A 72089-nucleotide genomic window follows, 5' to 3' on the forward strand; every position below is an offset into this window, starting at 1 on the left:
TAATGGGATGCCACTATAGAAAGGTACTCATATTGTCAGTGATAACAATTTTTGCCCTGTTTTATAAAGGCAAAAATCAAGTTGATAACAACAACCAGCTTTCTATGGCCTCTCAATAGTCCAGTAAAATTGGCTTATGTTTTCACTCATAGAATGTGGCAACACACCTGGTCTTTATTTACCCAAAGAAAACTAAATTCACACCCCTTCTGATCTTACTCCAGTGGCTCCCAGTTTCAACCAGAATTAATATATAATTAATATATATATATATATATATATGTATGTGTATATGTATACACTGGCTATTGTGACTGCCACTGAAACAGCACCTCTCTACCTCAATTCACTAATTCAAGTGTATTCTTCCTCCTGTCACCTCAGGTCACTGAATGAGCGATGTCTTGACGTTCCTTCACAGTAAGGTAAAAAAGAATTTTCCAAAACCTTCACCTTCTCTTTCCTCTCTGGTGGAATGGTCAACCTCCATCCAAACTGCTGAGATCATCACAAGTTTCAAGAAGCAGCTGAAGACATATGTCATGTCAAGTCAAGTCAACTTTATTTATATAGCACTTTATACAATACAGATTTTGTCAAAGCAGCTTTACAGTGTTGAACAAGAAAAAAAATCTATTTTGCTTGAGTAGATCATTTACAATAGTAAACAAAGTCAGTTCGTCATTGATACAGTGATCTCATTGTCCAGCTCAGTTCAGCTCTATTCAAATAGTGTATTTGGAATCATTTGTTCCCAAATAAGCAAGCCAAAGTTGATCGTGGCAAGAAACCTAAAGTCTGTCATGACAGAAATGGATAAAATAAAAAACTTGGCAGAAACCAGGCTCAGTCGTGGGGCCAGTTCTCCTCTGAACAGAAGAAACCAACATGGTGTGGTCAGACTGTGCAAAGGACTCTCATATTCTCATACTCTTTGCTGAGGATTTGTGCCAATGGCCATCGAGGTCCACCCAGGGGATCTGTCTCCGGGGTGTGTTTTCTCTCAGGATCATGGTCCAAATTTTTAATAATAATATTTGATGTAGCACCAATAATAATCAAACATGATTTTCATTCAACATTTAAAAAATAAGTAAGTCATGATACCTAATTTAGATTTTAGAATCATGAGCAAATGGTAATGTACAAACCTGATTCCCAAAAAGTTGGGACACTGTACAAATTGTGAATAAAAACAGAATGCATTGATATGGAAGTTTAAAATTTCAATATTTTATTCAGAATACAACATAGATGAAATATCAAATGTTTAAACTGAGAAAATGCGTCATTTTAAGGGAAACATAAGTTGATTTTAAATTTCATGGCATCAACACATCTCAAAAAAGTTGGGACAAGGCCATGTTTACCACTGTGTGGCATCCCCTCTTCTTTTTATAACAGTCTGCAAATGTCTTGGGACTGAGGAGTCAAGTTTAGGAATAGGAATGTTGTTTCGTTCTTGTCTAATGGGCTTCTAGTTGCTCAACTGCATCTTCCTCTTTTTGATGCACCAAATGTTTTCTATGTGCGAAAGATCTGGAATGCAGGCTGGCCATTTCAGTACCCGGATCCTTCTTCTACGCAGCCATGATGTTGTAATTGATGCAGTATGTGGTCTGGCATTGTCATGTTGGAAAATGCAAGGTCTTCCCTGAAAGAGACGACATCTGGATGGGAGCATATGTTGTTCTAGCACTTGGATATACATTTAAGCATTGATGGTGCCTTTCTCGATGTGTAAGCTGCCCATGCCACACGCACTCATGCAACCCCATACCATCAGAGATGCAGGCTTCTGAACTGAGCGCTGATAACAACTTGAGTTGTCCTTGTCCTCTTAAGTCCGGATGACACAGCGTCCCAGTTTACTAAAAAGAACGTCAAATTTTGATTTGTCTGACCACAGAACAGTTTTCCACTTTGCCACAGTCCATTTTAAATGAGCCTTGGCCCAAAGAAAATGCCTGCGCTTCTCGATCATGTTTAGATATTTTGATTAGGTTTATTTTTTGACATATAGAGTTTTAGTCAGTAACGGCGAATGGCACAGTGGATTGTGTTCACTGACAAGTATTCCTGAGCCCATATTGTGATTTCCATTACAGTAGCATTCCTGTATGTGAAGCAGTGCCGTCTTAGGACCTGAAGATCACGGGCATCCAGTATGGTTTTCCGGCATTGACCCTTACGCACAGAGATTGTTCCAGATTCTCTGAATCTTTGGACGATATTATGCACTGTAAATGATGATAACTTCAAACTCTTTGCAATTTTTCTCTGAGACCCTCCTTTCTGATATTGCTCCACTATTTTTCACCGCAGCATTGGGGGAATTGGTGATCCTCTGCCCATCTTGACTTCTGAGAGACACTGACACTCTGACTCAGGCTCTTTTTATACCCAATAATGTTGCCAATTGAACTAATAAGTTGCAAATTGGCCCCCCAGCTGTTCCTTATATGTATATTTAACTTTACCCAACACTTATTGCTATCTGTCCCAACTTTATTTGTAATGTTAGCTGTCATGAAATCCAAAATGAGCCAATATTTGGCATGACATTTCAAAATGTCTTTCAATATTTGATATGTTATCTATATTATATTGTGAATAAAATATAAGTTTATGAGATTTGTAAATTATTCCATTCCTTTTTTTTCCCACAATTTGTACTGTGTCCCAACTTTTTTGGAATCGGGTTAGTATAAAACATTGTTGCGTTAATAATCTCAAAACCCATTATACCATCGCATTACATTTATTGCATATGTACAGTTTTATTACAAACTTTATTACAATTCTCTATAATAAAAAGTTTAAACTCCAAAGTTTAGATTCCAACGTGTGATACCTTCGGTAAACGGTGAATGCCAGACTGAGGTTCACTAGAAAAACCTCCTTCTGGAATGGGGCGTGTGTTTACGTCATCCCGTGCCACGCACTCGCAGACGTCGTATAGGCGGGAGTAAGGGCGGAGCGCAGAGCAGCCAGTGTCCAGTCTTATATTTCTGGCTGCTGTGGTCACTCACTGATTCAATGAACGGCACAATGGCTGCATCGTCGAACAGGATCATCCTGGGTCCCCTTGTAGCTGCTATCGACCAAGGCACGAGTTCTACACGTTTTCTGGTAAGTCGCATCTTGAGGACATGTCATCGTGTTTTGGTTTTAGACTGTATGGTTGTGATGGAGCTTTAAGTGGCTCGCATACAGACAAGACTGAGTTTGGAGAGTCCTCCGTGCCCTTGCCAACATGTGCGGGTAACTGTTAAATATACCGGAGCCGGTTCAGTCATGCCGGCACGAGGCTAAATGAACGTTAACCGAGTCCTTCTTTCTATTTATATTTATTTGTATTTAGCCTTCATACATACAAGAAATCACTGTCAAATAATAGTCCGACTCACCTAATTAATATTAATATCTTTAACTTCAAACTATAGGCTAACATACACTACCAGTCAAAAGTTTATGAACCGTAAGATTTTTAATGTAAAAATTATCTTCTGTTCACCAAGCCTGCATTTATTTGACCCAAAACACAGCAAAAACAGTAACATTTTGAAATATTATTACTAAGTTATTTAAAATAATATAATATTTTAAAATACAATTTATTCCTGTGATTTCAAAGCTATATTTTTAGCATAATAACTCCAGTCGTATGATCCTTCAGAAATCATTCTAATATTCTGATTTTGCTGCTCTAAAAAACATTATGTTGAAAACATCAGAGTAGAATTTTTTCAGGTTTCTTCAGAAGATCAGCATTTCTCTGAAATATATATATATATATATATATATATATATATATATATATATATATATATATATATATATTATAACATTATAAATGACTTATCATCACTTTTGATCAATTTAAAGCATCCTTGCTAAATAACAGGATTAATTTCTATAATCTCTTTAAAAATAATAATAATAATAATAAAATTAAGAATGGAATAGTGTATAATGTTGTAAAAGCTTTTTATTTCAGATAAATGCTGATCTTTGGATCTTTCTATTCATCAAAGAATCCTGAAAGAAAATGTACTCAACTGTTTTAAATATTGAAAATCAGCATATTAGAATTATTTCTGAAGGTCTTGTGACACTGAAGCCTGGAGTAATGATGCTGAATATTCAGCTTTGATCACAGGAATTACATTTTAAATAGTAATAATATTTCAAAATGTTACTGTTTTTGCTGTACTTTAGATCAAATAAATGCAGGCTTGATTAGCTTACTGTTCAAAAACGTTGTCTGGTAGTGTAGGCTGATTATTCTTATAGATTGAAATTTAAAATTATTATTATTTATTCTATTTTTTGTCAAATGATTTACAATGTAGAGGAGATCTGTTGGAACTCATTGTGTTCCTTAAATGTTCTCACGAAGGTCTTAAGTTTACCTTCTTAAAACCTGCAGAAACCCTGCTTGTGGTGCTCTGTTAGAAATGTCCCTATGGGCTATGTGGACACTATGTTTTAGATCTGACAAGATTGTGGCACTAATAGTGGACAACCCAATTTAATATCCTCTGTTTGGGCATCCATCAGGAAGACAAAAATGTATATATATATGTGTGTTTGTGTTAAAGAGGGTGTGCTTGTAATTCCAGGCCCTGACAAACATTCTTCATTTTGTTAAAATGATGTGGCTAGAATTGTTACTCAACAGAAGAGATCAGAATAAGGTCAAACAGTGTGATTAATGCCTTTGTAATTAACTGTTGGAAATTCTAGATTTCAACATCACCGACATTTCACTGCAATACTGCTGAAATGCAGAGGAGTATTCCAGAAAGCAAGGTTAACTTACCGTCACATATACCCTGAACTCTCAGTTGATTAACCCAAACCTGGCTTTCTTGAGCTATACTGGTTCAGTCAACTCAGAGCATGTTCAGTTAGCACAGAAGACATTCTCAACAGAGCAATGAATTCGAATTGATGGTTGTGCAATAATTTTTCTTTTTTTCAGTTTAATCTTTTAATCACTGAGAATAAATATGAAATAGTTTGTTTCATGCTAATTATATACTAAGAAATATCGCATTTATTTTTATTATAAAAATACAGTAGAATACAATAGAAAACTGTGATCCATGATGTGAGAGGACAATAAAATATGATAAATATATTAGAATAAAATGAACATTACCTTGTTATAATGTTTTACATTATAATTATATTATTTATTATAACAATAAAATAAATATAATAACATATTAGAATGTAATATTACCTATTACTTATTTCTGAAACACTGAGCTTTTATATCTGATTTCTGTCTTTCTAATACTGTATGTTGAACAGGGGCAGATTGGAGGGAAAAACAGATAATTGACTCTTATTTTATCAAAAAACTTAAAGGTTTTTGATAACTTAAATGTTCTCTGTTCTTTATAGGTTTTCAATGCAAAAACAGCAGAGCTTCTCAGTCACCATCAGGTTGAGATTAAACAGAGCTTTCCCAAAGAGGGGTGAGTATTGTGTCCTTTGTATTGACTCACACTGGTTCAATGGGGCAGTGCATTAAGCAATACAGTAAGAGTATAACTTGTGATTCAAATCACAAGTTCACTATTGGTTCATACTGTCATTCTGGATGAGCTGAATAGGATTTCTTCCATTCAAACTGATTGCAAAGATGTCAGCTGTGTTCAGTTGTGCACAATGAATGAAATGAAAATGAGAAATATTGTAAAAAATAAAGTTTTTCTATTTAAATAAAGAACAACTGTTGGATTTAGTATTGGTTAACTATATAACCCATTAAAAATGATTTATTGTCTTCCCTCAGTTGGGTGGAGGAGGATCCAAAAGAGATTCTTCAGTCTGTGTATGAGTGCATGGACAGAACCTGTGAGAAACTGACCCAGCTCAATATTGACATCTCGAACATAAAAGGTATCAAGACAACTTGTTATTTCTCCATTCAACTGTTATTACATGCTCATGGTTGTTTATTTTAATTTCTTCACGTGTTTTAATCTGTCTGCAGCTGTTGGTGTGACCAATCAGCGGGAAACCACCATTGTTTGGGACAAGGAAACGGGAGAACCACTTTATAATGCTATAGGTAAATAACATTACCTTCCTATTATATATGACCAGGGGTTGACTGGCAGTCTGGAGTAATGAAAGTTTTCTTGGTGGGCCACTGGACAATGTGGCTAGACGTCCCGTTGCTACACAGATGTATAAAGAATGACCAATGATCATTCATTGGCCTAGGTAGTCAAGTCACCTTTATTTATATAGAGCTTTATACAATACAGAGTGTGTCAAAACAGCATTAGAGTGTTAAACAGGAAAAACGTGTTCTGATCAGTGTTAGGCAGTAACTAGTTACAGTAATAATAGGACTTTTTGCAGTAACTAGTAGTAATATTTCAGTAACAATATTACAGTTGCCATCCATAAAACAGCTTGTCACTTATTTACTTTTGATGCCTCAACCCATACTGATTTGAAATCCAATAACCCAATAATTTTTTGATAATTTACATGACTCACACAGGCACATGAAGTCACCAGTTAATCAGGAAAGCTAGGAATATGGTAAAGTTTACATTCAGGAGATGGAAATAATGCCATTGCACTGCTTTTTCTCAGGAGAAAAGGTGATCTGAAGTTGTGGCCTTATGGAAGTTGTGGTATTACCAGGGGTGCACATAAGTGGTCCAAAATTAAAAATGTGCTCTGTTAATAAGTTCTGACAGCGCATTTGCGTACCGACATGGTTGACAGATGTTAATGCACAAAAATCTAGGCTATCCGTTGCTGTTTTTAAAGCAAAATGCAAAACTGACATTTCATTCATTGATGCTCTACAATTGATTTTAAGTTTGAAAATGCTGAAAATTCATATTTAAAACAATTCATATTTTGATCATTAAATACAAAAAAATAATTTTATTTAATACTCCCTTTTAATTTTAAATAGTATTTTCACTTTATTATTTAATTTATTAAAAAAATATATAATCACTATTATTAATGTATTTATAGTATTATTTAATGGGTCACACTATATGCAGTGTGAGAAAAAATTATGTGCACCACTGGGTATTGTACTCTGGCATTACAGTACATGGCTTGCTCACCACCATCCCTCTGTTCCTGATATACATTTTATTACTATAATTAAAAATCTTATGAAAGTATTTGATTTCTTTTGATAAATAATTCATGAAATATAATCATATATGGGTAACAGAGAAATTATAGCCACAGTTAACTTCAAGCTACACATGACAATACAACACTTTTATTTAAAAGTCACTATCAGTCACCATTGAGTGTTTGTAATAACTTTGACTACGATCCAATGTAGATTTTGGTCAAATGATAAGACAGAAATATATTGTTAGTATCATTTTAGAAGAATTTTATGGGGAAGAATGGAAGATACACAATTACACAACTTCTGTAGGGTGTGAAGAAAAAATAATGTAACTGGTAGTCTAACTAATTCCTGTTGCAAAAAGAAATAAGTAATAAATTACATTTATAATTTTTATTATAATTAAGTATATTTATAATGAATATTGAAAAAGTATTCCTCAATCTGTGTGCGTGCCTTATTCTGTGTACACATTCTGTGAACACAGAAGCCACATTATCACACAGAGGGATTTTATTTCAGACACTCGACTGACAATATTAGGTGAGTTTTTATTTAAAAACATGTTATTAAATGTTGTATTTTGTTGGAAAAGAGGTTCATAAAGGCTTTTCATGTTTGGCATATGTTGCTTTTTCCAATGCACATTATAAACAGTGTTGGGTAATTTACTTTAGAAAAAGTAATGAATTATTATTACTAATTACATCATCAATATTGTATTTAAATGACTTATTACTCTGTCTGAACAGTAACTAATTTACTCAATAAGTAACTTAATTATTCAAATCGCTAATTAGGCTACATCTTAAAATCCCTATAAAACTTAATAGAAATTAAACTTTCAATTTGAGTCAAACATAAAATAGTTTTTAGCCTTTTAGCTTTAAAACAACTGTAATACTTAAACATTTTTATAAAAATGTAGCCTTCTTTGGTAAATAAATAGAAATACTTTGAATAACAACATATCTGAATAAAAAAAAAGCTTAAGAAAAGTTTAATTTGGCAAGAAAAGCCAGTAAAATCCAGGTTTATGTAAAAATTACACTTTAACTAATGTAGGTAAGAATAAATTACATAAATGGCCATTGCATTCATAAGATCAACATAATCATGTGTGATTTGTTATAAGACAGCAGCGCTGTACAAATGCGCCTGTCTCTGGCTCAGCCAGCCAAAGCGCGAGCGCAGATTTGAATTTAGCAGCTGATTGCTGTGCCGCACTGAACGATCTAATCACACTGGTGTGATTGTATCAAATCTAAAAAATAATATTTGGCTATTTTTGTCTTTTGTAAGCTGCATTTCTGAGGGGGCACGTGCCTCCTCACTTTGAATGGACATGACTCCTCTGAAGTTAGTGATAATGTCAGTTAATTTCTATATAACGTTAGATCTAATTTATTATTATTATTACAATTTAATCTTTAGACTGTTTATACAGATTTCAATTTCAATGTTGATTTTAGAAGTGTTTAAATTATTTACTGTATGTAACGCAAGTACTTTGTAAGTAACTTACCTAAAAACGAGCAGTAATCCCTTACTTTACTTTTTCAGTGGATAAGTAATTTAATTACAATGACGTGTTACTTAGTAACCCATTACACCCAACACTGGTTATGAGCAACTCAAACTTGTGGTGCTTTCAGATGGAGCAGCATTTACTGCTGATTGCAGGGCCATGCTGCACTGTAAAGCTGTGCATAACAGCCTTCCCAATTTTATAATCACACTAAACCAGATGATTTAATCATGATTTCAATTTGATTTTGATTAATTGTGCAGCCCTACTTAAGACATATCAGACTGTGCAAACATGCATACTCATCAAGACGGGTATTTTGACATAAAACTTGTGTATTTGACCATTCTAGTGTAATAATGCATGAAAGAAAATGTCTCCAGTTACTGTCGTAACTTCAGTGGGAACTCCTCCACATCTCCAAAATCCTGAAACCTTATAGGATAGCACCAATTCAATTCAATTCAGGTTTATTTGTATAGCGCTTTTTACAATACAAATCGTTACAAAGCAACTTTACAGAAAATTAAGTTTCTACAATATTTAGTAATAGCTTATAAGTGGTGACTGTCAGTTTGTGCACATATGACAGGATTTGTAGAAAAATTAATACAAGACGTAGTCAGCCAGACAATGAACATTATTAATATTATTAATAATAATTAATAATTATTATATGATGCAGTCACACTTGTAGCAATATTTGTTAGTTCTGTTTGTTGATTCAGGGTTAGCATCATCTGGGGTCCTCTTGTGGGTCAGCATCATCTCTTCTCAGGGGTTCTGGATCCAGACTGGAGCTCGTGTAAATCCCATGGCAAAACATAGAAACAAATAGAGACATCATTAGAATAGCTGCTGATCCAACAAAGTAAAATCAATTAGTTTAACCCAAGCTAAAGAATAATAATGCGCATTTGATCAGATGCAACTACACTCACAATTTAAGATACATTATTCAAATGCTTGGCGAAAGAGATGTGTTTTTAATCTAGATTTAAACAGAGAGAGTGTGTCTGAACCCCGAACATTATCAGGAAAGGCTATTCCAGAGTTTGGGAGCCAAATGTGAAAAAGCTCTACCTCCTTTAGTGGACTTTGCTATCCTAGGAACTAACAAAAGGCAAGCGATGCCATGCTCGTGGGTGCCCAGCGGACTGTTGGAGCCTGCGCAGATCCTCCAGAACATAGCCATCAGATGCTGAAGAGATGATAATTTCTTATGTTGCATCTTCAACAGTGGCAGCAGAATGTCAGACAATGTGAAGGAGAATATTCAGAGGCAATTATCGCTCTCGCCGGATTTATACTGCTTGCCAGTATTTGCATGCGACTGCATAGATTAGTGACAATTGGCCAGTTTATTGAACTGACATTATCCTATAAGGTTTCAGGATTTTGGTAAAGGAGAGGAGTTCACACTGCGAATGCTTCGCAATGTAGAGTGAATGCTTAAAAGGGAACTAAAGGAATCACATGTTTTCAGATGTGTCAGACATCAGAGCTCAAGACAGCAAGGAGTTGTTTTCTGGCACTTATTGCACTTAATAACTCTTTTTAACGTCAAGCAAGGCACATCACATGCCAAGTGTATTCTCTGCTATATGCGTTAATTGAGGCATGTCATGTCTTTGCAATATGAATATCGTGATATCTACATTTGCGATATTGCGATAATTTCAGTATATTGTGCAGTTGTAACTGTTCCACAGGAGATGAGAGATATGAGCAGAGACTGTCAAGCTCCAAAAAGAACAAATATAACCAGGAGAAAGACACCAAAAAGACAGTCCACATGACTTCTGCACTATATTCACAATATAATCTTCTGAAAAATTCTGAGGCCATAAAAGTGCATTTTGTTTTATGGGTGGATTTTATAGTGTAAATTGACTTTAGCAACCCTGTATAGAAAAAAACTGTGTACAAGTTCTTCTATTTGCCATGTACACCAGGAAAGAATAGGCAAATTATTAATTTAAAGAAATGTCAATCATTCATGTTAATAAGCAAAAAAAAACTTTATTTCAAACAAATGCTCTGCTCATAATGAGCCAGTGTGTTATGATGTGGTGTTTTGGGGATCAGTTGTGGTGGGATGCTCAATGCCAGAAGATCTAGGGAAACGTTTTACTCCAAGTCCACCCCTGTTTATTAGTAGTCATATCTACTGCTTTACAGTCCAGAATCAAATAACCAAATAATTCCTTATTTGTTTGGACGTGTTTAAGTTTGGCTTGATCTGCGGACCCAGTCAACAGTAGAAAGGCTGATCAACAAAACTCCAGGCAGAAACAAAAACCACCTCAAGGTGAGAGTGATGGTGTCTCCTTGTAAACCTGAACAGTTATATCCACAATCCATCATTATGTTAATTTTTTTTCAATATGTCTGACAGTAAGTCTTTTTTAAAAGGATCATATGATATAAAATATAATTATTTTGTGTATTAGGTGTAACCGAATATGTTGGCATGCTTTAATGTTAAAAAAAAAAACACATTATTTTTCGTGTACTGTACATTATTGTAGGTCCTCTATGCCCCACCTCTCTTATTTTCTACCAATTCACTCCTTTCCGACAAGCGCAGTCTGCTCTGATTGGCCAACTGACCCAGTGCATTGTGATTGGCTGAACACAGCAAGTGTTCGTCGGAAATGTAACACCCCTTTCCATAATCTCAAGCTTCATCTTTAAAAATAAATGTAAAGACAGTTAATAATGTCCTTAGTTTTACCATCAGTTCAAGCCCGAAAGGGTAACAGAGTGGTGTGACAGACACAGTGATGAAGCTTGTATGTGTTTGCACTACACAAGCTACAGATGGTTAAGACAGCTGACTCCATTGTGTGACCCAGTCGATCTCTCACACACAATGTGCAAAATTCTGCATTTGAACAGTCAATAGTAAATACTTAAACTAATAACAAAACATACTTAAAATAGCTGATTCAGAAACGCCAGATTGTCGTACCAAAGTCAGAATTACCTCCTCTCCTAGGTTCACGAAACAGTTGTCCATAAAATGCGTTGCTGTTCTGTTGTAACTTGTAAATAATCTTAATCATTCCTAAATGCATCTACTTTCAGAAGGCCAAATAAAGTGCTTTTGCTTTTGCCTAGATACACACAGCATCTCCCTGATATGGCTGCTTCAACACTTACTGCGGTTTCTGAAACCTCACCTTCTTTCTTTGCATGAACATTTGGACGGCATTACGCAAATATTTCCACACAGTGACATAGACATGTTGGGGTGTGTTTAAATGAGCCGTTTCATGGGGGCGGTTGGCTTGGCGTGACAGAGTCTTAACTTTGATAAAGAATATCTCTTTGGTTTTGAGACTTTAGTCTTTGCAACTTCAGGGATCTTATCTATGCACAATCAGCTTGTAACACTCCAAAGAGAAAGGAAAACTTGAAATCGCATCATATGACCCCTTGAAAGTCCCCATGAAATCAAATTGGAAGTTTTGGCTTAAGTCTGGCTATGTTAGCCCTCCCCCTGATTTCTTATTTCAAACAGAAATATGTCAAAACATTGAGAAAATTTGCACTTATCAAGCCACTTTACACAAGGTTGGCAAAACTGAATAATATTTGTTACTTCTCTTGCTTCATACAGCACAAGACTGGCCTACCCATCAGCACATACTTCAGTGCAGTGAAGTTACGCTGGCTGATGGATAATGTGGAAAAGGTCCATGAAGCTGTGCTCTCTCACAGGGCCATGTTTGGAACAGTGGACTCTTGGCTTATCTGGGTAAGAACAGTGGCATTGAGGTTTCTCTTATGCATTTATATAGTGTTTGTGTACATGGTAAAAGAAGACATCTGTGCATGGCTTGGGGGCAATATACTCCAAAATAAACTCAAGCACTTGGTCATGGATTGATTTCAAATCCTCTAATCCAGTGGTTCTCAACCAGGGAACCACTGCTCTAATCAGTATGAAGTGATCATCTTGTCAATATTTTGACTAGTTTAAATAATCTGTGATAAAACCTAACTTTCAGTGCCTGACTGGGGGGAAGAAGAGAGGTGTTCATTGCACAGATGTAACCAATGCCAGCCGAACAATGCTCTTCAATATTCATACAATGGACTGGGATCCAGAGCTCTGCAAGTATGTACAAATTTGCATACAAACAGTTTTATATGAATCTTTCTGGACCAATGCTTATTTACATACACAAAAGTCAAAATGCATACTCCACCCTAAAAATTAAAGACTTTGGTTCATAAACTGGGCTTATTTGGACTACCATTATATTTGTTTTGTTACATCTGAAGAATGTAAGTCATACATTTGGATAAAATTATCAGGCTATTTTCAATTTGGAGTATCCATTTTCATGACTGGAATACACTTTTAAAATCTACTCTACACATTAAACACTTGCTAATTTGTAAATGGTTACAGAGAAAAACTGACCATCATACCCTAAATGACTGACTATCACACACTACCAATCTTTTAAATCATTCCAAACACAACAAACTCCAGCAGAAACATGCACTTCATTGCTAGGAAACCCCTGAAACTAAAATGAAAATTATATTGTTTTTAAAATCTGCCCAAAATATCAAAAAACATGAATTTGTTATGTATCCTCTGACTCTATGGAAGAGTCTATAAAATGTCAACTCTGACTGCTTAGAATCTACAGACTGGAAACCAAACAGCAAATATGCAATAATTTTGGCCAAAGTTGTGTAGTGTATTCCAGTCTTTAATGTTTTTAAATATATATTTACAACATATATTTTCTTATTCTTAAACAGATATTTTGATATACCAATGGAAATTCTGCCAAAAGTGAGAAGTTCTTCAGAGATTTATGGTTTAATGGTAAGTGTTTGACCCTAAAAAGAGAACTACTTTCTGTACTTATGTTACATAATTTACAGGTAGGATTCTGTTGTAGTAAATTGTCACATTGCTGTTAATGTGTCCTATTCAGGGTGCATTATAAGCATTTCTGTGAATGCAGGGCAAGAGAGAAATGATCTTTGCTCCAGAGCAGTGCCTGTCAAAGAGTAACTGTTTATTCTTTAACTGAACATACAAAAAAACCCACAAGCCCCAATAACGTTTTCCATCCAAAGTTGAATTTTGCTGTGGAGCAGTCATTTTAGTGTCTTTTTTTATCATGATTTTATTTTGTGTCCTGTGATCTCTTCGGGCTGACTGATAGAAAATCAGCTCTAAACTGGTGAGTATCTCTAGTTGTCCACACTGTCATGTCTTGGAAAACTGCTGTGTCATGTTATCACAGAAATTGGTGCATTTCCAATATTTCAGATTTTGGTTGTAAGTGCATTTTATATATTCCTGAGACAAGGTCTTATTGGAAATGTACCGGGTGGCGATCTTGTCATTGTTTTCCGTTGTGTTTTGGCTTAAAACCTGATGCACTGCCTGTCCTTCAGTTCTTGAACTTTTTTCATTTAGTTTTATGGCTATGTTCCTCTTCTTTGTTACCTTTTTATTCACTGTGGTTGAGGCCACACCATTTTGAGTTGCAGTGATGAAAATAAAGCAGCTTTTTCACAGTTTTTAACATATTTGGAGAGTCACTGATTCTTCTTTTTTTTTGTGGAGTATGTTTAGAGCGGAAAGTGCTTGCAGCACAGAGCGGCAGATGATTTGCCAAATATCATGTTCACTAAAGTTTTCAATTTTGTGATTTATTAATCTGACTCAAGTGTTTAATTTCTGACTAAGTAGGGGGCTGTATAATGCATGTTAATTATTACATTAATTTGTATATTATTAAATTCTTCCCCTAATGTTTTACTTTTTAATATTACATTTTTCTTACAGAAATCTGGCCCTTTAACTGGTATCCCCATATCAGGGGTAAGATTATTATTAGAAAGATTACAGTTTTATTTTTTTTTGCCTTGTTCTTATTTGGCTAATGTCTCTTAAAAGTAAGTATAATATATTGTGTCATTAATTATTTACAATTAAATTGACCATAATGCATATAAAGTATAATATCTTCAGATTCTCCAAATTAACACTTTTCCTTTAAAGTAACTTTACATTTGTTTACAGTGTCTTGGGGACCAGTCTGCTGCCCTGGTGGGACAGATGTGCTTCAAGGACGGACAAGCCAAAAATACGTATGATTTGGTTTTGTTAATTGTTTTTTCAGTTCATATGCAGTAGTATCACTGCGCAGATTCTACTCTGTAAAAAATAAAAATAAATCTGTGCCTTTATAGTAAAATACCAGAAGCTGTGGTTGCCAGAACTTCACTGTAAAAAATATGGAAGCAACATTTTAGTTTTTTTCAGACTTAAATTCACAATTAACTGATTTAACTTATTGAAGTACTAATATCTGTTTTGTACCATTGTAATACACTTATAACCACCAAAAATAGGTGGTGATGAGAAAGTCACATGATGTATCAAAGCACATCACAAATAGCTTTTCCACAAGCTGAGGGCAATACTTATATACAGAAGGTGCACAGTGTCATTCACATAAATACTAAACATCATCACGGTAACACACATGATACTGAAATAATTCAATTAATATAAATTTAACAACAATAAATGCAAGGTAAAACACTAATGTACACAACAGTTAAGAAAAAAAAAAAGTTATAAAAAAAAAAATCAAATATGAAGTGTCATGCAGGGAATTCTGGGAGTGTCATCTGGGTTTTTTTCACTGTCAATTATACAATAACGTTTTCTCTTTCAAAAAACATTATTTTAATAGTATTTTATTGTAAAATTACATTAAATGTAATTACAGCTATTCACTGTATATGGTATGGAAACTTTCTGTTAACCAATTAACAGTCTTTTACTGTTACATTTATTCATTTAGCTGACGCTTTTATCCAAAGCGACTTACAATTGCTATATATGTCAGAGGTCACACACCTCTGGAGCAACTAGGGGTTAAATGTCTTGCTCAGGGACACATTGGTGTCTCGCAGTGGATTCGAACCCGGATCTCTCACACCAAAGGCATGTGTCTTATCCACTGCGCCAACACCACACTGTTAAGATCACGATAATTTTTCACAGTGTACTTTTCTCCGAATAGCCTTGTTTGTCAACATGTAAGAATGTGTGCTTAGACTAAAGGAAGATATTGTGATTTGTATATCTGCTCAAAATGTGTAACTTGTTTGTTTTTTATTTACAGTTATGGGACTGGTTGTTTCCTGCTTAAGAACGTAGGGACTAAGGTATTCGACATGAATATAGCTTAAAAAAAATATATATATATATAATTTTTTTATTTTAATTTTTTTTTATCTATATTGTTTTTTTGTTTTTCATATCTTCATCTTTCATATAAGCCTGTGATGTCAGACCATGGACTCCTGACAACAGTCGCATATAAACTAGGGCGTGACAAGCCTGCCTGTTATGCACTAGAGGTAATGTTGTTGAATGTGGACATTGTTTATTACAAATCATGTTCCTGGCAGAGTATGTCTTACCAAAGCAATGTAAATGCTTTGTTTATGTGGCAGCTATTTCATTCCACATCTCAAAAACTTGAAAAGTCAATTCATTTCTCATAATTAATGAGTGATGTCACCAATCCTTCACCCTTGCTGAACTGGAGTTTTTCTTTTCTAGGGTTCTGTTGCCATTGCAGGGGCAGTTGTGCGTTGGCTAAAGGATAATCTTGGAATTATCCAAACCTCTACAGAACTTGGTGTGTTTGTGTAAAAGGTTATACTTATATTTATACCCTGATACAAGAGCGTAACCCAGTTTTGGAATATTTCATTTGAAACGTTTCACTTCTCACCCCAGAGCAACTAGCTGCTGACGTTGGCACATCATATGGCTGTTATTTTGTCCCTGCATTCTCTGGATTATATGCGCCATACTGGGAGCCAAGTGCTAGAGGGTTAGTTACTGATACATCCATTTGAATGATAATTTTCCATCGATGTAAGCGATGTAGAAAACACTTAAGCCTGAGAAAAAGAAAATATTCTGTTTCAAAAATATTTCTGTCTGTGAATTTCATGAGTTTATTATGTGAAGTCCAGTTGCAATTTTTGTGTTATTACCTGTGAAATGTACAACGTTGAACCTCTGTTTCTTGCTTGCAACAGAATCATCTGTGGTCTAACACAGTTCACCAATAGAAGTCATTTGGCTTTCGCAGCACTTGAAGCTGTCTGCTTCCAGACACGAGAGGTATCCCTCCATTAATTGCCATCTGCATGATTATACATTCTTATTACATGGCTCTCTGGAATAATTGATTCTGAAAATTAACTGTTGTTAAAGGAAATGTTTCTGTGTCCTACATGGCATCTGTGGTCTCTGCAAACGAATACATAATTTCAACTCAAATGTTTATTTCTTGTTTATTTTAATAGATGTGTAAAGAAATGTAGGATGCTAAAGGATGCTCACATTTGTTTCAGATTCTGGATGCAATGAACCAGGACAGTGGTATTCATCTGTCCCAGCTCCAGGTTGATGGAGGCATGACGTCTAACCGGTTACTGATGCAGCTGCAGGCCGACATACTGTGTATCCCAGTTGGTAAGATGCACATGTTCATTTTGTAAGTCTTTATATGTACTGGTATAAATGTAATTCTACTGATGTTTGCAGATGGGCAGATATAATAAGTATTTATTTACAGTAAAGCCGTCCATGCCTGAGACCACAGCTCTGGGTGCTGCTATGGCAGCAGGAGCAGCTGAAGGAGTCAGTGTGTGGAGCCTAAATCCAGAAGATCTCACAGAGGTCACTTCAGAAAGATTTGAACCTCAGATCAACCCAGAGGGTAAAGGAATCTAAAGTGCATTCATAACTAATGGAACTTGTATTTAAACTAATGTAAGTTTTCTAGTTGCAGATGAAACTTGACAGTTTATTTTTTCCCTGCGCAGAGAGTGAACTTCGATATGCTCGCTGGAAGAAAGCTGTTCAGAGGGCTATGAACTGGGAAACCACAGAACCAGTCAGCAATGGAAATGGTGTGTTTTTTTTTTTGTTGTTGTTGTTGTTGTTTATTTGACAGTTGGGTCAAATCAAAACAAAACAATCAGCTAATCATAGAGAAACACCTTATACAAATGCAATAAATAACAAAATCAGTAAATAGTTATATGTAAATATATGTTCTTGTTTTATATTTACAAATTACTTGTTTTTTTTATTTATCTGAAAATGAAAATCTTTTTTCTCAAATTTGTTTTATTCATTATATATATAATTAAATTTAAATATATGCATTTAGCAGATGCTTTTATCTAAAGTGACTTACATTGAATTCAGGCTAACAATTTTCTCCTAAAGTGTTCCCTGGGTGAGAGATATATATATATATTTATTTATTTATTTATTTTTTTAAACCAGGCCCACAAAAGTAGTCAAAGAATGATGTAAGTTTGGAGTAATCAATAACCCCAGAGGTATTGACCCAGAATGTCCAAAGTCAGGGGAAATGGTTGTTTTGCAAGATTTTTACAGAGTTACAAAGTCCTGTTTCTGGAGATTAACTTTTCTGGGAAGTAATTGATTGTCTGGTTTAGGTAGAACTAAACTCTGAAGTAAATTCAATGTCCAGGAGCAGGATAACGTTTTTGTTGGTTTGACAAAATCAGTAGTTACTTAATTGTCGCACTTGTTCTCTCTTTCTTTCCACTGTCTTGTGTGACATGGACCTGTGTTCTGGACAACCAACAGAGGAGACTAGTATCTTCAGTAGTGTTCCCCTGGGCTTTTACATTCTGGGTAGCATGTTTATGTTAATTGGAGCAAAGTACATTGCAGGTCAGTGTGAGAGCGAGTGTATGAGAGATGGTTAAAGAGATAGATGCATGTTTTGTATGTGTCCCCTCCTTAAAGTCCATCAGCTTGATAGAGAGTGGTGAGTGTACTCGTAGGATAACCACAACACATTAGTTTTCTTCCAGTAGATGTCTTGAGGTATGTGTGAATGAATGGTGTAGAATAGCTTTATATTGCAAGTCTGTAAGGAGGAAATTATGGAACAGGTCCTGTTCATGTGTGATGGGATATACTTTTTTGTGAATTGGGTGGGACAAAAGGTACCTGTTCTAAGAATCTCTCTGTCTGTCCCAAACTTGCTTTTGCTGTCACCTCTATTCAGTCTTGGTTTTCGCTTGTTCACAGTCTCTTTTCTTCTCTTCTCATCCAGTGTCACGCTATCTTTTAAACATTTGTGTGCTTGTTGAAAACCACTTTGCTCATCGGTTGAGCAAGCATGTAGTTTTTGCTGTTTTAACATTACTTTTTTTCCCTCTCACTAAAGCAGGGCAGAAGTAGACTTGAACCTTTCTGCATTTCAGAAGATGGAAGATGAAGTCATTAGAAGGCCCATGGCTTAACCCTTCGAACTCAAGATGTGCTATAGTGGCCTTGGCAAAAGACATTCCATTGAAACCGTTGTTACTGCTTTCTGCAGACATGGTACCTCAAAATGTTAAATTAAGACCTGACTGGCCATGTAGCAGAAAGTTTTATTGACCATATCTGGTATGAGGACATCATAATCTTTCATGTCCTCATTAGTGTACAGTAGTTTCCCCAAACTGTTCTCTAGAAGGAGCTCCATACTTTCACGCTGAAGCTGCTGTGGCTTTGTGTTTCTGGTATTTTGCATGTACAGTACATTCTAATGGAATTGTCAATGATAATAATCAACTCTCAGCTGTGCAAATCAGTCATTGTCCAATTTAATGTAATTTTTTAATGCACTAACAGTCACCGACATCCACAGGCATTAGTCTGTTTATGGTGGTTACATTTTAGTCTGAAGTTTGAAAGAGCAAGACGTACTATTAATACAATTTAATTACTTCTCAAACCTATTCAGGAGAGTTTTAGTGCACTTTATAAAGTATTATGCTGTTATGTGTAACAGCAAGGGAACTCCACATAATCTCATGTACATAATATTGTGATGTTTTCCTCTTTTACAATTTCATATGCCTTTTGGAAATGGTTGTTATTTTGTATGTAAAAAATACTGTGTTTAGAAATCAACCAGTCCAAAACACTGTGGCCCTGCTGATAGAAGGTGCTCTACTGCATAGCTTCTGCCTCCTATAAGAGAGACCATGAAACAAGATGTCACTTGAGCAGTATTGAGTCAACATCTCAACAATTACTGACGATGTCTGTGTAAATATATTTGAACAAACTTATCAACTTATTTCTTATCAACTGTAGCGCACTTAAATTAAATTGTCACTGTAGTTTAATCTCTTAAATTGTGCATGTAAATTACATAACTGTGCAGCCCAAGGAAGCAATGATGTTAAAATCTTAAATTAATTTGATCTAAGTGTTTCCTCTCAGTTCCCTTTCTGTTTAAATAACTAACTTTAAAGAAAACAGTTGGCACCTGATTTTCTATCATACTTGATGTCTGTGTAATGAAGTTCCACGACAATGAAGAATATATGAACAGATGTAAACAGATGATATATTTATTATTTGCTACATTTTTAATGATACAATTGCCAATATAGCAATCTTCTTTCAAAGCACAAGTTAGCATTTTAAAAAGGTTTTTTTGTCTTTGATTTTGTCCATGAATACTTGAAATGCAAAAATTATATTAAAAAAAAAAAAAAACATAAAAAAGGAGCCAGTATTAAACAGTGATTTGTTTTCTTCGTGGTATGTGCCTTTAATTGTTGAGAATTTAAAATTAAGATATCAAAATGCATACACAAGTTACATCTGGGTTGTAGATGTTAGTGAGTGATGATGTGATGTTCATAAGCACATCTTTATGCATTTCAGTTCTTTCCCCAGGATTTAAAGTACATTTTCATCATTGAATTTTCCAATTCTACACTTTTAGTACTTAGTACTGTCTTGAAATTGCTTCTGGGAATTAAATGAAAAGTATGTTTAGTCTGTCAACATGCCGGATTTATCAAGAATCAGTTTTGTCTGATAAGATGGACCAAAGATGGACTTTGTATATTTACACACACACAGAGAGCTGGGTAGTAACTGATTACATGTATTCTGGATTACGTAATCAGATTCCAAAAATTTGGTAGTTGAAATAAGATTAAATCACATTTTAAAATACTCGTAATCGGACTACAGTTACTTTCTTATTGATTTCATGATTACATATTCACATAACAGCAATAAATTATTCATAATTTATTGATTCTCCCTAATTCCTATTTTTCATCTTTTAAATGTTCCTTTTCTAAAACAGCCTAGCACTAATATACATTCAGTACGTCCTCCAGTTTTCTGGACATTATTAACACAAAGACCAATCAGGTGGATGTAATTAAACAGAAATTTGAGAGGCCACAGCATAATTTCGGTTTTAAGAAGCGGTTTCTCATCTCAACATTTTAACAATGCATCAACTACTGATGAACACATTAATGTTCATTTACTGTCTTGGGAAGACTTTTGTCTTTCAAACACATTAAATTGCACAAATTCACGTAATTGTTCTTATCTACATTTAATGCAGGGATTGGGATTCACAAAGTGACGGTTTTTGTCAGCAAAACCTCTTTCGCCCAATATATTTAGTTGGACTGCCCCTGAGATTTAAGGTAATATTTATGCATTTAGCAGAAATTTACAGTGCATTCAGGCTAACAGTTTTTACCTAACATGTTTTCCCTGGGAACTGAACCCACGCTGCTAACGCAATGCTCTACCACTTGAGCCACAGGAATGCTATAATAGGTAATAAGTTAAATAAACACGGTGATTAACAGTAAACATGACATGCTGGTAGAAATTAAAATATTTTCTTTTTTAGTGAGTGTTTCATTTTGATTCATGTTATTTTAAATAATATATTTAAAATAATATTTTATATAGGCCTAGTACAGTAATATTTAGTATTGGATAACAGTGTAAGGTTATGTGTGTTGGTGATGATGATTTTAATTACATTTTCAATGTAATTAAAGTCAGCGATAAAGTCAGCGATAAAGACTGAAAAAAATGCACTGAGCAAATCAACAGATGAAAGGATAGTAGGACAAATATGGCTTTTCAAATTAATGTTTTATTGTGAATATGAGGTTAATCTGAAGAAAGAATGCAGGTAATCACAATCGCTCAGTAATCTATCTCATAATACTCGACTCCACATAATTCAGAGAGTTTTTAATACAATGATATAAGTTTTTAATGAAGCCACTGAAGTCAGTTCTAAAGTGGCATTTTCGAATTAGTGAAGGAGGCTTGAGCTCAGCTGTTAAACTGTCGACCTGAGATTTAAATCTGTCACAGAAGTTCTAGTTCAAGTCACTCCGTCGTTGTTGTTTTTACGCACTCATACTGTCCAGGTGTTGTATAAACGCAATATCACACCCGTAGACATGGCTGTAAATCGGCACGCTGTGCTTACCTGCGGCCTCTTGTGATCGAGCGCCAACCTCCCGCTCTCTCTCGTGAGGCCAATAAGGAAGTGACTAAAACTGCAATTCATCGACTGGCCGCTTGAGGCTGGCTGCAAAAGGGAGTCAGTCCCATAGACTCCCCATGTTAAAATGCCCAACTTTACAGCAGGAAAAAACATGTTTACAGCCTGGTTCAAAAAATGATTTTGGTCTAAATAGCTCATTTTGCCCTTCATGACAACTGTGAGGGGTGTGAATTTTTTTATAACTCATCCGTTTAAATTATATTAAGACTTAAAGTTCTGCATAATTACGGGCGTGGCCACTTGAGTGACAGGGAGATTGCCGCTGCTGACACTGCCGTCGCGCTAGGTGGGCGTGGCAACAGCAACTAGCTCCCGCCTTTTTGCCCATTTTTGATTGTCCGGGAGAGTCGCGCGGTGACGCGCTGCCAAGATGGCGACGGCCCGCTCTACACACTTTAGGCTTCAAAAACTCTGTTCAGTAGTCTACGGGTGACGTCACGGACACTACGTCCATATTTTTATACAGTCTATGCTTGTGATATTGCTAATATAAATCGTATATTGATTGCTTTATAAAACGTATTAACTAATCGATTCGCGGCTTACTTGGACACAGTGTGTAAATGATTACGGGTGAATTTATACAAACATATTTATTTATATATATATAATAAATAAATGTATTTCTATTAGAATATAAATGATTATGTTCACTTCCTAGTTACATATCCGGTTTGTTTAATATTGTTTGAAATGTCAAATTGATGACGTTGCTTGGTTCTTGATCTTAATAAAGATATAATATATATATAATAATAATATAATATATAATATACCGTGTCCCTGTAGCTCAATTGGTAGAGCATTGTGAGAGCATGGTTCAATTCCCCGGGAACACACGATAGGTAAAAATTGATAGCCTGAATGCACTGTAAGTCGCTAAAGCGTCTGCTAAATGCATAAATTTAATTTAATTTAAATGTAATATATATATATATATATGATGTGTGTGTATGTGTATTATAGCTTATTAATTAAACACAATTTGGAATTCCACAATTTTTTTAAACATTTCATGATTATTTATTTAACTTTATAATTTACTATTAATTTATCCTTCATTATTGTCTATTCTGTATTATTCCCCTGATATTACATATTCTTCTTGCTATTATTTATCCATTGTTATTTATTTATTTATTATGGTATTATTGTGCTATTATAAATCCATTATATCACTTATTATATTTTTACTGTGCACTGTATCAGTGCATAATATTTTACCACTGTAACTGTAAGTTTTACTGGATCCATAAAGGCGTATCAGTTGCATTTATTATTTGTTGTTGTGGAGTTTATCTGTAGGCTATAGAGTGCTATCAAAATAAAAAGCAGACTACCTGTGTCACTTTTTGATTTGTATTGGCTGGTTGTATTCAATTTTCTAAATGATGGTAAATTATTAGTGTTTAAAGATATATTATTTCGATTTTCTTCCAGTATTTCAAAGGGAATGAGCTGTGTGCTCTGAAGCACAAGAAAAGCTCAAATGTTGGGACTTGAAGACTTGAAGCATTGAAAAAACTTAATTTAATGTACATTCAACTTATATTACATTTATATGTCACAGTTACACTACAATAACATTAGAATTGTAAACCGAAAAAAATCCACGAAATCAACAATTGAGATAAGTGTGAGCGTTCACAATTTCTTACGAAAATTTAATAATACTTCCAAACCTAACTAAATAACTGGAGGCATAGTTATTTTTAACTGCACGTAGATCACAAACCTCTGAAATCGGTTGATAAATGTGAACGTTATCGTGATAAAAATCCAGAAAACACCGCGGCTCCCCCATTTACTTCCATGTATTTTTAAGGCAGTCTTGCCCTCACAAATATGGAGGACGCGTTGACGTATAGCAGCAATAATGGCTCAAAGCGGCCAATGAGGCGCCTTGGTATTTATGTCTATGGCTATCATCCTGTCCACGTGGTATCATACCAGGCGCGCAGATGGCACTAGGGACGGGGGGGACATGACCCCCCCAGATTCACAGTAACCAGATCCGTCCCCCTTACTGTCTCAATGAAAGGCTCTATTGGTAAACAGAGGATTACTCTGAGTTTAGGCTATGTACATTAGTCTAAGTAGAAGCGACCCGGCCCGCCGCTCCTTAAACGTGTACTAAACAATTTTTGAAACACGCTTTTGACCGCTGTGTCTGACCGAGTCCCAAAACACACTTGTAGACAATCAGAGGTAAGGGGGCGTGTCTTGTCCTGATAGCGAGAAGAGAGCGCTCAATTTGAGTGCCCAGGATGCATATTACATTACATTTTCATTTAGTCATTTAGCTGACGCTTTAATTCAAAATTAGCATATTAGCAGATCGATTACAGATTGAGAGAGATGGCGGATAAAAAAGAGAGTTTATAATCAGGCAAGAGGTAGGACCCGCGTAAATATCGGAGCAGCTTTCCAGAGAAACTCAAGGATTGGGAAGGGCTCGAATTGGACGCCGAGGTTTCTTTTTGATAGGTGAGTAACGTTGATATTGCGTTGTTTCACACAACTTATCCATGTTGGCTTGTGTATCGTCTTCGCTTGTTTCCGCGATCATCGTTGCCATGGGTGCGTATGTACGTGTGGGGTGAAGATTTCAAAATAGGGGTGAGGCTGAGGCACGGTGGCCTAGAGAGCTCAACTTCACAAAACACATTCAAATAGAAAAAGCACCAGCAAATCAAAAAAAACATCTTAACATCTTCAAAAATCAGTTTATTAGCACAGGTGGTGCAAATACTCGCAACACAACAAAATACAACACAAACAAATACTGTACAGAAACGTTCTGCAAATACTCAACACAAACAAAATTACCCCCAAAAAGAAAATTTAAACAAGGTTTTTTTTTTAGTATTGATTACCATTTGTATAACCATAGTTGTACAAATACCATGGTTAAACTATGGTTAGAGTAGTAAATCCATGGTTTATTTGTTAATTTTTAATTTGTTATGATTCTTTTCAGAGCAAACATTGATAAATTATGTCTCAGCCATATTTGTCACTTTACGGTTCCCTTAAATACTTCCGATGTGGTCAGTGTTTTTGCAGCACATTTATTTATTTGTTTGTATTGTGATTATTTGCAGCATGTGTTGTCAAACTGATGAAGATGTTTTCATAACTTGCAGGTGTTTTTGTCATTTGCAGCGCGTTTAGCTCTCATGGCTACCATAGCAGGTCCTGTTGGGGTATGGGTGTGTTTGTTTTGGAGCTAAAGAATCGGGTCAGGGCAGACGAGACGCAGGCTGGAGCACAATAATAATCTAATCTAATAATAACCATTACTTTGTATCCACCTTCTCACTACATGCTGTTCTGTCAAACAAACGACGATGGTGCTGCCACTGATGTTTATGTTCTCTGTGTGTATATGTGCTATGACTCCTGACCCGGGGTCCTACGAGGAGCTGGTACCTGCCTCAATTATGCCTGTAGCAGTAACCATAGTGATAATATACAGGTGCATCTTAAAAAATTTGAATGTAGTCGAAAAGTTCTTTATTTTTTGTAATTTAATTAAAAAAAGCAAACTTTCTTATATTCTAGATTCATTGACCACAAACTGAAATATTTCAAGAGTTTTTTGTTTTAATTCTGATGGTGACTTACAGTTTAGAAAAATTAAAAGAAGATTTTTTTTTAAAGAAAAATAAAAATCCAAAGTAGGTTTAATTATGCACTCAATACTTGGTTGGGGCTTCAGTGTGGCGTGGCACGAAGGCGATCAGCCTGTGGCACTGCTGAAGTGTTACTGAAGCCCAGGTTTCTTTGTTAGCGCCCTTCAGCTCCTATGATTGTTTGTCAGATGTTACTTCTCTTCCTCTTCACAATACCCCATAGGTTCTCTGTGAGGTTCAGTTCAGGTGAGTTGGCTGGCCAATCAAGGACAGTAGTATCATGGTCATCAAACCACTTGGAAGTGTTTTTTTTTCACTGTGGGCAGGTGCTAACATCCTGCTTGAAGAGGAAATCAGCATCTCCATAAAGCTTTTCAGCAGATGGAAGTGCTTCCAAAATCTCCTGGTAGATGGCTGCATTGACTTTGGACTTGATAAAACACAATGGAGCAACACCAGCAGACATCACAGCACCCAAATCATCTCTGACTTCAGAAACCTCACACTGGACTTTGAATTCTGTGCCTCTCCAGTCTTCCTCCAGACTACAGACCTTGTTTTCCAAATGAAATGCTAAATTTACTTTCATCTGAAAAGAGGACTGTGGACCACTGAGCAACAGTCCAGTTCTTTTTCTCCTTATACCCAGGTGAAATGCTTCTGACATTATTCTCTGGTTCAGGAGTGGTTTGGTTCTAGGAATGTGACTTTTCCTGAAGATGTCTGGTCCGAGTGTGGCGATGCTTCATTCCACTCCTTGTGACACTCTCCCAAGTTCTTGAATCGGCTTTTTCTGATAATTTTCCCAAGGCTGTGGTCATCCCTGTTGCTTGTGCACCGTTTCCTATCACACTTTTTCCTTTCAGTCAACTTTCTATGAATATACTTTGATACAGCACTCTGTGAACAGCCAGCCCTTTCAGCAATGACCTTCTGTGGCTTACCCTCCTTGTGGAGGTTGTAGATGATCGTCTTCTGGACAACTGTCAAGTCAGTAGTCTTTCCCATAATTGTGGTTGCATGTTCTAAACTAGCCCAGGAGGTACCCTTTATTTAAACTCAAAAATGAATCAAGTGAATCAAGCTCAAAAAAGAATATTCCAATTTTTGAGATACTGAATTTTTTATTTTCTTAAGCTGTAAGTCGTAACCATCAGATATATTAAAATATTCCAGTTTGTGTGCAATGAATCTAGAATATAAGAAAGTTTGCTTTTTTTAATTAAGTTACAAAAAATAAAGAACTTTTCTATGATATTAATTTTTTTTAGATGCAATTGTACTGTCGTCTATGAATGTGCTGGTGATTTTTTTGGACTGAAAAAATTTGACTGCTGGACAGCTTGGTCCCCCCCAGTTAAAAAATCCTATCTGCGCCCCTGTATCATAATGTTAACCCTATGGCCCTTTTCGTTTAGGAGTCACACTTACCTTCTTCGCGGTCAAAAGTGACCGAAGCCTTGAAATTTAACTTTTTTTTTCCTTTAATGTAAACCAATGTAATATATTTTTGTTCAATAATATTTTTTGATTATTGTTTATGATTTTTAAGGAATTTTATGATACTATGCAATATGTGGAAGTCGTGGCCTAATAGTGGAAGTTGTGGCCTAATAGTGGAAGTCGTGGCCTAATGTGGAAGTCGTGGCCTAATGGTTAGAGAGTCGGACTCCCAATCGAAAGGTTGTGAGTTCGAGTCCCGGGCCGGCAGGAATTGTGGGTGGGGGGAGTGTATGTACGGTTCTCTCTCCACCTTCAATACCATGACTTAGGTGCCCTTGAGCCATTCATCGAACCCCCAACTGCTCCCCGGGCGCCGCAGCATAAAAAATGGCTGTGGCTGCCCACTGCTCCGGGTGTGTGTTCACAGTGTGTGTGTGTGTTCACTGCTCTGTGTGTGCGCACTTCGGATGGGTTAAATGCAGAGCACAAATTCTGAGTATGGGTCACCATACTTGGCTGAATGTCACTTTCACAATATTTATACAATTTTAATGAGCTATTTTCTCCATTAGAATTAATATATATATTTTTATCTCTTTATTTATTTACTATTTTTTAATAAATGCAATATTTCACATTAAAATAGAGTGAAAGCATTTAAAATCCATTTTTTATGTGAGAATTGGGAAATCTGGAGGCATTAAAAAATAAAAACTTGTGTAATGTTGTGTATTAGCACCCTATATAGATATACAGAGGCTTTTGGATTCCCATAGTTTTTTAGACCTCATCTCTTCATTCTTTTAGGTTTTGCATTTCTATATCTAGACATTCTAAAAGATTACTTTTTGTCAAGGTTTAGATATTTTTGGTTAGATAAGTATCAGGTTTTACATTATGATTACAGTCAAACATTAAAATCTTGTTATAAAGGGAACACATAGAAAGCATTTTTGTTACTCAGTATTTGATAATTAAATCTAACAAAATAAGGAATGAAAAGTGATAAATCAAAACACTATACAAACATTTTGTAATTAATTAATATTTTATTCAATGTACTTCAATAAATGTTAATGTTGCAGTCTTACCGGTTCATTTCTATGTGTGTGTGAGTGTGTGTGTGTGTGTGTGTGTGTGTGAGAGAGAGAGAGCCCCTTTTGTATTTCTTCCATGTATTGATTAGTGTCTATTTTGCACTCCTGATATTCTGGAGAGTCACCCCTTGATTGCTGCACAATTTCTTCCTGACCAGTGGCTGATTTGTAGTTTGTAGCCTACCATCCAAAGATTCACTGAGTTTTCAAATTTTCAGTATTTCCAATTCATTTCCTATGTCGGTCATTTTTGACCGCGAAGAAGGTAAGTGTGTTTTTTTTTTTTTTGGACTCTTTATCGAAATCATGTCAATGATTTTTTGTGTGTTCATATTGCTAATGTGACAAAAGTCATCAAGTGTCATCTCATTCTGATGAAGCTACGATTTTTTTAAATTTCAAAATATAAATTTTTTTCAAAAATGACCGAAGAGGGCCAGAGGGTTAAAGAGAACTTTGTTATGTTGCGCAAGTCGGGACACCACTCCGCCTTCGTTGTTACAGTAAGGACAGTGTTGTTTGCTCTTACATTATCTACAGCAGTCCTCGCTTATTTGAAGTGATATACAAACAATACGTGTTGACGTTATGAGTGAATTGACGACCTTCACTGAGGGAGAGTTCTATGAGGGGCATTTTGACTCGCGAGCGTATGTGAAGAATTTTTATTCCTGCCCTCGCGGTCACTCTGACGAGAAGGATTTCCTAACTTTCGTTTTGAAATGCCTTAGTCGAGTTTTCTCAGCGGGTAAGTAATCCTATCAATCATTAGAACAGCTAGATGTTCTATTGTAACTAAATAATTTTGAAACAAATGTTTGTTTTTAAAGGAGAACATAAAGGCAAGCTGCTGATCGATGTGGGCAGTGGACCCTCGATCCACTCCGTCATCAGCGCCTGCGACCATTATGAAGAGATCGTGCTCTCTGATTTCGCAAATGACAATCGTAGAGAAATTGAAAAATGGCTGAATAATCTAGAAGGCAGTTTAGATTGGAAACCTATATTGCAGCACGTTTGTGAACTGGAGGGCAAAAGGTAAGGTCATTTTATTTCTATTGTTTATTGTGTGTGTGTGTGTGTGTGTGTGTGTGTGTTTAACTAGGCTATAATAATAATAATACATTTTAAAAGGATAATTGCTTATTATCTCATGTTTCCCCTAAGATTTCTGAGTTTACATCTTGTAAATGTAACTTTTTTTCCTCAGAATTCTGAGTTTACAGTTTTCCTTACAATTACATCTCACAAATTGGACCTCTTTCTCTGCATGTTTCATTAGATTTATTATGATAATCATTATAGATCATACTATGTTGACCTTGTTAACTTTAGAAAAGTTAAGTTTAATTGCTTAATAGCACAAGGGAGGCGGAAATCCCATTTTGAACTTTGAATTAAAATGCATGTTCTTTTGCCTTGCTAAGACTAACTGAACTGCTAAAACTGTTAAGTTGAAGAAACACCAATTATAAATATGACAGAGCCTACATTTTTAACAGCAAGTTCTTAAAACACTTCTTTGTATTTTTTTCTTAATTATTTATCTTTTAATTCATCTTTGAACTGTAGCCCGTCTGATTTGGAGGCTACACTGAAGCAACGAGTCAAGAAAGTTTTAAAATGTGATGTCCGGTTGGAGAATCCATTCTCTCCACACACACTGGAACCAGCTGATTGTGTCACTACATCCCTGTGTCTGGAAGCAGCATGTAAAGACATTCAAACATACTGTCATGCTTTACATGGGCTGACCAAACTTTTGCGTCCTGGTGGACTTTTGGTAATGATTGGTGTTCTGGGCGAAAGCTTCTACAAGGTAGATGATCAGCGCTTTTCTTGTCTTAGACTGAGTCAGGATAATATTGAGGAAGTGCTCCGTGGTTTAGGCCTCTCAATCCTCGAGTTTAATTTACTGCCTGCAGAAAACAGAAAGGACAACACTGTGTCTGACTTTGAGGCAGTTTTTCATCTTGTAGCGAGAAAACCCTCTGAGTGACAGATCAAAAAGGAATTTATACAACAAAGCAAAATCAAAATAAATCTCTTTTCATAGCCTATGATTTTTCTGCTTATTAATCAATCCACCGCAGAAGTTTTGGCATTTTAGATGAATTTGGAATGCATGAATCTTAAAGCTTTTAATGTGTTTTGTAATGTAAGGCTTTTAAAAAAAATGCATAATAAACAAAGTTATTTAGTTTTTTTTAAGGAGCGGCCCGCCGCTCCTTAAACGTGTACTAAACAATTTTTGAAACACGCTTTTGACCGCTGTGTCTGACCGAGTCCCAAAACACACTTGTAGACAATCAGAGGTAAGGGGGCGTGTCTTGTCCTGATAGCGAGAAGAGAGCGCTCAATTTGAGTGCCCAGGATGCATATTACATTACATTTTCATTTAGTCATTTAGCTGACGCTTTAATTCAAAATTAGCATATTAGCAGATCGATTACAGATTGAGAGAGATGGCGGATAAAAAAGAGAGTTTATAATCAGGCAAGAGGTAGGACCCGCGTAAATATCGGAGCAGCTTTCCAGAGAAACTCAAGGATTGGGAAGGGCTCGAATTGGACGCCGAGGTTTCTTTTTGATAGGTGAGTAACGTTGATATTGCGTTGTTTCACACAACTTATCCATGTTGGCTTGTGTATCGTCTTCGCTTGTTTCCGCGATCATCGTTGCCATGGGTGCGTATGTACGTGTGGGGTGAAGATTTCAAAATAGGGGTGAGGCTGAGGCACGGTGGCCTAGAGAGCTCAACTTCACAAAACACATTCAAATAGAAAAAGCACCAGCAAATCAAAAAAAACATCTTAACATCTTCAAAAATCAGTTTATTAGCACAGGTGGTGCAAATACTCGCAACACAACAAAATACAACACAAACAAATACTGTACAGAAACGTTCTGCAAATACTCAACACAAACAAAATTACCCCCAAAAAGAAAATTTAAACAAGGTTTTTTTTTTAGTATTGATTACCATTTGTATAACCATAGTTGTACAAATACCATGGTTAAACTATGGTTAGAGTAGTAAATCCATGGTTTATTTGTTAATTTTTAATTTGTTATGATTCTTTTCAGAGCAAACATTGATAAATTATGTCTCAGCCATATTTGTCACTTTACGGTTCCCTTAAATACTTCCGATGTGGTCAGTGTTTTTGCAGCACATTTATTTATTTGTTTGTATTGTGATTATTTGCAGCATGTGTTGTCAAACTGATGAAGATGTTTTCATAACTTGCAGGTGTTTTTGTCATTTGCAGCGCGTTTAGCTCTCATGGCTACCATAGCAGGTCCTGTTGGGGTATGGGTGTGTTTGTTTTGGAGCTAAAGAATCGGGTCAGGGCAGACGAGACGCAGGCTGGAGCACAATAATAATCTAATCTAATAATAACCATTACTTTGTATCCACCTTCTCACTACATGCTGTTCTGTCAAACAAACGACGATGGTGCTGCCACTGATGTTTATGTTCTCTGTGTGTATATGTGCTATGACTCCTGACCCGGGGTCCTACGAGGAGCTGGTACCTGCCTCAATTATGCCTGTAGCAGTAACCATAGTGATAATATACAGGTGCATCTTAAAAAATTTGAATGTAGTCGAAAAGTTCTTTATTTTTTGTAATTTAATTAAAAAAAGCAAACTTTCTTATATTCTAGATTCATTGACCACAAACTGAAATATTTCAAGAGTTTTTTGTTTTAATTCTGATGGTGACTTACAGTTTAGAAAAATTAAAAGAAGATTTTTTTTTAAAGAAAAATAAAAATCCAAAGTAGGTTTAATTATGCACTCAATACTTGGTTGGGGCTTCAGTGTGGCGTGGCACGAAGGCGATCAGCCTGTGGCACTGCTGAAGTGTTACTGAAGCCCAGGTTTCTTTGTTAGCGCCCTTCAGCTCCTATGATTGTTTGTCAGATGTTACTTCTCTTCCTCTTCACAATACCCCATAGGTTCTCTGTGAGGTTCAGTTCAGGTGAGTTGGCTGGCCAATCAAGGACAGTAGTATCATGGTCATCAAACCACTTGGAAGTGTTTTTTTTTCACTGTGGGCAGGTGCTAACATCCTGCTTGAAGAGGAAATCAGCATCTCCATAAAGCTTTTCAGCAGATGGAAGTGCTTCCAAAATCTCCTGGTAGATGGCTGCATTGACTTTGGACTTGATAAAACACAATGGAGCAACACCAGCAGACATCACAGCACCCAAATCATCTCTGACTTCAGAAACCTCACACTGGACTTTGAATTCTGTGCCTCTCCAGTCTTCCTCCAGACTACAGACCTTGTTTTCCAAATGAAATGCTAAATTTACTTTCATCTGAAAAGAGGACTGTGGACCACTGAGCAACAGTCCAGTTCTTTTTCTCCTTATACCCAGGTGAAATGCTTCTGACATTATTCTCTGGTTCAGGAGTGGTTTGGTTCTAGGAATGTGACTTTTCCTGAAGATGTCTGGTCCGAGTGTGGCGATGCTTCATTCCACTCCTTGTGACACTCTCCCAAGTTCTTGAATCGGCTTTTTCTGATAATTTTCCCAAGGCTGTGGTCATCCCTGTTGCTTGTGCACCGTTTCCTATCACACTTTTTCCTTTCAGTCAACTTTCTATGAATATACTTTGATACAGCACTCTGTGAACAGCCAGCCCTTTCAGCAATGACCTTCTGTGGCTTACCCTCCTTGTGGAGGTTGTAGATGATCGTCTTCTGGACAACTGTCAAGTCAGTAGTCTTTCCCATAATTGTGGTTGCATGTTCTAAACTAGCCCAGGAGGTACCCTTTATTTAAACTCAAAAATGAATCAAGTGAATCAAGCTCAAAAAAGAATATTCCAATTTTTGAGATACTGAATTTTTTATTTTCTTAAGCTGTAAGTCGTAACCATCAGATATATTAAAATATTCCAGTTTGTGTGCAATGAATCTAGAATATAAGAAAGTTTGCTTTTTTTAATTAAGTTACAAAAAATAAAGAACTTTTCTATGATATTAATTTTTTTTAGATGCAATTGTACTGTCGTCTATGAATGTGCTGGTGATTTTTTTGGACTGAAAAAATTTGACTGCTGGACAGCTTGGTCCCCCCCAGTTAAAAAATCCTATCTGCGCCCCTGTATCATAATGTTAACCCTATGGCCCTTTTCGTTTAGGAGTCACACTTACCTTCTTCGCGGTCAAAAGTGACCGAAGCCTTGAAATTTAACTTTTTTTTTCCTTTAATGTAAACCAATGTAATATATTTTTGTTCAATAATATTTTTTGATTATTGTTTATGATTTTTAAGGAATTTTATGATACTATGCAATATGTGGAAGTCGTGGCCTAATAGTGGAAGTTGTGGCCTAATAGTGGAAGTCGTGGCCTAATGTGGAAGTCGTGGCCTAATGGTTAGAGAGTCGGACTCCCAATCGAAAGGTTGTGAGTTCGAGTCCCGGGCCGGCAGGAATTGTGGGTGGGGGGAGTGTATGTACGGTTCTCTCTCCACCTTCAATACCATGACTTAGGTGCCCTTGAGCCATTCATCGAACCCCCAACTGCTCCCCGGGCGCCGCAGCATAAAAAATGGCTGTGGCTGCCCACTGCTCCGGGTGTGTGTTCACAGTGTGTGTGTGTGTTCACTGCTCTGTGTGTGCGCACTTCGGATGGGTTAAATGCAGAGCACAAATTCTGAGTATGGGTCACCATACTTGGCTGAATGTCACTTTCACAATATTTATACAATTTTAATGAGCTATTTTCTCCATTAGAATTAATATATATATTTTTATCTCTTTATTTATTTACTATTTTTTAATAAATGCAATATTTCACATTAAAATAGAGTGAAAGCATTTAAAATCCATTTTTTATGTGAGAATTGGGAAATCTGGAGGCATTAAAAAATAAAAACTTGTGTAATGTTGTGTATTAGCACCCTATATAGATATACAGAGGCTTTTGGATTCCCATAGTTTTTTAGACCTCATCTCTTCATTCTTTTAGGTTTTGCATTTCTATATCTAGACATTCTAAAAGATTACTTTTTGTCAAGGTTTAGATATTTTTGGTTAGATAAGTATCAGGTTTTACATTATGATTACAGTCAAACATTAAAATCTTGTTATAAAGGGAACACATAGAAAGCATTTTTGTTACTCAGTATTTGATAATTAAATCTAACAAAATAAGGAATGAAAAGTGATAAATCAAAACACTATACAAACATTTTGTAATTAATTAATATTTTATTCAATGTACTTCAATAAATGTTAATGTTGCAGTCTTACCGGTTCATTTCTATGTGTGTGTGAGTGTGTGTGTGTGTGTGTGTGTGTGTGAGAGAGAGAGAGCCCCTTTTGTATTTCTTCCATGTATTGATTAGTGTCTATTTTGCACTCCTGATATTCTGGAGAGTCACCCCTTGATTGCTGCACAATTTCTTCCTGACCAGTGGCTGATTTGTAGTTTGTAGCCTACCATCCAAAGATTCACTGAGTTTTCAAATTTTCAGTATTTCCAATTCATTTCCTATGTCGGTCATTTTTGACCGCGAAGAAGGTAAGTGTGTTTTTTTTTTTTTTGGACTCTTTATCGAAATCATGTCAATGATTTTTTGTGTGTTCATATTGCTAATGTGACAAAAGTCATCAAGTGTCATCTCATTCTGATGAAGCTACGATTTTTTTAAATTTCAAAATATAAATTTTTTTCAAAAATGACCGAAGAGGGCCAGAGGGTTAAAGAGAACTTTGTTATGTTGCGCAAGTCGGGACACCACTCCGCCTTCGTTGTTACAGTAAGGACAGTGTTGTTTGCTCTTACATTATCTACAGCAGTCCTCGCTTATTTGAAGTGATATACAAACAATACGTGTTGACGTTATGAGTGAATTGACGACCTTCACTGAGGGAGAGTTCTATGAGGGGCATTTTGACTCGCGAGCGTATGTGAAGAATTTTTATTCCTGCCCTCGCGGTCACTCTGACGAGAAGGATTTCCTAACTTTCGTTTTGAAATGCCTTAGTCGAGTTTTCTCAGCGGGTAAGTAATCCTATCAATCATTAGAACAGCTAGATGTTCTATTGTAACTAAATAATTTTGAAACAAATGTTTGTTTTTAAAGGAGAACATAAAGGCAAGCTGCTGATCGATGTGGGCAGTGGACCCTCGATCCACTCCGTCATCAGCGCCTGCGACCATTATGAAGAGATCGTGCTCTCTGATTTCGCAAATGACAATCGTAGAGAAATTGAAAAATGGCTGAATAATCTAGAAGGCAGTTTAGATTGGAAACCTATATTGCAGCACGTTTGTGAACTGGAGGGCAAAAGGTAAGGTCATTTTATTTCTATTGTTTATTGTGTGTGTGTGTGTGTGTGTGTGTGTGTGTGTTTAACTAGGCTATAATAATAATAATACATTTTAAAAGGATAATTGCTTATTATCTCATGTTTCCCCTAAGATTTCTGAGTTTACATCTTGTAAATGTAACTTTTTTTCCTCAGAATTCTGAGTTTACAGTTTTCCTTACAATTACATCTCACAAATTGGACCTCTTTCTCTGCATGTTTCATTAGATTTATTATGATAATCATTATAGATCATACTATGTTGACCTTGTTAACTTTAGAAAAGTTAAGTTTAATTGCTTAATAGCACAAGGGAGGCGGAAATCCCATTTTGAACTTTGAATTAAAATGCATGTTCTTTTGCCTTGCTAAGACTAACTGAACTGCTAAAACTGTTAAGTTGAAGAAACACCAATTATAAATATGACAGAGCCTACATTTTTAACAGCAAGTTCTTAAAACACTTCTTTGTATTTTTTTCTTAATTATTTATCTTTTAATTCATCTTTGAACTGTAGCCCGTCTGATTTGGAGGCTACACTGAAGCAACGAGTCAAGAAAGTTTTAAAATGTGATGTCCGGTTGGAGAATCCATTCTCTCCACACACACTGGAACCAGCTGATTGTGTCACTACATCCCTGTGTCTGGAAGCAGCATGTAAAGACATTCAAACATACTGTCATGCTTTACATGGGCTGACCAAACTTTTGCGTCCTGGTGGACTTTTGGTAATGATTGGTGTTCTGGGCGAAAGCTTCTACAAGGTAGATGATCAGCGCTTTTCTTGTCTTAGACTGAGTCAGGATAATATTGAGGAAGTGCTCCGTGGTTTAGGCCTCTCAATCCTCGAGTTTAATTTACTGCCTGCAGAAAACAGAAAGGACAACACTGTGTCTGACTTTGAGGCAGTTTTTCATCTTGTAGCGAGAAAACCCTCTGAGTGACAGATCAAAAAGGAATTTATACAACAAAGCAAAATCAAAATAAATCTCTTTTCATAGCCTATGATTTTTCTGCTTATTAATCAATCCACCGCAGAAGTTTTGGCATTTTAGATGAATTTGGAATGCATGAATCTTAAAGCTTTTAATGTGTTTTGTAATGTAAGGCTTTTAAAAAAAATGCATAATAAACAAAGTTATTTAGTTTTTTTTAAATGCACTATTAAAGTATTACAATTTTAAATAAAAACATTACTATGAAATTGATTTCATGATTTATGTTCTTTACACACATACAAAAGAGAGTTTCATTTCAGAATTATTAGATAATTCATCCAAACATTCCTCTCTATGAACCATTTAAATAATATACCATAAAACGAAATAAACCAAGACCAAGTTAGTACAGTAAGACTTCATGTCATGAGACCGTCTTCCAAATGATAGATTGCTGCTTTTCCTCATTATACCTTATAGATTTAACAATTGCTGTTCAATTTAATTTAGTTTTGAGACCCTCAAAAGTTTTTTCCCCACTAAAAAGATCCAACTTAAATCATTACATCTCTCACGAACACAAGTCAACATTTTAAGTATGCTTCAATATCTGTCTGTTCCTCATACAGTATGGCTTTGGAAAACTTTAATCCTTTTCGAGTCGTTATTCGGTTTAAATAATATTTAAACCGGTGGCCAAGACCTTGTTCAAAATCTCACATTTTGTCTTTTCATATGGGTTTAGAACAACATGAGGGTGAGTGAATAATGTCATTTTCATTTTTGAGTGAACTATCCCTTTAAGGAGACTGGTGAAATCATTCAAAAGTCACTGAATATAAAATGCTATATAAAACATATTTACACTCTGATGGTTTGATATCGCAGATACTGTATATAAGGTGGTAGTTCATACAGTAAAAAGAGAAACCTGCTGAAGTTTTGTGCATGTAAAAGAGCTCCTTTATCAATTTTTCAGTACAGATTCAAACATTCCACTCTGAACTATTTAATTTCACTATATCTTGAATTGAATCCATGGCTTCATTTTTTTTTTGTGATATAAGTGAGAGTGAGGTAAGGTGTGTGCTGTAGATGAATGGGGTGACTCAAAAAATATATTTACAAAGGGCCAGTCATATACAGCTTCCTGCAGGGTCTAAAGCAGGGGTCAGGAACCTTTTCAGCACGACTTGCCTTTCTAAATTTTTCTGGTTAAGCACTGTGCCAACTATGGAAGACTGTTTCCGCCACTGAATAAACAATAAAACAAGGTACCTATGAATTGTTATCAGAATTGTGTGGTATAAACTTGCAATTGTGATTTATAAAGTCAGAACTGTGACTTTATATCTCGGAATTCTAAGAAATAAAATCAGAATTTTGAGATAAAGTCAGTCACAATTACCTTGTTTTATTTTTTTTTATTCAGTGACAGAAATGGGCTTCCAAAGACAACACCCAAAATGGTAATTGCAACTTCTTACAATTTAGGCCAGTGGTTTTCAATAGTATTGCAGGTGGGCCATAAATAATAATAATATTGTTAATACATGTAAAAATGTCTAAGTCATAACATAATAACATCATTACATATAATTAAATAACAAAAAAAAATCTATATTAAACTGTAACTATGCTTCCACTATTCGAGCTCGCTGATTGGTTTAAGAATAAACCAATGTATCTTAGATATTTTTGCTGCATATGCTACAGAACAACAAATTCAAACATGCATAAATGGCTGTCAACATGTTCCCTCCTGACTGCTTGCTCCACTCTCTACCCGCTGCCGATCTCTGCCTGGATCTGGTTTTCCCGCTTTGCTGAGCGGTGCCAGTCCGAGTTATTTCCTGTTCATTGCCAGTTCATTCATTAAAGACAGTTAACAATCTAGCTTCTGAGTACTAAGTTATTAACCCAACAATAGCAGGGTCAATTAAATTTTTTTGCAGAGGGACACGCAAACATATGTGTTTGGTTGTGTGGGCAGCGAGTTGAAAAAGGTTGGAAAAAAAAAAACATTGCAATAATATCCCCCCCCCCCCCCACCCCCCCCTTTTTTTTTTACAGAAACAAGCTTCCAAATCTTTTATACAAGAATAGGAAAAAAAGTAGAAACAACACGTTTATCAACAGTTAAGCCAATGTTCATATTTTATATATAAAAGTCTAAATGTTGTCATGTCATTTTTCTTACAAGGTTACAGATGCTGTCTGTCCATGTTTACAATGACAAAATACATAAACCTGCATACTAACTGCTGCTTGTCCATGTTTCAGCTGAAGTGTTCATGATCAGTTTTCCACCACTACTCATTCATTATATTCTCCTCATCACCTCCAGAGTCCACTGCCACCTCCTCCTCCACTTCCTCATCTTCATCACTGAGGGACTCTGCTGCTGTTCTTTTCATCCCTCTCTGTTTAGACAGAGCAGCGGCGTAACGAATGTTGTAGATGTTCCAGTCGCAACTGGGAAGAAAACAAATATTCCATTTAAACTTGACAGATAAACTAACATTGTTTCCTTTTTAGAATTATTTATTTATTTGTGTTTTAATGCCATATCAGCAACAATGGCTATACATTATTGGCAACATTAACAACATCTTCCTTTTTAGAATTCTGTCAAGCTTACAGTTTGGATAGATCATCACTGTGTCTTTGGATGCTCTTCAGCAGCTGCTGTACAGTAGGCAACACAGCTCCAGATCTGAAAAGGAGATATATAAGCAGTCATACAGTGCTCATCAACAACAGATAAAACAATGCAAAATAGGACATTAAACATTTTTCCTTACTTTTCTGTACAAACCAGCAGTGAAAGAAGGAGTTTAACCTCCAAAAAATATTTGTGGTCAAAAAATAAATACACTTATTTAATACCTTCCTCCCATTAGTAAAAAAAAAAAAAAAAAAAAATATATATATATATATATATATATATAATATAATATATATATATATATATATATATATATATATATATATATTTTTTTTTTTTACAATAACTGAATATCAAATATGACATTGTATGCTTTTAATTTTTGGAGAAAATCAAGAAGACATTGGATGTGGGTCAGCCCAAAAATCATCCTTTGAAAGAGATAAAGACATTTGATGTGTTTAAAATTAGCTAATTTATCAATGGTATGATAATGTGATGTAACCGCTAATTCTGTCTCTATGCATATCATTTGTGCCAAACGGGCAATTTAGGGAAAATATAGTATAAGCAAATATAGTATAAGAATTGGAAAACTTGGATTGGATAACCAGTGTGAGATCATTCTGAAAAGAGCTTTGCTGCTGACCGGTTCTTGAGCTTTTGTCCATGTAAGGTGAGCAGACACTGAGCCCAGCTGAGGTAGAACTCCAGGTGGTTGGACTTCTCCAAAGTTGAGGCCACAAAGTTCAGAAGCTTATCCACATACACATCTGGCAGTGAGCTACAAACCACCCTAACTAAAAGATCAAACAATAATATGAAAAGAATGACATCAAAATTATGTAGTTTGAATACGACAAGAAATTATTTGACAATTTTAGGAGGGAACATACTTTGGTCATAAGGAACGGCCTCCAGAACCTCTCTTATGAGTGGCATTTCATTTAGCCGAAAAGACAGCAAAATGGCCGATGCCCACTCTTTTTTCCTCATCTGCTGCCGTATGCTTGCTGGCGTGACATCCATGTCTAGATCATAGGGGTCAAACACCAGTGAGGCGTCAAGAGAGTAGATCAGCAACCCTTCAGTGGAGGCTGCTGCCCAACTGCGCCCTGAATGGAGAAGTAGGCCAAAACATTATCATTCCATTCCATATTCAATAAAAATGTAATAATAAACATGATTCTGAATGGTTAAATATTCTGAAATCAATGTGTTGTGCTGAAAAGACAAAAACTCTACCAGTAGGTGAAAAGCAGAGAGAGCTAACACGGATCTCTGGTTTAAAGCGTCTGGAGCTCATATCACCTGGCAGATGAGGAGAGACAGGCATAAGAGTTGCATGCAAAAGACAGTATACATTATATATCCAGTAATACATACATTCAATGCTCTTAAAACAAAATGCTCATCTAAACTGATTTTATTAATCAGTGAGATGTGGACTCACCTCTCTTGACCCCAGGAAGACTGAGCGCCACTCCGTCTCCATCCCCTGTGCCTTCATCCACTAAAGAGAGACTACCAAACTCAGTCATCTTACGCCTGTCGAGAAACTCCTGAGAAAAGAACAACATGGCAGAATGACTTCAGAAGCTAGAGTAAAATAATTATGACATGCTAATTCAGTGAATATACAGCATAATTACTGTTGATTTTTTTCCAGGTGAAATAGGAAACTAAATTACAAAGGGTTTGAGACTGCATTTCCTGTGTTAGTATTTTTACATCAAAAACTCGAAACTCGAAACAAAAGGACAGATTAAAACAATTCATTTAAATGGGTGTCTTCTTTTCTGTCACCGATGGAGTTTCGGTTCCTTGCCGCTGTCACCCCGGGCTTGATTAGTTGGGGATACTTCCTTTCCAGCGATATCGTTGACTTGATTGCACAGATACTATGTAAACTGAACTGAGCTGGACGATGACATAACTGAATTCATGTGTGATGAACTGACTTTAACTGAAAATTAGTGTTTACTATTGTCCTTTTGCACTGACAGACATACTATTTTCCTATTTGATACTGTAAAGCTGCTTTGACACAAAATGTATTTTTTAAAAGTGCTATATAAATAAAGGTGAATTGCCTTGGCTTAAGTCTACAAATTAAACGTCCACTGATGTGATGGCTAACATCTCTGCATATGAAAAATATGTGTAACACTTTTGAAAACTTGTACTATGTTACTATTTTAAAGCTGCCAAGATAAACTTATGAAAAATGTTGATTGCTGCATTATGTTTAGATTTTTATTACAGCTGATCACAGTCGTGTCTACAGAGTATACATGAACGCAATGATCTCACCACTACGACTCCGTTTCTGCACAATTACTAACATCCAGGGCCTAAACATAACCTGCCAATTTCCAAATAATTCATGATGAAATGATCCAAACGAATAATCTTTCACGTCGTTGATGATTTGTAAAGTAACTTTACAAATTAAAACTTTCTGTTTCAGTTATTTAAAATCCCATGCTAGGTGTACTGTGTTAACCTAACTGAGACTTGTTATAGCACTTATATCATTGCTCTTTTTGTTGTTTTTGATTGCTTCCACTGTCCTCATTTGTAAGTCGCTTTGGATAAAAGCGTCTGCTAGATGAATAAATGTAAATGTACTGTAAACTTTAGTTGTAGTCCAGTGATCATGTGGCATTTCTCATGCCTGTTAATGTGCAAGCCAAATAGTTGATTATGAAGTAATAGATGTTGATTTGTGTTACCTCTATTTCGGAATAAAAACTCCAAATTAGTCATTTTGGGAGCTTGGTTTCAATAAAAGCAGTTTTTGGACTAATGAGGATGTTTTGAGTTCTAAAACATAGAGTATGCTTCTATATTTTTTTAGCACCATTTATGTGTCATAAATAATGATCAGAATACAATAAGCTATTAAGAAATAATCTTACCATTATCAAAATGGAAGTTTTGTGTTATAGTTTTATGTCTGTTTCTGCAGTGAATACAGGCAAGTTTGCTTAATAAGTGTGTGTGTACCTCCATAGCGTCCAGAGAGAGATTACAGGAGATCTCAAACTTCTTCATTAGAACATGTTCCTTGATGTTATAAATGCACACAAACTTTGACTGCCCACCTGCAAGGATCGATTCACCATCTGCTGAGTAGCACAAGGAGGTGAAGGACCTACAAATCAGTTAAGAGGAAATAAGGGATTAATGCTGGTATCACATACAGTACATCTAGGTTCAGCGGGGTAAATTAGGTTTATTGGGGTTAATGTAAATCCAGTCAGTTGTTATCACAGAATAAAACCATAGGGGTTTATGAACATTATCCCACTTACAACACAGCTGCTTATTGCTATATAAATAAATAAAGGCACAACATTTTCAACACATAAATAAAAATGGAGGACATAAAACGTTATTCGAGAAGAAAGCCTTTCAAAATCTTACCAGATTATTATCATAAATCCATTACAGTGTAAAAAAAAATCATTCTGGCAACATCATTTACTTCAATATTTGCTTTAAATATATACTCCAACAATATTACCACAGGCCTAGTATTAAAACTGAAGTAATCTAGTTTCATTTTACTGTAAACAGTCAAAAACTATATTTACTAAATGGTGTAACTTTATGGTATATTATTCAGAGTTGCTAATGATGATGGTTGTTATCAGGCAGTAAAATAGCTATAGTATGTATGTATAAATAGCATATGTATGTATGTGTGTGTGTATATATGTACACACACAAATTTTCTATATGTAACTATCTGTGACATACTTTCCCTTGGCAGACTGTTTAGCAGTGATCTTTTCGGTTTCTTTACGGCCCATCTGCAGGTCATGGCGGCCAGCGATAGAGCCAGTCTGTCCTCCAGTCTGAGGGTTCCAGAATGTGATTTCACCATCCAGAGAGGCAACTGCCAACTCCTGACCATCAGGACGATATGTAACAGCGAGTCCTGAATAAAGACAGGAGAAAGACATCTCTAAATAACACATTCTTCTCTTTCCAAACCACCTGCTCTTTTTTTTCTCTAAACAGTTTTACATAAACCGGTCACTTGGGGAACTTGCCATCAGAGGTGAGCCGCAAGGTCTCTTTGGTCTGCCAGCTGTCCAGCATGTCCCACAGGCGGACTGTTTTGTCCCATGAAACACTGGCGAGCACAGACTGGACTGGACTGAAGCACAAGTTGCTGACAGGACCCTCATGACCACTGAGCACCTACTCCAGCAGTAAAGAGTTACAAAGAATGCAATTACATATCAACTGCGAAGCTCAACAATGATGCTTGTACTGGAATGATTAGTCTTGGCTGAAAATGGACCAACAACCAAATCTTAAGCCTAACTATAGGTTTGCCAATAACAGTCATTTTTAATATTCAACCATTTACAGTACAACAAACCATAATGTTTTTTATTGACAAATTTATAACTATATACAAGGATATTACACATTGCACTTGTCACATGATCAGAAACGAGCATCCTAATTCGGTGTTATCTGACCTCTAGCAGTCGTCCAGTCTGCATGGACCATAGGAAGATCTCAAAGGAGTCCTGAGAGCCTGCACACACCAACTCCCCACTACTGTCCACCGCCAGAGAGGAGAACTGAGCCGGTCGTGGAGACGTCATGGTACGGAAGTTCCGGTACCTGAGAGAGGAGAATGAGAACAAAATGAGAATAAACAGAGAGCAGAGTGTTCAGCAGTGCAGAATGTGCATAGGAAGCAGATTTCTTTTTTTATTCTTTAGAGTGCAAAAACATACAACATAGGGTGAACACAAAATGACAACAAAACACAAAAACAACAACAGCAATGATAGCAACAGCAATGAAAAATAAGCAGAAATGACAAATGAGTAATTATTAAAATAGTAATAGCATGTATTATAATAATAATAATAATATTATATTATAAACAATGGTGATACTAAAGATGGTGATGATAATATTTTGTGTTGACGGAAATAGTAATGTCAATAATAATAATAACAATAGTAATACTAAATATGGTGATGATAATATATGTAATAAAATATTATCATCATCGCCATCTTTAGCAATACTATTGTTATTATCACTATTGTTATTATTGTTGTTGTTGTTATTAATGTTATTATATTACTATTGATATTACTTTTGCTGTCAATACAAAATATCATCTTCAAGATAATGACATCCCAAGTCTCCCGGAAGTTCCGGGAGTCTCCCGCATATTGAAAGCGGCTCCCTGAGACCCGCAAATTAGATAAAATCTCCCGGAATCTTTACCGAGCGAGCAAAAGCGCACATGCGAAACAGATACTGTGTTTCAAACCGTTTAGCGCACGCACGGCAGAGAGGGAGAGAGAGACCTTGCGTGTGTGTGCTAATGTGCGTGTGCGAAGCGCATGTAAGACAGAGAGCATCCTGATTGGCCTGTTTCTGCAAATCAACCAATCAATTGTCAGTGTGGGCGGGCTTTTATCTCTTCTCCCGAGTCCTGAACACAATTAATCAGTTATGTCTATCTAGAAACAGGAGCACCATGGCAGAGGGAGAGTGCCACAAAACAAAAAAAAGTATAAGACACATTTTATGGCAGACTACACGAAAGTGTACCACTGTCTTATAGGTGTCAAACATAATGACAGTCTTGCTCAAGCATTGCCCATGGGGGTTATATGATTGCAAAAGGCATGTTGAGGTGAGTTGACAAGTTTCATTAAATCTGCATATTATTCAGGCTAGTTGCCAAGGCTACATGAAAACCACTCCTTAGACCCGTTTAAAGTTGCAATGGAAAATAAATAAAAGCAGTTTACATAAATTGTATAAGCAGATTATATAAATAGTAAAAGTAATCTACATCTTTAAACATAATTAACGAATAATTACATAGGCCTATACCTTATAGAAATAATATTTTATGCTTTCAGGCTAAGTGCAGGGAAGGCTGCTCCAATAGATCTCAATTCTCCCATTCAGATAGACAAAGTCTCACTCAGAAGGTGAGTGATACTCTCATGAGATGTATTTCCTTCCTTTTGGGGGGGGGGGGGGGGGGGGGGTGGAAATACCTCCCTGAAATGACTTTTTGCAGGTTGGGATGTCTGAGATATATTTCTACAAGCAATACTTTTACAAGTCTACAAGAGAGCTATAAATCAGAAATCTGCAAATAAATTGAGCGGTCTACTTTTAAATCACAATCAACAGATTCAAAACTCATTCAACACTTTTATTATTATTAATTAAATAATCAAATTTATCTTATTTATGATCACATTTATATTTACATGTTTATAATATTTATTTTACATCCCATAAGAGACTCAAAAAGAATATGAAAATAAAGGTTGAAGTAATAAACATAACAGGAAACCCAAGCATGAAGTATTGTGCAGCAGTGAGTACATGGTTGGAAATGGATAACAGTTGATACCTGTGCAGGTCAAATGCTCTAACAGTGCCATCTAGTGAGGCGCTGACCACCACAAAGCCACTGGAGTTGAAGGCAACATTAGTGACACTGCTGGAGTGTTCAGTGAACGTCACAAAACAGAGGCCACTGTTGGTATTCCACACTTTAACCTGGAAAGCAACAGTTTAATTGCATCTCTCTTATTTAATCTCATGACAAAAACCTATTGGTAGAAGACTTACCTTTCCATCATCCCCTCCAGTAACAAGATACTGACCATCAGGTGAATAAGCCAAAGAGTTCATGTTGTTGAAGTGTCCCTGCTGTTTGAACACATAGGACTCACTCTGCCATTCCCAGACCAGCAGCTGGCCCAGGCCTTTAACACGGGACGGAAACAAGGCATTACAGCACAGGACAGCATACTGTTGTGCTCTGATGAACAAACCTGGTTGAGAACAATACCTGAGCAGCCAAAGCCAATCCAGTCGCCAGTGGGATTCATAGCAATGGTAGAAATCCTCTGATCTGAAATACTAGATGTGATATTATGCTACATTAGCAGTATGGAATAAAGCCACAATCACTTGTGGCTAAGACTGAAGATACATTAAACACACAATACTCTGGTTGTAAGGGCTAGGCAAAAATTTAGCAATCTTCATCTGAAAGTCTTCTATATAATTTCTATAAAACACATCTTTCTATTGAATTGTCCTCGTGAGCTGCACACAAAAACATACATTGTGAACAGTGCGGTCTGATTCAAAAAAAAAAAAAAGCTACTGGATATTTTTGACAAATATTCAATGGAAATATTACAAACCTGAGTGAGTGAATGAGGTCAAATTCTGGCAGCTCATGCAGGTGGAATGCTCCAGATGCGAAACCGGTCACGAGGATACGTGTTTTCTTGTGGAAAGCTGCAGCGGTCAACTTGTTGAAATCACCCGACTTGTTAAAATAGTGCCTGCAATAAATGACCGATTTAAAATGTAATTACAGAGACATTAGAGCTTTTGCCATGTTTTATAACCAGAACGTTGATCTTGGTGTGAACAAGTCTAAAGAAAAGACCCATAGATTGAAGAAATAAGGAGAGTTTCAGAAAAAAAAAAAAAAAAAAAAACTCACTTGCTCCTTTGTGAATAGCGGACATTTTTGATGCCTTCCACTTGTTTGGGTGTATCTGCGTTTCCTTTAATCACATCTCCTCTAGTCTCTCCATCCTCCCCTACAATATCCTCAATGTCATCATCGTTGCTTTCCACTTCTTCTCTCTTTTTTTTCTCCTCCTCCATCTTCTTTCTCTCAGAGTATTTTGGGCCCTTCTGTAAGTCCTCGAGCTCAGTGTCACTTTCCCATACACACAAAGTGCCCTCTTGGCTCACTGTGTACATCTGTGAAAACAAATGAAACAGCTTAAAGGTGGCATACGTGAGATCAGGTATCTGCAATGCAAAAACAAACTTAACATTCACTCCTGTGCTACACAAACGCAGCAGACACTTTACAAACGTACATCTAAACTGTCCTTCTCAAAGAAGCAGCCCACTATGATGTCCTTATGACCTCCCAGCGAGTAGTAGATGAGATTTGCCCATCTCTCTGCTCCAAAGATCCAAGTGGTCATGTCCTTACTGCCCACAGCAAAGCACCTAGTTATCAGCAAAGAAGAGCAAGAATTTAATCGATCACATAAATACAGGGCATTCCCACCTGCACTGTTTGCAGTTCATTAAATTTCAAACATACTACTATGGAAATCCATAGAAAAGTCAGGACTAGAGCATCATGTGGTAAACCAGTATTCAAAAATGATCGATCCCTAAAATTAACAGTTAAGCCAAAAATGTAAATGTTACAGTTAAAACATAAACTTAGACTGCGGGCCATCAAAGATGTAGGTGAGTTGGTTCCTTCATGGGACAGATTTGGAGAAATTTGGCATTACATCATTTACTCACCAATGGATCTTCTGCAGTGAATGGATTCCTTCAGAATGTGAGTTCAAATGGATAATAAGTGAAGTGACATTCAGCCAAGTATGGTGACCCATACTCAGAATTTGTGCTCTGCATTTAACCCATCCGAAATGCACACACACAGAGCAGTGAACACACACACACACTGTGAGCACACACCCGGAGCAGTGGGCAGCCATTTTATGCTGCGGCGCCCGGGGAGCAGTTGGGGGTTCGATGCCTTGCTCAAGGGCACCTAAGTCGTGGTATTGAAGGTGGAGAGAGAACTGTACATGCACTCCCCCCACCCACAATTCCTGCCGGCCCGGGATTCGAACTCACAACCTTTCGATTGGGAGTCCGACTCTCTAACCATTAGGCCACGACTCCCCCTAATAATAAAAACATCAAAATAATCCACAAGTAATCAATGTGACTCCAGTCAATAAATCATCACAGTGAGAAGCGAAAAGTTAAGTGTTCCTAATGAACAAATCCATCAAGACATTTTTACTTCAAACCATTGTTTCCAATAAGAGGCCCTCTATTCATAATATTACTCTCTCCAGTTTAAAAGGTGTCTCATCTGAATCAGGACATCCAACAGATCAAGCAAAAACAGGTCTAAACAAATATGTGGGTGGATTCTAATATGAGAGGACAACAGTGGATGGACTTTTTCCACTAAGGAAAGTTATTACAGATTATGGATTTTTATTTTGTCCAGAAGCAATGGTTTGAAGTCATGTGGATACTTGTGGATTATTGTAATGTTTTTATCAGCTGTTTGGACTTTCATTCTGATGGCACTCATTCACAGCAAAGGATGCACTGGTGAGCAAATGATGTGATGCTACATTTCTTCAAATCCAAGAGGAAACAAACTCTACATCTTGGATGGCCTGAGAGTGAAAACATTTTCAACAAATTTTCATTTTTGGCTGAAATATTCCTTTAAAATTGCAAGGAAGTATAAAATGCACAATAAAACAGTGAATGCTTTTTGCTGCAGAATCCATACATTTAAGGATACGGAAAAAAAATCTGTTACGCACTTGGAATCATCTGTCCAGTCGATACATGTCGTCTCATCAAATGGCCCATAATAACTCTTGTCTAATGCAAATGCATTAAACTCTCGGTTTCTTCCAGGTGCATGATACATTAGAGCCACGTTTTCCTTTGTTATCACAAACCTCCTTTAAAGAAACAAAGGAACAAGACCAGGGAAAATCTAATAAGAGCTGTTCATGCATAAAATCATATTGCAAAGTTATTACCCGCTGTGTGTAATAGCTGACCTTCCATCAGGAGAGAAGGACACGCTGTGAACAGGACTGTGGAAGTGATGATGGTGAAGTACTGCCCGAGTGACCAAACTGACCAGTATGGCTGCTCCATCTGAAACACATTAGTCAAACACTAAATTATCTCAGCAAAAAACTAACCACCAACCTGTAAAACCATATTTTTTTTCCAACTTAAAAAAATTATTGGGCAGTCATGGCCTAATAGTTAGAGAGTCGGACTTGCATCCCAAAGGTTGCGGGTTCAAGTCTCAGGTCCGTCAGGAATTGTCGGTGGGGGGAGTGAATAACCAGTGCTCTCTTCCACACTCAATACCACGACTGAGGTGAGACCCCTTGAGCAATGCATTGAACCCCCAGCTGCTCCCCGGCCCCGCAGCAGGTGTGTGTTCACTACTGTGTGTGTGCACTTGGATGGGTTAAATGCAGAGCACCAATCCCAAGTATAGATCACCATACTTGGCCACAACTTCTCTTTACTTCACTTGGTTTCCTTTACAGATTATATTATTATTAGTATTGAAAGTTAAATTAAAATATTAGCATCAAATTCTCCCTATATCTCAAAGTAGCATTTACTTGAGCATGTTCCAAAGAGTAAATTCATACGGTTATACAATACAGATTGTTTCAAAACAGTAGCTCCGTAGTGATAAATAGAAACACAGCAGAATTAATTATGGAAACAGTTCAGATTCTGCTGTAAAGCAGCTCTATAAAACAATAGTGTCATTATTCAGTGTTCATTTGATTCAGTTCAATAACTGAAGTGTTGATGTTGCAAAATCCAATTCAGGTATAAAGCAGCTCTACAGACAACAATAATGTGCTTCACTGGAAGAAAGGAGATCTGACCTTCTGTACGAAGAATGACAAGTGTCACAAATTAGCTAACTTGATTGACACAGAAAAGGTGAATAATTTCTAATATGAAATTTCATTAGCTAAAATTCTGACAAAAAGTGTGCACATCAAACAGTCAAAAAGCTCAACCAAAAAAATCTATTATAATTGTCTTGAAATGTCACTGTTAGTGAGAAATCATAATTATTATTCCAACTATGGATTTTGTTGTTGTGTTGTTTTTGTGATTAACATTTTACATCACAGCCTTTTCATAATCCTTAACTCTTGGGTTTAAATTAGATGAAATTATATTCAAAATGGTCTCCACAATACAATAATGCTTATTACAGGGGGGAAACAGTGCATGGTGAATTGTGTACCTTTCCATACCTTCATCTATAAGTATGGCAAGATTCCCATCTGGAGAGATTCCCAAACAGCTGATATTTTTTGTGGTGGACACTGGCAAGGTTTCTGATTTGTTACTGAAAAATAAAACGGATTACAACATTTCCTCAGTTGAAAACAGCCTAACTTTCACTTGCTAATAAGACCGCACAATGAAATTAGGGATATTATGAAAAGGACTGATACTCACTTTTTCAGATCAAAGACGGAGATGCGGTTGCCAACAGGACTGATGACAGAATTCCCATCTTTAGAGAAACACAGGTTCCCGTGGCGATAAAATGACCCTAATAAGTTGGAAAACTAGGCGAAAATACGAACACGCTGAATTAAAATATTCACTCAGATACATTCTGTTTTAAAACAAACAATCTGCTTTTTATTTGCTTGATTATACATATTTTTGTCACATTAAAAGAAGCAGACAGTCTCACACAAATGTCTAATAAAAAAAGTAATACAAATTATTCACGAGAAGAACATCAAAAGTTAAATAGTGTCTGTAATACCTTGTATGCGAACTTCATGTTTTCTGAGATGTTATATTACAAATTATCCATTAAATATCATGCGTCCTGCGCTCCACACGTGAGAAATTACAAATACATGAACGCACATGGGCTCAAAAACACTTCCGGGACAATACCAAACTAAAAGCACCCAGTATCGGCACATAAAAGTCTCCCAAAGGTTATGTTTCTTCTTCTTATTTGGTGTTTTATTGGCAGCTTCTAGGTTACCGCCACCGACTGGACTGGAGTGTGGATCAAGATTTATACGTTATCTACTGTACGATTGGGGAGAGAGGGGAAGGGGACATATACACACACACACATATATATATATATATATATATACACTGATAAATGGTTGGTTACTCCTTTCTTAAATATAAAATGCACATCTTGGAATACTACTCCACCAGCATATCGAGTATCAGGATCCTTAGATCCATCTGTAAATAAAGTCATTGACTGTGGGAGATGTTTCTCAAAATACTTCTGGAGTCTGGACTATATACCGTATCAGAAGTTGATTATAATTGTCTTTCAGTTCCTGCTGTATACTAAAGTCAACACCTGGCAAGGGGAATAACCAGAGAGGGATTGAGGAAACTGATGGTTATTTGTCTTCTTTGGAAGAATATGTTTATGAAGGTTGTATCTCAAAGGTTATTGCAGGTATATGATAAAAAAAAATAACAAAATATTGTGTCAGTATAGCTACGGACGGTGGAGAAAAAAAGACTTTTAATATATGCAATACATTTCACTCTTAATGCGTTTCAATTTATCATTTGTAGATATTAAGCAACCACCTTTTTATGTATAAAAAAACACGTACACACATCTAAGCTGTTATGTTGGTCCCTGCTAAATGAATAAAGTTTGTGCATGAAATGAAAAGTTACAGTCTAACGTGTCCACCAGATGGTGTCTTGGCACGATGCCGAAATCATTTCAACGTAAACTAAAAAAATAAATAAAGAAAAGAGAAATTATAGATGCATTGATCTCTTTATCTTACACCATGTCACTTCTGTCTTTCAGTTTGGGAATATCTCTGATTAAAACGAATAACTCGGATGATATTACATTCCTCTGACCTGACCCTGTTCTGTTCTCCGAGAGAAGAGAGAAGTGACGTCAGCGCTTGATTAGCATATCTCCCTCTATATATTTCATTCTTGCGCATTGGCGCTCTACAGTACTGCAACGCACTTCAGCAGAAGACTTCAAACTGTAATCCGTCTACAAAGGTACGTGTTTGAGAGTTTTAGAGATGAAATAATGCTGTTGGTGTCGTGTAATGTAAACCGTTATATTACTATTTTTATTGAACATGAAATCTGTCCTTTTCAAAGTAACTCGGGGGAAAGCATATGCTTTTGTATTTGAAAACGTGGTGTGTTCAAACATCTTCAGAATGTTACAAATAGAAATAAAGAATATGCAAATGTTGCTTTAAACTAGATACCTTCAGGCAAAGCGGTTAACCTCTTTTCCTTTGTTAATCCTCTTTGTGCTGCAAATGCATTAATAAGGATGTGACTCATTATGGCATATGGCACATTTGCTGCCTTGTATCGAATGCACAGTTGGTTAATGCGTTATAAGGTGTGATTGGTGAAGAGGGCGTTGAAAGAAACGGCAGTATTGTGTGGAGTGGGTGATAAAGCAGTACAGGGCGGTGGTTTTCAACAATGCAATCGCATTTTGCGAAAGGCAGTCAGAATGCTTTGCCTGGCCGTGCACACGAAAGAAATTAAATCATGAGCGAAAGTATGTAGGATTTTTACCTTAGAAAGACAGAAAGAGAAAGAAAACATAATTGCTATCACATTTAATTATTCATATTGTAACCTCAGCGTGGGAACTGCTTTTGTTATGTAAATATTCATTTTTTGACGCCTCAGACGCCATTCAGAAAGGGTGCGGTTTTGTTCAGTGTCAGGAACATCAGCGGGATGTGATGCAAATCTCCACTAAATGAACAATAGTTTTCTAGAGCTTCATTTGTCTCTGTTTTATTTTATTTTTCTTGTTTTTTATTTTATGTTATTTTTTGCAGAAAATAAATATATGACATTTTATATTCTCTTTTGTTCTTTGAGCAGACAACCAATCATGTCTGACAAACCAAACCTTGAGGAGGTCACCAGCTTTGACAAAACCAAGCTGAAGAAGACTGAGACTCAGGAGAAAAACCCACTGCCATCGAAAGAAAGTAAGAATTACAGCACAAAACTGGCTGGTATTACATAACTACAGTAAGCTATGATATCAGTGGCCTTAGGTTATAATAATAATAATAATAATAATTCCTTACATTTATATAGTGCTTTTCTAGGCACTCAAAGCGCTTTACATAGACAGGGGGTATCTCCTCATCCACCACCAGTGGATAATATAAATAATAATATAAATAAATTATAATTTGTAATTTTCTCCTAGAGTCCTATCAAACGACATTTACACAGAATCAAAGTTAAGTTTACTCTTTCTTGTTTGTCCACAGCCATTGAACAGGAGAAGCAGGCGTCCTCGTGAAGACACAAGTTGCCATCATGCACTGTGCACACTCCCTTCCCTGCATTGCCTTCTTTTCATTTACTTCTTTTAGCAGTATAACTTTGTAACCAAAATGTCAAAAAAGAAAATATGAAACAAAAAAAAAAGAGAATCTAAAGCTGCATCACTGTCAGATGGGATGAGCTGACCCCTCTAGCAACATCTAGATGCATTCGGACCGCCTCCCTTGTCCAGTCCAGCGACGAGTACAGAACACTTCTGATTCCAGGAGCATGAGCCGTGGATTCATCTGGTTTTGCATTGGTTTCAATTGTTGCCATAGGACAAGGGAGTGTGGCCTAGCGGATATTCCCAAATTTTTTATTATCCGGTTGAGCTTTTTGTCGACAAGTGACCAGCTCACAAAGTTATGGCATCACTTTTTATTTTTTAGACTAAACTGCACAATCTTTGTTTTTTTTATGTTGGTAATGATTAACACCTTGTTAGTGCTGCTTCAGTGAAATGCTTTTTTTTTATTGGTAAGAAAGAGGAAGAGGAAAAAAGCGAATTCAATCTAGCTGTGAAAACACTTCTAAGGACCGGGTGTTGTATTTGAATTGATTGTGCTCTTTTTATTGATGTGGTTTCGGGGTTGCTTTGTGTCGCACCCTGTCTTGGTTGTCTTGTGCGGTGGTTATCACCTTTCAAAATGTAAATGCAATGTGATCGCTTTCAGCTGTAGATCATTTTATTCTTGGGTTTTGTCAAAGGAATAAACCTCAGCAACCATGTTATTGCCACAAACCATTTATCAATAATGGAAAATCGAAACCGTTGTAATAAAAAAACAAACAATCAAAAAACTTTGTTATCAGGATTTTTTGTTCAATTGTTCTTATGCAAGCTCTGAAAATAGATCAAGTTCACTGGGAATGCTAACGTGTAAATATTTCACCCTTCATTCACTGACCATGCAATTACTGTAGCGTGTGATCATGATCTCTTGTGGGGATTTCTGTAGCTGCCTTCTGCATCATGGATTAGTGTCTTCTCTGAAACCTAATTACATTAGCATGGTGACACAGATTCCATATATCAATAGGTATAAAAACAAATCTCAGGTTTAAAATAAAATGTTAGAAATAGAACTACACACAGTACAGTAGATATCAGTGAAATCATTTTAGCTCTGACACTGAAAAATCAGCTTTTCTTATTAATAATTAGACTTGTAACTATAATTAGACATCATAACTGTTATTATTATGATTATTTTTTCAAACTCTTTCTTCATGGACAGCCTAAATATGCATGCGATTAAAGAGGACAGTGGCACAGTGTTTCCTCTCAATGTCAAATTAAAATGGCCACAAGTTCCTTTATACAACAAGCAACTCCTTCTCTAGGGATTTTCTCTGCAGTAGAACTGTGTTTGCCAGACTAGCCATCATGATTTTAGCATGTGTCCTTGTAAGTGGATTGATGTTAAGTAATTTACTCTTAATAGTGTATTAATCTCTTGGAAATTGCAACGGTTGGAAGCGATGAGCTAGAAGATTCTGTGTTTCCATTATATGTCAGTGATATCACAAGCAGATAAATTCAAAAAGCTCTTCCGCATCTGTAAGTCTTCTTTCTAATTAGATTCAGTTATATGTCATGTCATATACAAGGATAAGAAAAAAGCATTCCTGTCCTGGTAAAAACAAGAAATGCCAACGGTTGATGTTTAAATGAAGTGCACGTTCAGGCATGCCACAGAATCTGTCAATAGCTGTTTGAGCAGAGTATATTATTGAATGGTTCCTCAGGGCTTCTGTTACATAACTTTTAGTACATTCATTGAATGGACTACTCTGTTGAGCAAAGCCTAATGGGCTTTGTTTAAGAAGCTGCTGTTTGCCTTAAGACTGTGTGAGAAAGTAGTTTATAGTGTAACAGTTGGATTCTTTAAGTAAAAATGCTGTTCGTGTTCTCTATATAGTGGAATTGATTTTAAACTTAAAGTTCAAGTTTAGTTTTATTTCTAGAGCACATTTAAGCACGAAACAAGGCTGACCAAACTGCTGCACAACAAACAATAATATAACGAGGAGAAAATCAGCAAAAAAATAAAAACACTTCAAAACCCATACAACAACAAAAGCAGATCAAAACAATTTAAAGGCGCATATTACTACATGTTAAAAGCCAGAGAGAACAGATGTGTTTTAAGATATGATTTAAACTCAGATAACGTGGAAGCCATTTGATGTGAACTGGTAAGTTGTTCCAAAGGGTGGGACCAGCCACTTCAAAGGCTCTGGATCCTCTGTTTTTTAAGCGGGTTCTAGGGGTCTGGAGGAGAAATTTGCCCTCTGAACTTAGTCCACTCGTCGAAGAGTAGGGGTGGAGTAAATCAGACAAATAAGATGGAGGTTGATTGTTAAGTGATTTATAGACAAATATCAAGAGTTTAAACTCAAGTCGATAGTCAACTGGCAGCCAACGCAATGATCGTAAGAGGGGAGTGGCATGATCAAACTTTTCCCACCCCTTCAAGAATCTAGCTGCTGTATTTTGAACTACTTGTAACTGAGAGATTTGGGACATTGATAAACTGAAATAGAGGGCGTCACAATAATCCAACCGAGACATAATAAAGGCATGGATAGCAACCTCTAGAGAGGTATTTAAGAGAAATGACTTGATTTTAGAAAGGGAGCAAATATGGAAGAAGCTAGAACCTACTTCTACTAAATTTTAAGGAATTATCAAACACCACACCCAGATTTTGAACATGGGGAGAGATGAAGGAATTTAAGGTCCCGAGATTGGGTTGAATACTTGCCCTATGTTCTGAGGGACTAAAAACAATAACTTCGGTTTTATCTGGGTTCAAGATCAGAAAGTTTTTAGAAAGCCTTGATTTGACATCAGCAAGACAACCAGTAAGAGTATCAATTGTACAGCAAGACAACCAGTAAGAGTATCAATTGTACAGCAAGTCAACCAGTAAGATTATCAATTGTAAAGTTTGTTTTCTTAGTCAAAGGCAAGTAAATTTGTAGGTCATCGGGATAACAGTGAAAAAAGATGTTGTGTTTTGTAAAAATAGAGCACAGGGGAAGAAGATGAAGAGAGAGCGGGAGATAAGAAAGAACCCTGAGGACCTCCACAAGTTAGTTTGCCTGGAGTCGAGAAAAAAAATTATTTAAACATCTTACAAGAGCAGTTTCAGTGCTGTGGAGTGATTTGATGCCAGAATTAAGATAAATGGAAAGGTGGATATTGGCTGATAGTTTTCTAAAACAGAGGCGTCAAGAGAGGGCTTCTTGAGAGGGTAACCGTGGCCATTTTCAGGTTGTCCAGAATGGACCCGGATTTCAAACAGTTATTCAACAGTGATACCAACCCCGAACCCCACGGTATCAATTATTTGCCTCAAAAAGCGAGGGTGAATTATATCAAGGGGACAGAAAGAGGGTTTTATTTTGTGATCACCTCCTTGTTTGTAAAGATACATCGTTAAATGTTGTCCAAGGTGTTGGATTTGTAGGTGGCCAACTCAATGTAATCTGTTACCTGTATCTTGGGCCTCAGATTTATAACTCTGTCTCAGAAGTATCTCAGGAAGTCCTCAGAAAGTTCAAAGAAAGGATTTAGAAAATAATTAGCAAGAGAATTTAGAGAGTTAGCAAGATAAATGTATTTTAGGAGTACAAGTGATGCTTTCAATAAGATTTGAAAAATATGAGGCCTTGGCTTTCTTAACAGTTCTCTGACACAAGAACAAATAATTCTTCAGAATATCGAAAGAGATCAGTTTGTCTTTTTTCCATTTTCTTTCAGCTTTTCTGCAGGATTGTCTCAGGAAGCAAATGTTATTATCAAGGTTCTGATTTGGGTTTTAGTTTAAATGCTTAAAAGGTGCAATGGAATTTAATACGTCCGTCCAGACCATATTTAAAGACTTCAAATGGTCTTCAGCATCAAGAATGACGACTCAACCGACAGGGATGAGTTAACTTTACAGTAAAGCTAAGTAAAATCCTAACAAAAATGTGACGAGTATATGTGAGTTTGTCTTATATCAGAGTTATCTGGGGAAACTCAGGAAGACACATCATGGAGAAGTGGTCAGATATGGGGGATTCAATCACTTTAACGTCCGTTATAGACAGACCAAGTGTGCCCTCGTATATGTGTAGGACGGCTAACCTATTGCAGCAATTTAAAAGAACTTAAACTTTTAAAGACAGACCTACTATGAGGTTGGTCACATGTTGTTAATTCATGATATATGCTTTTGTTGAAGCCATCAGTCTGCATTGTTTCAACTCATTTTTAATGAGTTCAATTTTCAACAGCAAAATACCTTATGAAAAACTACATTACCCATGATTCTGCAATGAAATCGCCACCAATCAGAGAACTGAAACAATCAAATCATGCCAAAAGAACACTTTAGGGCCCATTCACTCCCAAGAAGCAATATACATAAAAATGACATAATATAGTCTGGCTACATCTCCAAAATCGCATGTGCAGTATGAATGTAATTGACATATACATTCATCATGTTGTCATTTCATTTGCTTCACTTTACACTCATTCAGGATAGTAACGTGTTCATCAGATGCATTTAAGAATTTGCTATATCAAACAGCATAAAGGACTGTTTTGTACAACAAAAATAACTGGAAGAGATTGACAACAGAAGCCATGCACATTCAAGTTACAAATGACTTTCCCTGCTCTTACATAAAAAATAAGGTGGATAGCAGAAGAATAACGGTGTACAGTATAATGCTGTGGATGTTATGAAATGTGTGATTACTTTCCAAGAAAGCATGGCCGCAAACTTAAACTGCATATGTATCCATATTGAGACCTACAGTGTTTTAATGTGGAATGCAAAATCAAGCCTAGTCTCTCCAAACTGTTACTGACATCTGTTGAGGCACAATCTCAAAGCTACCCCACTGTGTGACCTCAGCAGAAAGCTGCAGCCTGTTTGGCCCATTGATCGTTCCAGTGAGTCCCGACTGAAGCCAATGGGAGGCCATTTAGCTTTTCACAAGCCGTTGCACATACAATTGTGGTTCAGTGATCTTTCATGTCTCAGTGCTTGGCTCAGACTGACAAATGAAGTTGAGCCTTTGGGATGCTGGATGACTTAATGAAGAGTGCATTGGCGAGGTATCTCCAAGAGGATTATTTCAAACCTTCGGATTTCCTATTATTTTAAGTGAGCAAAATTTTAAATTGGCAAGATAACAATTGCATGGTTCTCATTAAGGTAAAATTAACAAGGTAAAAGATATAAGTGAATAAGTTGGCTCCATTATCTTAAACAGCCATTATGAGACTACAGTATAACATATCCAATCACTGCTGCGTTCCATCTGTTGATCACAGTTGTTTCCAATATTAGCCGAGGTAAACAGAGGCCTGCTTCTGTTTCCACAGTAACCAGACTTACATGAGAAAGTATCAGTGTTGTAGTCACTTTCAAAGAGTTTAAAACATTTGCTTAGAGTCTATGTCTGGTGTTAATTTGCCTTTTCTATGAAGGAATTCAAAGTAATTTAATCATCTCAGATATTATATATAATAGTCTCCCAGCCATATTCTGTTTTACTGCCTGATTCTGGACTAGTGTTGTGCAATATTGTGAGTGTCTTAACAATGGTTACAACATCAGGACTGCAAAGCGCTATGCTTGTAAATAGCAGGGCAACAATACAATTTGTGAAGTTTAATGCGTGAATAAAAATTAAGTTTGTAATTTTCTGTTACACAAATCATACAATTAATAGACTGATATGACATTTACACTGCTGTGTTGCATGACCTCACTCAATATCATTCCTGTGGTTTCTTTTGTCTGCTTGCTATAGCCTCCCTTTTGAGCAAGAGACACAACGTAAAATATATGCAATAACGACCACAACCACAACCACAGCCAAGATGCTTTGCTCAATCATTGGCTTCCACAGTGTACTGGTTTACTACTACACATGTATGTTTTATGAGTAAAGGAGAAAAGCTGAAAAAGTCCTTGGAGGAAATGACCACTAACTTTTCTGCTAAATTTATGGAAATTTCCTTTAACCCTAAAACACAATACAATTCAAAATCCCAACACAGAAAATCCATTCATATTAAGAGTACATTGGGCCATAATATTTTTTACAGACTTTTATATAGAAAGACCTTGTGGTTTAGTGGAACAAAAATGACTTTGTATAATACATTGTAATCCACATGCTGTAACTGAACAATTATGGGAGCAAAATGGAGAGACAATCAGGAAATAAACAATTTTTGCATACAATATATCATAATAGTTGATATAAAACATTATAGTAGATTTTTTGGTATATTGTTTTTGGTATGTTGGAGCATTCCAAACAATTTTACCCTATTTTTTGCATGCATATTATAGATCTTATTACGAACAATTTCTGCATAAGTTTTGTTTCTTTGACTTATGTATTTATTTATTATTTTTTGACTTCTAAACATCAGTCTACTCTCTGGTTACATGTGCAGGTGTTCTTTGATCATTTAATGTTCTTTAGCTCTGTCCCTGCAAACTCACACTTATCTGCAAACACTACTGTGAGCACATTTCAACATCCAATCAACAACCGATGCATATAAAACCCACTCTTTTTTTTTTTTTTTTTTTGATAATCGATTATATTCAGATATACGTCACTATGAAAGATCTGATGCTACTTTCATTTCATCACAACATTAAACTTATAATTTTCCACCCTGTCTGCCCTGCCTTTGAAATCCCAGCTCATGCAATGAGCAGAATTGCCATTATTTAATGGTTTTTATAGTGTGTGCTTTTAATACCATTTCCAAACACGGGAGAGGCACAGAGAGCTTTCAGGTATTATACTGTAGTGGTGTGTGAGGATGTAAGATCAATTCTTATACAGTACATCAAAAACAGAGCGTTCTTTCTTAAGCTCTGCCAACCGAACATAAATCAGTGCAGCAGCTGTGGAACGGACACTGATGTATTGAACTGATGCACTGACTGTCAGGAACACTAATCAATAATACTGCTTTGACAGACTCAAAGCCAGTACTGTATTGAGAGACTCACCATTTATGAAGTCGCAAAACTACATGCCTGCTTCTCTCAGTCCCATACCATTAAAAGCTGCTTCATCACCAGATCTCCTCATTAGATTAGCAGCATTTGTTTGTTCTCAGAAGTCCAGAGTCAGCAGCTGTAATGACATTTACTTGAACTATTTCACTCTGTATTGCAATGCATGGGAGAGAGAGTGCGTATGTGGGATACTGTTCATTTGCTGACCACTGAGACAGCTGTCTCCTTACATGACAACACAAACATGCAGTGCTCTCAATTTTTAAACAGTCACTTCCTTCTGCACTGAAAAATGGTAACATCTAATGATAAATTAAATATTATTTAATATTGCTGAATCAAACCTAATGCATTCATTTATATCACCCAAACTATTTTATATGGGTTAAATCATGTAAAGTATCAGTTGCAGGTCACCACTTTTTGCAGTGCGTGTTTCCACATGATGTATTAAAAAGAATGTATGCAATATTAATTTTGCCAGAAATTACAGATTTTGTGTACCTTTGATGAGTGTTTCATTTCATAAATAATGAACATTATTTGAACTGAACTGATCTAATGGCACTATTATCTTCTGTAAAGCTGCTTTTTGAGTGCTTTATTGATTTTGTTATTTTCCTGTATAATACAATCTTCTTTGACACAATCTGTTTTGTATGACATGCTATAGAAATAAAGGTGACTTAACCTGTTAGAAGGTAGATGTGCCTATGGCATTCATATCACACTGGAAATGATAATAAACTTATTATTATAGACTTTGCTTATGTTTGTCTTCCAAAATACTAATTTAAGTAGACCAAAATATTCAAAGCACATTTGCAGGGACCTCTTTAAAGTGCAAGCCACAATGTTAATTACATTGAAAAAAAGTGTGTCTAGGAAGAGAGACTGCAGCTTAATTAACCACAGGCCCTTTAATAACGGTGCATGCCAGTCTCATGTCGAGAAGACTTTAATTAGCACAAGGCATTCTGCACCATCTAGGATACATCTAATGTGTTGCTGACCCTAGATCAGTGTTAACTCTGTTAATGTGTCAAGATATTAACTCCTCATTTATGCCCAGACAGAGAAATTATCTGGTCTTAATTGGGGTTCTTGTATCTCTAGCCAGTGACTCCCCTAAGAGATTTGTTATTTGCTCCATATTTACTCATATTAGGAACCATTTGTTTGTATGGATGTCAACATACTGAAAATAGCAATTATCATTTGCTACACATTAATACCCCTTTTCCGACAAGCGCAGTCTGCTCTGATTGGCCAACTGACCCAGTGCATTGTGATTGACCAAACGCTACAAGCACTTGTCGGAAATGTAACGCCCTTTTCAATAATCACGAGCTTCTTCTTTTAAAATAAATGTAGACAGTTAATAATGTCCTTAATTTTACCATCAGTTCAAGCCTGAAAGGGGAACAGAGTCACGTGTCAGACATAGTGATGAAGTTTGTATGTGTTTGCAAGCCACAGACGGTTAAGATAGCTGACTCTACTTTGACCCTGTCTCTCTCTCTCTCTCTCTCTCTCTCTCTCTCTCTCTCTCGCTCTCTCACAGCACGTGCACACACATACACGATCGCAAAACTCCACATTTGAACATTCAATAGCAAATACTTAAACTGATAACAAAACACAGTAGCTGATTCAGAAGCACCAGATAATCATAGCAAAGTCAGAATTACCGCCCATAGGTTCACGGAACGGTCGTCCATAAAATGCGTTGCTGTTCTGTTGTAAGTAACCTTAAAAATTCCTAAATGCATCTACTTTCGAATTAGAATTAGCTTTATTCACCAGGTGTGAGCAAACACACAAGGAATTTGTTGTGTTTTTTTTTAAGGTGCTCCTGGTACATACATGCATACGTACACATCTGACATGAGAACAGAATAAAAATTAAAATTAAATTAGTAAGACTTAGAAATAAATAATGTGTATGAATCTGGAACAGTAGATTGATTCATGTACAGATTTGTGCAATTGTAATCTATACAGAATGGTATAAATAAAAAGATATGCATATGTATTTACATTATACTTGAGAAAGGCAATCATTTAAGATGCAGAATTATTTACGGAAATTAATAATAGAACAAAGGTTATGATTCATATGTTAGCTGCTTAATCTGGAGATGGCATGGGGGTAAAAAAAAATGTTTTTATGTCTAGATGTTCTAGTGCACAGAGATCTGTAGCATCTGCCTGAGGGGAGAAGTGCAAACAGGTTGTGTCCAGGATGAGAGGGGTCTTTAAAGGCCAAATAAAGTTATTTTGCTTTCGCCTAGATAAAGCATCTCCCTGATATGACTGCTTCAACACTAACTCCGGTTACTGAAACCACTCCTTCTTTCATTGTGTGAACATTTGGGCGGCATTACGCAAATATTTCCACACAGTGACGTAGACATGTGGGGGTGTGTTTGAATGAGCTGTTTTAGGGAGCGTGGCAGAGTCTTAACTTTTATAAAGAATATCTCTTTGGATTTGAGACTTTAGTCTTTGCAACTTTACAGTTCTTCTTTATGCACCAAGAGCTTGTAACACTCCAAAGCGAAAGGAAAAATTGAGATATTGCATCATATTACCTCTTTAGTCTCAACACCTTGTGTTGTTTATCATTTAATATCTGGCACCAGGACAGGAAAAGGCACTGTTTCAAAGCTTTCTTATTGTACTTATTACTTCATAATGAGGCGACCGCCAACAGAAACCTATGGCTGAAGGCTGCATGGTAAATTTTCCCAAGTTAAAAATAATGGTGTACTTGCAGCTATCTAGATTAAATGTAAATGGAGGTTTGACTATTAATATTTAGTGAATTTAAAAATCATATTAGTGAGTAAAAATATGTATATTTAGAGGCAATTGTCAATGTTAACTGATCAAGAAACAAAGAGTACAGTATACAAGTATGCTTGAAATCATACAGAAAGTTGACGTACGTGTACAGACAAAGACACTTTAAACACAGATACACACAACTGTATATACATGTCTGGGCAGGCAAGGTATTTGAACACAGATATTATTTTGTATAAGGAAGGGGTGAATCCTCTCATTCACACACATAATGTCAGTCCTGCTTTCAGCCAAAGCATCAATATTCACAAAACTGCATGTTACGCCACAACAGCACATTAAATACATTAAAACAATACTTTTATGTTAGACCTATGTATGATTTGAGACTTTTTTTATGTTTAACATAGACCTACATAAATGCTAATGTCATAATTGAGTATTTCAATTCATTTAGATTTTACTGTGATGATGATTTCCTTTGAGTAGCCAAACTTATCTTTTTTATCTTAGTGTAAAGAACATTTTAATAATTTAAAGAACCTTTTTCACTATAAAGAACCTTTTAGTGCAATGGAAAGATTTAATGGATGTTAAAGTTTCCTACTGCAAAAAAAGTAACCTAAAAAGGGCAACATCTAAATTAACTAGTTTTGAGTAAAAAATATGATTTAATATCACTGAATCTACCTAAATACATTAATTTATACCACCATAACTACTTTATATAGGTTAAATCATGTATCTCTTTAAATTAACAATTGCAGATTACCACTTTTTGCAGAGCATCAATGCCAATAAAGAACTAATAGTTTTAAGAGTGTGCAGTGTATTGTGACTGTCTTATAAAAAGAATTGCTATAAAAATTAGCTGCACTGTTTTGTGCTTTTGAATCTTTTTAAAGTTACAGATCAGAAAAGAAATTCTTAAAACTACTTGTTCAACCTCCACATCATCTAGTATTCACTTGTGCACATCAGAAAAGGCAGTTTCTCATTCTTTTGAACAAGTTGCGTTTGCTTTGGTACATTCATGCAATTGATTATGTACTTTTGTCTGAGGTTTCCTACATTATCAGTTACTAATGTCATGTTGCTCAAAATGTATTAAATAGTTCCCTGTGCAGTATTCTTACCCCTCAAAACATCTATGCCCGGTTGCATGAAACTCCTTAAGTGAGGGTTTCCCTGAGGGAGAAAAAATCCCTGAGATAAGGGATTTCATTAAGAGCGTTGCAAGAAACCTCTTAACTGTCACCCTTACCTAAGTGTTTATACTAAGCGTTTCACAGTAGTTTCTGACAACATACGGCAAAGATCGCCGCGGTTGCTATAGTTACTACCTCTAACAGTAAACAGAACATTACGAACCACAAAGCCAAACCCTTGCTAAAATCACACTTGTATTAATATATTTTTGCTATGGAGAGTACAAACATAACAGAAAACAAAAAAACGTAAACCAAACTGGACAGAGGACGAAAAGGCAATTATTGTTTTCGTAAGTGGTTATAATAATAATAATAATAATACTTTTCAGCCTTTAATCAACCATTCATCGTCTCCAAGGGATTATTAAGATCATTAAAAACACGCCTTGGTATTTCCTCCTCTTCAATTAACACTAAATCACCAATCGTATTTTGAGTTTAAGTTGACTTAAGGGAGCTGTTTTGGTCCCTTAAATTTATTAAGGTGAAATGGTCACTAAGGACTTTGTAGCAACGCTTAAGGCCAAGTTTCACTAAGGGTACCCTTAACCTTATATCTAAGGGATTTCTTAGCTTAAGGAGTTTAATGCAACCGGGCACAAGTCTTTAGTTCATCGTACAAGTCATTAAATGCAAAATGGTAATATAGTTGTCATAAACTGTCAAAGCATATTTTCTACACATTTCTATTAGACTTTTCGTAAATTGTGCAGGTGAATCTTGACTCTCACTAATGAAGAGAAAGTAGATCAACCACTTATAAACCAGTTCTCTCAAATAGCTCAAAGGTGCATCTCACGAACCTTCAATTGAAAAGCATATATAGACAGAGGACAACACAAGACTTGCAAATTCTAACAATAGATGAACACACAAGAAACGATCGGGTTCAACAGTCGAGAGGAAGAAAAGAAGTGTAAGGATGCATGGTGGAAGGGTATAGAGGCAAAACAGAGGAAGAGGCAGAAAAGGCCAAGGTGCAAATCAGATGAAATGAGGGCCACTATTGTGGACCATGTTGTCAATCATGGCCTTACTATGGCTAAAGCGGTTTGAAAGGTGCAGCTAAATTTTGGCAGATCAACGGTATCCTCAATAATTCAAACATTTTGTAGAGAGAACAATTATGTAAACCAATGTGCAATGTATAATTGCTGTCATGATTTATTACAGTGTCTATTTGTATTTTGCAGCATACAGCAAATATACTTTATATAGATACAAACTGTGGCACACAAACAAGTGTGTATATAAAAAAGATATTTGTATGTGCACATTTTTTTCCCTTCTGCATTTCAGTACAGTAACTGTCATCCAAACTGTTGCCATAGTTTATATCAGGTAATACTAACAGTGTCCACTGTTATATTGACAGCATAACTAAGCATTTTGAATATCTTTTTTTTCTCTTGTTCAGTGACACAAATACTTACTTTTGAGAGATGAACTTCCACCATGCATGCAAGAGCATGGTCTACTTCCTCTTTATTACAGTAACTCTGTTTATAAAACTCCCTTTCAACATTTGCAATTGTGTTACTGTAGTGACTGTGTGCTTTATTATCTTCTCAAAGATGCTCTGTTAGAAGAAGTCAAAGAAGAACAGAGAGTTTATGGTTCTTATGCAGAATAGTGCCTTTGACAGTTTTTCTGTGTTTTCCTTGCGGTCTCTTTTCTCACTGTTTTGGCTTCCTCAAGGTGCCACGTTTGGATGCTGTTGCCATGGCAGCCGATAGCAGAATTACCAGTTTGACTTTAACTCTGAGGTCAAGTCCAGTAGAAAAGAGCTCAAATCAAATCAAATCAAACACAAATTGTTTGTTAACACTTTATTTTGATGGTCCACTTGATAGACTACATGTCAACTAGCAGTTAGTAGAGTATTAGTAGACTGTCTGCTTAATATCTTCTAACACTTTCTTTGTCAACTTATTGTCAACTTATACTAAGCCTAAACCTACCCCTAACACTAACCCTAAACCTACCCTAACAGTCTACTCTGAGAGTTAGTAGACATGTAGTTGCAAATTTCTGAGATTTAGTTGATATGTAGTTGACATGTAGTTACAAAGTTACTTATAGTCAGTAGAATGTCTAAAGTGGACTATCGAAATAAAGTGTAACCAATTGTTTTATTAATTCTTCAGTAAGTGTCATATTATTAAAGTCTGACAACATTTCATCAACATCACTAGTGTCATCTTTTGAACAAAAGTTCAAAATTCATGACATCAACAAACTCTGCCTATATGAAAAGAAATAAAAATGTACCTAATAAATTTAATATGCTCAATCTTGTAGATAAATGCAATAAAACAGTAACAAACCTCGATTGTAGCAACTGCTAGACTGTAATCTTAATAACACTGGACAAAACATGGTAAAATCTAAATTAACTTTTTTTTAAACAGTTAATGTAAATCATTGAATCAGCCTAAAAACATTACAGTTTTTCTCAATCACTTTAGTGCATATTTGCAAAGAAGTATGCACATTTCTCAAAACAATTCATACAAACAAAACCACACAATGGATTTCCTGCAACAGCTTGTAACTTACTCAAAATCTTTATTTAATCTCTCAAAAGTAAGTATTTATATCAATGAACATATCATTGATCAGAATGAATCAGAATGAAAAGTCCTTGTGTTATTGTTCACAAAAAAAAAAAAAAGATGTCAAAATGCTTAGTTATGCTGTCAGTATAACAGTGCACACTGTTAGTATTACCTGATATAAACTATGGCAACAGTTCGGATGACAGTTACTGTACTGAAATGCAGTAAGCTGCACTTCTTATGTATGCCATGTATATATTTCAAAAGTACAGATTTACACATTGCTGAATGTGGGATATTGATTGAAAGAGACTGGATAGAATTCACAGTTACACTTTACTAGTGGTCTGACAAAAAAACAAAAACAAAAAGCATGACAATGGATCTGTGATATAGAACAGGAATTAAGGCACAGAGGTGAAAATACAAAATTAGGAAGGCAATCACAGGAAACACCCCTTAGGCAGAACTTTGCTTTTGCTTGCAGCACTGTATGAGAAATTGCAGTACAGTCTGTCTACATCTCCTGACCATCAACCATCTCACAACTTCATGTATGTGGATGAGGCTGGCTTCAACCTGACCAAAAGCAGAAGGCATGGTTGAAACGCCGCAGAGCTACTGTTGATTTTCCAGGCCAATGGGAAGAAAATATCCATTGTTAGAATTTGTAACTTTTGTGTTGTCCTCTGTCTATATACAGGTCCTTCTAAAAAAATTAGCATATTGTGATAAAGTTCATTATTTTCCATAATGTAATGATAAAAATTAAACTTTCATATATTTTAGATTCATTGCACACCAACTGAAATATTTCAGGTCTTTTATTGTTTTAATACTGATGATTTTGGCATACAGCTCATGAAAACCCAAAATTCCTATCTCAAAAAATTAGCATATCATGAAAAGGTTCTCTAAACGAGCTATTAACCTAATCATCTGAATCAACTAATTATCTCTAAACACCTGCAAAAGATTCCTGAGGCTTTTAAAAACTCCCAGCATGGTTCATTACTCAAAACCGCAATCATGGGTAAGACTGCTGACCAGAAGGCCATCATTGACACCCTCAAGCGAGAGGGTAAGACACAGAAAGAAATTTCTGAACGAACAGGCTGTTCCCAGAGTGCTGTATCAAGGCACCTTAGTGGGAAGTCTGTGGGAAGGAAAAAGTGTGGCAAAAAACGCTGCACAACGAGAAGAGGTGACCGGATCCTGAGGAAGATTGTGGAGAAGGACCGATTCCAGACCTTGGGGGACCTGCGGAAGCAGTGGACTAAGTCTGGAGTAGAAACATCCAGAGCCACCGTGCACAGGCGTGTGCAGGAAATGGGCTACAGAGAAGCAGCACTGGACTGTTGCTCAGTGGTCCAAAGTACTTTTTTCGGATGAAAGCTAATTTTGCATGTCATTCGGAAATCAAGGTGCCAGAGTCTGGAGGAAGACTGGGGAGAAGGAAATGCCAAAATGCCTGAAGTCCAGTGTCAAGTACCCAGAGTCAGTGATGGTCTGGGGTGCCATGTCAGCTGCTGGTGTTGGTCCACTGTGTTTTATCAAGGGCAGGGTCAATGCAGCTAGTTATCAGTAGATTTTGGAGCACTTCATGCTTCCATCTGCTGAAAAGTTTTATGGAGATGAAGATTTCGTTTTTCAGCATGACCTGGCACCTGCTCACAGTGCCAAAACCACTGGTAAATGGTTTACTGACCATGGTATTACTGTGCTCAATTGGCCTGCCAACTCTCCTGACCTGAACCCCATAGAGAATCTGTGGGATATTGTGAAGAGAAAGTTGAGAGACGCAAGACCCAACACTCTGGATGAGCTTAAGGCCGCTATCGAAGCATCCTGGGCCTCCATAACACCTCAGCAGTGCCACAGGCTGATTGCCTCCATGCCACGCCGCATTGAAGCAGTCATTTCTGCAAAAGGATTCCCGACCAAGTATTGAGTGCATAACTGAACATAATTATTTGAAGGTTGACTTTCTTTGTATTAAAAACACTTTTCTTTCATTGTTCGGATGAAATATGCAAATTTTTTGAGATAGGAATTTTGGGTTTTCATGAGCTGTATGCCAAAATCATCAGTATTAAAACAATAAAAGACCTGAAATATTTCTGTTGGTGTGCAATGAATCTAAAATATATGAAAGTTTAATTTTTATCATTACATTATGGAAAATAATGAACTTTATCACAATATGCTAATTTTTTTAGAAGGACCTGTATGCTTTTCAATTGAAGGTTCGTGAGATGCACCTTTGAGCTATTTGAGAGAACTGGTTTATAAATGGTTAATCTACTTTCTCTTCATTAGTGTAAGTCAAGATTCACCTGCACAGTTCATGGCAAAGACTTTTGCACAGAGAACTATTTAATAGATTTTGAGCAACATGACATTAACAACTGTTACTGTAGTAAACCTCAGACAAAAGTACATAATCAATTGCATTAAAAAAAAACCCAAAGCAATCGCAACTTGTTCTAAAGAATTAGAAACTATTTTTTGTCGTTGTTTTTTTTTTTGATGTGATTAGATGATATGGAGGTTGAACAAGTAGTTTTGAGAATTTAATTTCTGAACTGAGAAATGCACCATAGCGAATGAGAAAAACTGTAATATATACCAACAAAAATAATTGTGTGTTTACAATAATCTGACTAATTAATAGTTGTTGTTTAATAAAATATTTTTACATTTTGGTTCACTGCAGAAAGGCATTTTTCTGTTAGCTGTAGTCCAGTCTGCCCTTTCAAAACGAAAGTATGTCTACTCCTTACTTCTCTATCAGTGTCTAATTTTGTCGAAGAAGACGAAACCCGCCCTTTGTTAAATTCTACAAACTGTTCTGATCTGTAGAGGTGAAATTTTCTTGTAAATAAGAGTCTCTAAGCGCAGAGGCTGTAAGAGATCCCCCTCAAAACAACTCCCTTCAGTAGAGCTGGCTTTTATTGTTGCCTTTAAAGCAGGAAGTGTGCTTGGAGTGAATTGATTACATTTCCTGTTTTGCTGAGCATTCTTTGGCAGCTGAACAGTCTACTGTTCTTATCCCTCTCCCCTGCTGCTGTATATCGAAGGTGATGAAAGAGGTTTGTGTAACTGTTTCATCCATAAATTGTGTGGGACTGTGAAGTTTTAATTAAGACTTATGTTAATTATGTTTGATATGATAACAAATATTTAGTGGAGTTGCCAATATTTTCAGTGTATTTTTCACACGTACACACACACACACACACACACACACACACACACACACATGTACACACACACACTTAGTTTGTAACTGTTTCTGCCATAAAAAAAGGCCACACTCTAAACGGTGACATTACATAAATTTCTACTGTTTGTATATACAAATAGTTATATATTTTATAATATAATCCTAACCCACAAACTAACACCTACCCCTCACAGAAATCTTTGCATATTTTTACAATTAAAACAAACAAATAAACAAACTTTGTTTTCTTTATTTTTCTACCTGTTTTACAAATGAGGTTTTGTCAGGTTTAGCTCACTTTTGGGTACAAATTTGTCTCCAAAATATGGTTCAGTAGGTACACACACACACACACACACATACACAATGTAAAAGATTTTGGATGAAAATGGCTTAGATTTTGCAGCTGGTTTATGAATAGAATCTAACAAAAAATCAACCACCAGTAGCAGCTGCTCACCCACTGAGAAAACTTTTTGGCAAACATTTCTGGGGTGATGAGGACACAGCTCAGCCTTGTGTCACCTTTTGTCCATTGTTGATTTTCCACAAAGCAGAGGCCCTTAACCGCACATGTGTCTTTCTTAATGGCTGAAGGAAAAGTCAAAAGAAAAGTGCACACATGCCCGGCTCTAGCATCTAAAATCAGCTGTGTGCCCATTCTACTTACTAGCTCAGTCTATTATGCTTTCATAGAGTAAAAGATTGCTGATATACAGATTTGTGCCTAAATACCAGGGCCTAAATGAATAGTTCACCTAAAAATGAAAATGTGCTAAAAATGTACTCTCCTTTCTTTCTCTCATTTCTTCATGGGAAAATATTTGGAGAAATCCAGCACACTTGCAATTGTTACTTTTAAAAATAGTGTTTTTTTTGTTTGTTTGCTTGTTTTTTAAGGATTTTGTATTCTATTTTAGCCAGAAGCAATGGAAGGAGCCATTTTATTGGACTTTGGCCAGAAGCAATTGTTTCAAGTTAAAAATTATTTGATGAATTTGTTTCTTACAAACATGCAACTTTTCACTTCAATTAGACATTACTGTAATTGATAGACTGGAGTCATGTGGATTACTTGTGGATTATTGTGATGTTGTTGCATTCTCATTCTGATGGCACCCATTCACTGCAGAGAATGACCCATGACCCAAGGGCGAGGACATTGTCAACAAATATTCATTTTTTGGTAAGCTATTCCTTTAATTGATTTAACAATAATGTTACATTAAATATTATTTTTCATAAAGAAATAGATTACTGTTCAAAAGGTAAATTTTAAAAATGACAAAGTGAGCATTAAGCTACTTTTATTTGGTTTGACCTATAACAATTTATGAAAAAAATCTAATACAACACAACTGCTTTGAGGAAGTTTTTCTGTTTTAAATGGTACGTAGGGATTTTTTATGATGTAGAATAAATAACAAAACAACCAAAACAAGAAAGCAGTTTATCAGGAAATTAAATGTATATTTCTTTACTTCAGCTGCAACTTAGACTAGAATTCCCATTATTTTGTTCATTCAGAACAGCAGTTTTAAAAATAGATTTAAACAGAGACTTGCATACAGGGGAATCCATTTCAGTGCATACAAATTGTGTGTATATATGTATTCTGCCAAAACAATTTAATAAAACAATAATTTTTATGATAGGACATTTTTATAAGTGGACATTTGAGGACAGAGCACAGAGACTTTTAGCTCAGACAGAAACTCCAAAAGGAAATACCAATGGATTATGAGAGAATGAAAGTAGGGGTGAGGGAGGGAGCTGGTGGACCCTCTCCAAAAACTCTACAGCCGTCCTTTCTTGCCCTCAGCATGGGTCAAATTTGAGACTCTTTTCTGGAAGCCAGAGAATCTACACAGTTTCAAAACAAATCTTCAGAACATCCAGCTACTCTTGTTGGAATTGTGTCAACTTGGTTTCTGTTTATATCCTTACATGACTCGTACTTGATCTTGGTGAGCTTGGTGAATGT

The 72089-nt window shown here is 36.1% G+C and overlaps 5 protein-coding genes across 9 annotated transcripts; 4 read left to right on the plus strand and 1 right to left on the minus strand.

Annotated features, from left to right (window-relative positions):
• Positions 1-2960: 2960 nt before the first annotated feature.
• Positions 2961-20120, plus strand: LOC132142478 (glycerol kinase-like). Of its 5 annotated transcripts, none has more exons than XM_059552373.1 (21): positions 2961-3132; positions 5416-5489; positions 5810-5916; positions 6011-6088; positions 10895-10974; positions 12289-12426; positions 12680-12789; positions 13449-13515; positions 13862-13879; positions 14491-14526; positions 14728-14795; positions 15842-15884; positions 15999-16079; positions 16285-16363; positions 16465-16561; positions 16773-16857; positions 17091-17211; positions 17315-17458; positions 17565-17651; positions 18364-18450; positions 18953-20120. In XM_059552373.1, exons 1-21 carry the CDS (start codon positions 3040-3042, stop codon positions 18964-18966), a joined length of 1707 nt encoding a protein of 568 aa, XP_059408356.1. In that variant the 5' UTR covers positions 2961-3039; the 3' UTR covers positions 18967-20120. The 5 variants fall into 5 exon arrangements, with proteins under 5 accessions (XP_059408356.1, XP_059408357.1, XP_059408360.1 ...); XM_059552374.1 differs by having other exon boundaries at positions 18956-20120; XM_059552377.1 differs by lacking the exon at positions 18364-18450 and having other exon boundaries at positions 2962-3132; positions 18956-20120.
• Positions 20121-28760: 8640 nt separating this feature from the next.
• LOC132141912 (nicotinamide N-methyltransferase-like) lies at positions 28761-30483 on the plus strand. The gene is made up of 3 exons (XM_059551564.1): positions 28761-29049; positions 29132-29339; positions 29874-30483. The coding sequence occupies exons 1-3, from the start codon at positions 28890-28892 to the stop codon at positions 30298-30300; spliced, it is 795 nt and encodes a 264-aa protein (XP_059407547.1). The 5' UTR covers positions 28761-28889; the 3' UTR covers positions 30301-30483.
• Positions 30484-35043: 4560 nt separating this feature from the next.
• On the plus strand, positions 35044-36767 carry LOC132141913 (nicotinamide N-methyltransferase-like). Its single transcript, XM_059551565.1, has 3 exons — positions 35044-35331; positions 35414-35621; positions 36158-36767. Exons 1-3 carry the CDS (start codon positions 35172-35174, stop codon positions 36582-36584), a joined length of 795 nt encoding a protein of 264 aa, XP_059407548.1. The 5' UTR covers positions 35044-35171; the 3' UTR covers positions 36585-36767.
• Positions 36768-38706: 1939 nt separating this feature from the next.
• LOC132142479 (periodic tryptophan protein 2 homolog) lies at positions 38707-50834 on the minus strand. The gene is made up of 21 exons (XM_059552378.1): positions 50681-50834; positions 50362-50474; positions 50154-50248; positions 48912-49011; positions 48666-48809; positions 47169-47304; positions 46781-47046; positions 46473-46616; positions 46112-46182; positions 45889-46025; positions 45668-45816; positions 43746-43893; positions 43308-43458; positions 43012-43192; positions 42256-42403; positions 40700-40808; positions 40492-40557; positions 40143-40361; positions 39896-40046; positions 39220-39294; positions 38707-39053 (listed from the first exon to the last, which is right to left on the minus strand). The coding sequence occupies exons 1-21, from the start codon at positions 50696-50698 to the stop codon at positions 38891-38893; spliced, it is 2784 nt and encodes a 927-aa protein (XP_059408361.1). The 5' UTR covers positions 50699-50834; the 3' UTR covers positions 38707-38890.
• Positions 50835-51787: 953 nt separating this feature from the next.
• Positions 51788-54062, plus strand: LOC132142480 (thymosin beta-11). Its single transcript, XM_059552380.1, has 3 exons — positions 51788-51930; positions 52789-52898; positions 53190-54062. Exons 2-3 carry the CDS (start codon positions 52799-52801, stop codon positions 53219-53221), a joined length of 132 nt encoding a protein of 43 aa, XP_059408363.1. The 5' UTR covers positions 51788-51930; positions 52789-52798; the 3' UTR covers positions 53222-54062.
• The last annotated feature ends 18027 nt before the right edge of the window (positions 54063-72089 follow it).

The sequence above is a fragment of the Carassius carassius genome, chromosome 6 (assembly GCF_963082965.1).
Source record: "Carassius carassius chromosome 6, fCarCar2.1, whole genome shotgun sequence".
Lineage (NCBI taxonomy): Eukaryota > Metazoa > Chordata > Actinopteri > Cypriniformes > Cyprinidae > Carassius > Carassius carassius.

Excerpts from the sequence above, each read along its gene's own strand:
- LOC132142480 (XM_059552380.1), top strand. The coding sequence starts at position 52,799 with ATGTCTGACAAACCAAACCTTGAGGAGGTCACCAGCTTTGACAAAACC. Across the intron at positions 52,899-53,189 it reads CCCACTGCCATCGAAAGAAA|CCATTGAACAGGAGAAGCAG; the intron begins GTAAGAATTACA and ends GTTTGTCCACAG.
- LOC132141913 (XM_059551565.1), top strand. The coding sequence starts at position 35,172 with ATGAGTGAATTGACGACCTTCACTGAGGGAGAGTTCTATGAGGGGCAT. Across the intron at positions 35,332-35,413 it reads TAGTCGAGTTTTCTCAGCGG|GAGAACATAAAGGCAAGCTG; the intron begins GTAAGTAATCCT and ends TTGTTTTTAAAG. Across the intron at positions 35,622-36,157 it reads TGTGAACTGGAGGGCAAAAG|CCCGTCTGATTTGGAGGCTA; the intron begins GTAAGGTCATTT and ends TTTGAACTGTAG.
- LOC132142478 (XM_059552373.1), top strand. The coding sequence starts at position 3,040 with ATGAACGGCACAATGGCTGCATCGTCGAACAGGATCATCCTGGGTCCC. Across the intron at positions 10,975-12,288 it reads GAAACAAAAACCACCTCAAG|CACAAGACTGGCCTACCCAT; the intron begins GTGAGAGTGATG and ends TGCTTCATACAG. Across the intron at positions 16,080-16,284 it reads CTGCCTGTTATGCACTAGAG|GGTTCTGTTGCCATTGCAGG; the intron begins GTAATGTTGTTG and ends TTTCTTTTCTAG.
- LOC132142479 (XM_059552378.1), bottom strand. Across the intron at positions 47,047-47,168 it reads TTGAGAAGGACAGTTTAGAT|ATGTACACAGTGAGCCAAGA; the intron begins GTACGTTTGTAA and ends TTGTTTTCACAG. Across the intron at positions 46,183-46,472 it reads GACCTCATTCACTCACTCAG|TATTTCAGATCAGAGGATTT; the intron begins GTTTGTAATATT and ends TATCACATCTAG.
- LOC132141912 (XM_059551564.1), top strand. The coding sequence starts at position 28,890 with ATGAGTGAATTGACGACCTTCACTGAGGGAGAGTTCTATGAGGGGCAT. Across the intron at positions 29,050-29,131 it reads TAGTCGAGTTTTCTCAGCGG|GAGAACATAAAGGCAAGCTG; the intron begins GTAAGTAATCCT and ends TTGTTTTTAAAG. Across the intron at positions 29,340-29,873 it reads TGTGAACTGGAGGGCAAAAG|CCCGTCTGATTTGGAGGCTA; the intron begins GTAAGGTCATTT and ends TTTGAACTGTAG.